Here is a 72,089-nt window from a genome sequence, read left to right as displayed (position 1 = left end):
GAAACAACAAAAGAATAAGGTTATCTCTGGGAAGACTTTCATTCATTTATATTTTCTTCTCTATAATTTTCTGTATATGCTAATGCTTCTGCAATGTAGAATAAGTTGCTGCACAAAAGATATGTCTCCGCCAAAATTTATGCAGTTTCTAGACATCCCAGGAGGAAGGAGAGAGGCCAGGAAGAAGGGGTGACAGGTGTTTTGTCAGGCCTGTAATTTTAGCCAGATACAATGCCCTGAAATGTACATCTGCTCTCATGATGCCTCCATTGTGAGTCATTAATCAAGTTAATTATAAATAGTTGAAGCCCTGGGAGCCCTTATTGACTGATACTTCAATGTATAATTTCTTTGTAATTTACAGAGCCAAATAAGAAGAAATGTTGCTTCTCTTTTATGAGCCCTGACTCTGGTTTTTGCTTTTGTTTCCATTTTTGTTTCAGGGTAAGCATCCTTTGGAGACCCAAGTAACATGGAGGGCCCCCAGCATGACAAAAGAGCAATTCGGATCCCAGTGGTCAATCAGTATACTGCACCCCAAATAGGAAAGAGGTGCCTTGGTGTGCTTGGGTCTTGGCAATTGAGTCCGAAGATTATTTCTCAGAGCCCTAAAAATTTATCTAGAGGCCTTCCCAGGTGTAAGTTGAAGATGGAACCTAAAGGAAGGAAGTGAGTCAGAAAGAGTATGTCATCATGACATCACCCCCCAGGAAAGGGTCAGGGAACGGAGCTGGAACGAGAAAGATGGAGCACTGAACAGCATAGAAAGAATCAGCTCACACCAGCAAAGGGCCAGCAGGGCTCTCAAAGTGTTAGAGAGCAGTAGCCCTGACCTTTGTGTTGGAATTGTGCCATAAGTATCTCTGACAAGTGTTAATGCTGCATCCAATTCTGGAGACTTGCACACTGGGAAAATCAATACGTAGTTTTCTAATTAACTACAAATTGCTCTAGCGTGTTCACCATCCTTTTTTTCTCTTCTCTTCCCTGAATTCATTCAGCTATCCCACACACATTTATTGAGTGCCTACTATATCTAGAAATTAAAGACAAATAGGAATTCAAAGATGAATGAGTCACAGCCTCTTGCACCAAAGAACTTATAGCTGAGTTGTAGTCATGTGTGGGAAGGAAGGCAAACATGTAATCTTTAAATATGATAGTGTGTGGCAGAGCCTATGTTAGGACACATACCAGGTAGGATTTGGGAACACAGAGGGAGGGAAAGGGTCAATTACCCATCAATAGTGCTGGTCAGAGATGTCTTCATGAAAAGGTGGTCCCTGAGCTAATCTTAAACATCAGCTGGATAGAATCCTGGGGTGGGGGTAGTACAGAGGCACAACTGACAGGCAGAGGTAAGAGTGGGACCTGCTGCCCATAGCACAGGCTCACAAAGCACAGAGTGGAAATAAGCTGGAAAGGTAGGCTGAGACCAAACAAGGGAAAAGGACACTTTGTCTGGATTTAATTGCACAAGCAAAGGACCATCCATAAGAATCTCTAAGTAGAACAACATCAGACCTGTGTTTCAGCATAGTTTTTCCAGCCTCTGCCATGGGAGAGCTTTTATGAGAGCCTAAGAAAGGGCAAGCACCATAACTAGGCTATGGGGCCACAGGAATAGGAATTGAGACAGATGTTAGAGGGAGACACAAAAGGCAGAGCCCACAGGATGTGACAAGAGGCTGCAACCACAAGGGATGACTAAAAAATACAGTGAGTGTGTACAGTCAAAGACACATTGCCAAGGATGCTAAGTGTGTTAGAAGTGAGAGGGAATTCTGAGTATTTTGAAAAGGATTAATGGCAATGTATCTCTTACTGTTATACATTTCTAAAATTTAAGAATTACCCCATATTTTTTATTTTAAAGAGAAAAGTACAAAAACAAAATAACAAAAAAGATGAAAACAAAACAACACAAAAACTATAAATATGATATTGAATTTCAAAACAAGATGATAGGAAATCAACAATGACTGTTGTATTAGTTATTGTTATCTTCGAAGTAGTTGCTCAGATTACCAGATATAGATATGCAAGATTGATCAAACAATTAAACATTAACTGTTCAAGAAAACCAATAGGAATTAGTGGTGCAATTATCTTAGCTATCTTGTGTACATATATTTCTCTTCCTTCTTTCTTTCTTTCTCTTTCTTTCTTTCTTTCTTTCTTTCTTTTTTTCTTTTCTTTTTTCTTTTTTCTTTTTCTTCTTTCCTTTGTCCAAGCTGTTCTTTCTTATTAAGCAGTTTCTTTTCCCTTTACAATATCTATTGTACCTTTGAGTTTTATTTACTCTTTCAGGTTCTCACACTAGGGAGACAATACGGTGTTTACACATGTGGGTCTGATTTATTTCACTTATGAGTAGGGTCTCCAGTTGCATCCATTTACCTATAAAAGCCTCGAGTTTATCTTTCTTTATAGCTGAGTAATATTCCATTGTATAAAAATACCACATTTTTCTTATTCACTCCTCGGTTGATGGGTATTTGGGGTTCCAAAATTTTGCTATGATAAATTGTGCTGCTATATACATGGGTGTATAATCTTCTTGATGATTTGTTGAATTCTGTTTGCTAGTATCTTATTGAGGATTTTTGCATCTATGTTCATTAAGGAGATTGGCCTATAGTTCTCTTCTCTCTAATTGTATTTTTCTCTGGTTTTGGTATCAAGATAATACTTGCCTCCAGGACAGAGTCAGGGAGTACTGCTTCCCTTTCAATTTCATTAAAGAGTTTGAAGAGTATTGGTATTAGATCTTCTCTAAATTTCTTGTAGAATTCAGTAGTGGATCCATTAGGATCTGGGCTTTTCTTTGTTGGTAAGTTTTTAATTACATTTTCAATCTCATTAACTGATATTGAGTTATTAAGAATTTTTATATCTTGATTCAGCTTTAATAATTCATATGTATCTAGAAATCCATGCATTTCTTCTGTGTTTTCCATCCTATGAGAGTAAAGATTTTCGTCGTAGGTATAGGTGATCTTCTGAATTTCCACAGGATCTGTAGTGACTTCACCCTTATCACTCCTCAATGCATGAATTTGAGTCTTTTCTTTCCTTTTTTTTGATAAAGTTGGCTAAGGGTTTATCAATTTTATTTAGTTCCTCAAAGCACCAACTCTTCAATTCATTCATTCTTTGTATTGTTTTGTTTCCATTGTGTTAATTTCTGCTCTGAATCTATAATTTCCTTCTATAGGCCTTGGGTTTGTCCTGCTCTTCTTCTTCTAGAAGCTTGAGGTGTAACACTCGGTTGTTTATTTGTGCTCATTCTGTTTTCTTGATGTGAGAATTCACTGCTATAAACTTCCCTCTTAGGATTGCTTTCATTGAGTCCCATAAGTTCCAGTATGTTGTTTCTGCATTCTCATTTAGTTGTAGATATTGCTTAATTTCTTCCTTTATTTCATCTGTGACCCATTGATGGTTTAGGAGGGTACTATTTAACTTCCATGTGCTTATGGAGTTTCTGCAGTTTCTTTTGCCATTAATTTCTAATTTCATTGCACAATTATGCATGAGATAATTTCAATTCCTTTGCATTTACTCAAGCATGTTCTGTGGGCCAGTATATGGTCTATTTTAGAGAACACTATCTGTGCAGCTGAGAAGAATGTGTATTCTGATGATGTTGCATGGAACAGTATAAAAACATCTAAGTCCATTTGTTCACAGGTTTGGTTCAGTTCTGTTATTTCTTTGCTGATTTTTTGTCTAGTTGATCTATCTGTTTGTGACAATGGTGTACTGTGATCTCCCGTTACAATTGTTTTATTGCTTATTTGATTTTTCACGTCTATTAATAATTGTCTTATATAGGTGGGTGCTGCTGTATTTGGTGCATATATATTTATGATTTTTATCTCTTCTTCTTGATGTCCCACTAACAAGTACACAGTGACCTTCTTTACCCCTTTTGATCATTCTTGGTTTGAAGTTGACATTGTCTGCAAAAAGAATATCTACCCCTGCTTTTTTCTGGGTTCCTGTTGTGTGGAAGATTGTTTTCCAGCCTTTGATTTTCAGTCTATGAATTTCCTTTTGCATTAAATATGTTTCTGATATATAGCATATTGTTGAATCTTGTTTCTTGATCCACTCTGCAAGTCTATTTCTTTTGATTGGTGAATTGAGGTCATTTACATTGATGGTTATAACTGATCTGTATTGTCTTATCGTGGTCATGGTATGTTCCTGCTGTTGGTTCCTTGCTTTTCCCCTCTGTTTAATTGCTTGTCCTGCCTGGTGGTTTCTTTCTGATGTTGTTCTTGGAATTGTCGTTATTTTCATCTTGTCTAGAACACCTTTTAGTACTCTTTGTGGCATTGGTTTGGTATTTATAAATCTCTTCAGTTGTTCTTTGTCATGGAAATATCCTATTTCTCCACTAATTTTGAAAGATTGTTTTTCACGGTACATCAAACTGGGCTGGAAGTTGTTTTCTTTCAAGACTTGAAATACTTCACTCCAAGGTCTTCTTGACTTGAGGGTCTGTGTTGAGAAGTCTGCCATGATTCTGATCGGCTTTCCTTTATAGGTGATGTTTCTTTACTCTAACAGCTTTTAATATATTGTGCCTGTGCTGAATTTCTGGAATCTTTATTATTATATGTCTTGGTGTAGTTTTATTTTGGTCAGGAATGTTTGGAGTTCTAAATGCTTCATTTATTTGTTTGTCAAATTCTTTATCCACACTTGGGAAGTTTTCTGCCATTATTTCTGTGAAGTTTTTTTTTTTTTTTTATGTCATTTGTGCTGTCTCCAGGTTTCTCACTGACCCCAGTCCATCTTATGTTATTTTTGCTTGTTTCATCTTGTAGCCATTGGTTTGATTTTTCATGATCTCTTGCTAATTTTAAGATATCTTTCTCTTCATTATCACTGTCTGTAATTCTGTCTTCAAGATCAGAAATCCTATCCTCTCCTTCATTCAACCTGTTGCATAGACTTTCAATGGAGGTTTTAATCTCTTGGATTTCTATTTGGATCTGTTTCATGAATTCTATTTCTTTCCTATGCTGGGCATTATTTGTTTCATTCATTTTTCCAAGCTCATCTCTTCTTTTATCTGTGTCTTCTCTATTTGATTTTAAGCATCATTTCTTCCTGTACCCGAGAGATTATTTTCTCCATATGCTTCTCCACTTTTTTTTTGTTTGTTTGTTTTTACTTCTGCTGCTATCATTTCAGGAAGTTCTAGTGTTTGATTTCCAAGTTCATCTATCTCCTTGATTTCTGGGTTTGTCTTTGGTGGGCTGGGGATCTGGAGTTGCATTTTGTTTCTATGTCTTGTCATTTTCTATTTTCTATTTTCTATTTTCTTTTCTATGTTGATACTTGCCAGTTTCTTATGATATATAGCCTTATTGCTAGTATTTAGGTTTCCCTAGAGAGTGTCTCTTCTTCAGGGATGTCTTCTAGATGTAGGTGGTTTCTTATAGCTATCCTAAGTCCCTAGCTTCCCAATTTGTAAAGGATGCAAGATTACCACTTGGCTCAGCTCCTAATCCTTTTATACAGGGCTGTGGTGTTGATTATGACTTCATACAGTCACAGTGTTATCATAGAGGGGAGAAAAACTGTTTATAACATGTATGACATCCTGGTTAAAGTAGTACAGTTAGTAATAACAATAGTTTCAAGTGCAGCTTAACTACTGATAAACTAGGGTAACCATTAATCTGTTACCTCTGAACCATGGGAGTAAACTCTAAAATTATGTAACAAAATCAACCATATACTGTGCACTTGTATGCAGTGTTTTTCCCCTTTGTCAGGTGATTTTACCCTTCTGTCAGGAGCAGAGGGGTTAAGATGGTTAGGGGATAGGCTAAAGTGAGGAGTGAGGTCAAATATAGTAATGTCAAGACCAGAAATTAAAGGATTATTCCCCCAAGTTTTGGGAAACAGGAGGACACAAGAGGGAAAGAATAAAATAGAATACAAAGGAGCAGTCAGAAAGAGCAGAGACAATGTTTACTCACTTGAAAGTTTAAATTCAAGTAGTAGCTGAGGAAAGTGAATATATAGTAGAGAATGAAAAAAAAGGTAAGAAACCTAAACATGGAAAAAAGAAGTGAAGAAAAGAAAGAGAACAAAAATGAACCAAAGGGAAAAAAAGAAAAAGATGAAAAAGCGGAGAGAAAAATAGAAAAAGAAAAAATAAAAACCCCAAATACAAAAATAACTACCAAATGCAGAAGAAAACAAGATGACATCCAATCAGACAGGAAAGGGCTATCCAATCAGACAAACAACAGAGAATGAAAGTAGTAAAATACCTCTGGTGCTTACAGTTCTGTGATAGTGTCCATATTTAATCCCAGAAATGTCCTGGGTATGGAGCTGATCTTGGCCTCTGGATGGGACTGGACTCTTGACCTCTTCGCCTGGGACTGGACTTCTGCGGGTGGAATTCTCTGGAGTTCAACTGCTGGTTCCACACTGCTGCATCAGACACTTCTACCATGATGGTCTCACCAAATACTCTGCCCTCCAAGGGCTTGTGTGTGACCGTGTACTTAGGACCTGGCTGTTGTCCTGAGTCTCAGGTCTTGGGGTTCCTGTCAGTCTACTCGACAAAGGCATGTGTCTTTACACTTTTCTCAAAGACCCTGCCATCCCTGAGACAATAGAGGAAGCACAGAGCATGGACTCACTCTCTGCTCACAGACCCCACAGTCCCAGAGAGAATGGAGGGATCGCCAGGTGTGGACTCATTCTGCTCACAGGCCCCATGGTCCCACAAAGGGAATGGAGGAGGCACAGACTCACGCTGCTTGCATGCCCCACCATTGCACTACCCATAAGTTTTGATTACCTTTCATTGATCAAATGTTTACTACAATTTCTCTCAAATAAAACCATTACATGTCCTCATCCACCTTACTCACTGAATCCAGTACCATACAATTTCTGGCTCTTCCCCAATGTCAGAAAGACTATGAAAGAAAATGTTTGAATTGATTCAGGACATTGCAGCAAGCATGACTGTGCAACTAAAGACACTAATGAAAGAGGATGTTCAGAACTGCTTCAGAAAGTGGCAAGAATGATGAGGTAAGTGTGTTTGAAGTAAAGGGGAGGAGGTCTTTGAGGGGGATTAATCGCAATGTGTCTTTTGCTGTAATAAATATTTTAAATATTGTAAACATTTACTGTATTTTTCACTCGCACCTTTCATATACACTGAGCTCATAAGTGTAATCAACCAGACTTTGGGCTGAGTTACTTAAGAATGGGAAAGCTCAGTGAAGCAATGTTGAGAAGCACTTGAAAATTTGTCTTTTTTGCTTTAGCAAAGCATCAGGCAATATAAATCTCAGAGCATTTATTGTTACCATGTTGGTATAAGAACATTAGGGAAGGATCTCAGAGCTCAGAGTCACTCATGTGAGAGTCACTCAGTGTGCTCTGGGGAAGTCACACCCTAATATATGCCTCAATTTCCCATTCTGCAAATGGGGATAATCATAGAATCAAATTCCGAGGATTGTTGTTAAAGGGAGATAACTCTCATGAGGCTTTTTGTAGACAGACCAACACAGTAACCTTCGATGAATGTTATCTGTTACAGTTATCATTATATTATTATAACATAACACCTTGTACTTCATGTTTTTTTTAAAACATAGGCTGGGCATGGTGCCATATACTTGTAATCCCAGCACTCTGGGAAACTGAGGCAGGAGGATCATAGTTCAAGGTTAGCTGGGAAACTTAGCAACTTAGTAAAACCCATCTCAAAATTTAAAAAGGGCTGGGGATGTAGCTAGAGCTAATGCCATGAGTTCAATCCCCAGTATAGAAAAAAAAAAAAAAAAAAAAAAAAGAGTAGAAACCATTTAATTTCCAATGGCTTTCCCCCATTTATATTAAAATCTAAAGCCATTATGTTGGTCTTGTAAGTCTTCTGTCTTGCTCCTTTATCCCGCCCCCCATCCTCTCTGCTGTCCTCAAACACTCTTGATGTGCTCCTATGTCAGAGGCTTAGGTGCTCTCCCCTGGCTTCTCCATGTTTGCCTCCTTACTTCCTTCTAATCTTTGTTTCTAATTTTCATTTTGCACCTAGGGCTTTTAGTGATCACCCTAAAATTGCACCCTCCATCAGCTGCTATTTTCAGTGGACTTGTCTGATACATAGTTCTGGCATCTTATGAGCTACACAATTGTTTATTTCTTATTGCCTGTTTTCCTCATTATAAGCTTTGTTACATCCAATCCATTATGTCCACAATAGAACACGGTGTTCAGTGGGCTTCTGTTTAATATTTATTGAATAACAGAACTGCTTACTGCTGCAATCACTCTTTTCCTTGTTTTCCTGCCTTTGTTCTTCTCATGTTCCTCCTTCATCACCTTCACTGGGTCTTCCTTCTCCTACTTCTAAATGCTTGTGGGCCTCTGGATCCTTTTTCCCTCTCCACTCTCTCCTTAAATGATCTCATACATTTCCATGAATTTAAATACCATCTTAAAGTGGCTTGCTTCCAAATTCCATCTCAAGCCCAGAACTCCAGACTTACATGGCCAATGACCTACTTGACATCTCCACTTGAATATAGAGTAGGTATCAAGACATTAACATGTCCACAATGGAACTCTTAATCCCCAGCCTCCCCACAAATACCCTAATCAAAGCCTGCCACCCTTTGGAACTTCTGAATAGGAAAACTAATCTGGTGGGAAAGTGAGGAAAGCTATTGTTTATGTAGTACTTAAATAGATTAAAAATTCAACTGTACCAAAGAAGGAGAGGAGCTAGAAACTGTGAGGGAGCTTTAGGTTCTCTTTGTGTTAGTACTTTCTCCCCACAACCCCAAGTCCTCCTTTATCTTTGAGAAAGCATCATTCAGCTATGGGTTACTAAACCCACACTTTAGGATTCCCTCTTTCTTTCTCATTCATATCCAATCTATTACCTGGTTCTATTTTCCCCAAGACACAATTTGAGCCCCTCCTTACCTCTGTATGTCAGGGGCTGCTTCTCTATCCTAGGTCACCATCATATGTCACCAGAACTCTGGAAGGAGCCTGCTAGCAGGGCTCACCCTGCCACCCTTCTTTGAGCCATTCCCCAAGTAGCAACAAAACTGATCTTTCAACTAGAAACTGGATCATAACATTTTTTCAAAAACCTTTAAATACAGTAGATTTTGTGTTCCTATCACAAAAATAAGTATATGATGTACTACATATATTAATTGGCTAAATCGAGCCATTCCACATTGTAACATATTTCAAAACAACAGATTATAAATAAATGAATGCAAGTTTATTTGGCAATTAAAAAATAAATATAAAGTAAAATACTTAAATGACTGTACATCTTCTTTAGAGCAGTACTGACATCCCTTATGATGGCCACATCCAAATTCCTGTTGATTACTCAAACCTCTGCACGCACCATAAGGACAGTGCCAACCAACTTTCCATCTGTTCTGAGGACAAACTCAGCTCTCTGTCATCTGACCCTTCGCATAGACTGTTCCCTCTCTCTGGAATGCTCTTTTCTCTGTTACTTTCCATCTCTTCTCAGTTTAAAAGTCACTGGCTCCTCAGGAAGGCCTGCCCTGATCACCCATTAATATATCAGTTAAATCTAAAACAATGTTGAAGGTAGAAAAAGTCATCTTGACCAAGATGGAGTAACAGGGAATGGATTTATTTATCCAGCAGCCTGAAACAACTAAAATATTGGTAAATTAAACATGAAACAGTGTTTTCAGACACTGGTCATTAGGGAGCTGAGACAAATCATCTCTGAAAGAACAGAAACAAACAAGGTGAGTGCTGTGACTGTCCCCAGTTGTGGCCAGGAGAGAGTATCCAGAATAGAGTAGCAAGTAGGGTAACCCAGGCAGGGTCCAGGTCTCCTTATGCTGGGGGAATGGAGTTGAATGTCCAAGTTGGCACTGTGACGAGTTTGTAGGGCAGAGTACCAAAAAAGAGGGTGCAGCACAAAGGAAAGAAAATTGCTCTGGCATTCTCCTGAGGATCTCCCCTGAAGCTTCAGCTGAATTCTGATCACTGTGTGTGGGAGGAAACTACACAGTGCCAGAGAAAGAACAACTTAAAAGGATTAGAAGGAACAATCCTTGGAATTCACACAGAGCTGGAAATAGTTTTGTGTTCCCCTCAGCCAAAGTGGAAAAACTTCCAAATTCATGGTATATCAGATGGAGCCCTCAAAATGGGTGTTATATCAGTAGAGGAAAAAATTAATCCTAACGGTTGTTCTGATCCCAAACAACAAAGCACACAAGCAAGCCTCCAAAGGAGCAAAAAACCAGCTTTACACTCTTTCCAAGTAAAAAACTGTGTTCCAGAACAAAGCACAAGAATATTTATGAGTATAGAAATACACAGCATTTGACAGGATAAAATTTACAATGATTAGCATCTGGTGAAATATAACCAAGCCTGCAAAGGGGCAGGACATGCAACTAATAATACAAAGAAAAATTAACCAGAAAGAGACCCAGAAATGATTCAGTTCATAGAATGAGTAGCCAGGACAATTAACAGTTGTTACTATAACTATATTATAACTATGTTCCATGTTCAAAAAATAGACCATGGTAAGTAGAGAACTGGAAGACAAGAAGACAACTTCTAGTGATAAAAATTAAGTAATCTGATACAAACAATCTACTGGATGGGCTTAATAGCAGATTCGACATTATTAGAGAAAATATGAATACACACAAATACAGCAATGGAAAGTATGAAAATGAAACAAGAAAGACTGGAGAAAAAAAATAATGCATCAGTGAGCTGTGGGCAACTTCAAGCAGCATAATGGGGGTGTGCGTGAAGGAAATTCGGGGAATGGCATTGTTACCTTGATGGCAGTGATAGCTTCACAGGTGTACACATGTCAAAACTCATCAAACGGTACACTTTAAATAGATTCAGTTCATAGCACTTCAATCACCTCTCAACATAAGTATGTGAAATCTTAGGTGATGCTAAGGGAGATGGAAGCAGGATGGTGGAAGAGTGGAGGAGACAGACTGAGGAAATGTGTTCATTTTTCAAGCTTCTTGCCTGGAAGGGGAGAGATAAATACCTATTAACTACAGAAGCTCATGAAAGTGAAGTTTAAAAAAACCTTAAAATTTTATGGGCAACAGTGGAATGAATAAAAATAGAATATGTTACTGGAACCAGTGGAAATAGAGAAAAAAAAAATCCTGATCAACCCAACCAAGCAGAAAAGGGGAAGATAAGCCTATAGAAATAGTAAGCAGACACTGAAAAATAATAAAACTTTTATTCAAGAAACAAGAAAAAGAAATTTAAAACAGCCTGAAGTAGAAAGGGGTTAATAAACTTACAGTAGAAATGAGTGAAAAGAAAAACTTTGATTAATAAAACAAAAATTTAGATGTCTAAAAATGATCAATAAAATAAACCTCAGCAAGAATCAAGAAGAGCCTTGGAAGTCATAATCAATGTTAGCAGTAAAAAGAGAGGAGACATTATCAATATATACATTTTTAAAATTACAAGCAAATGTTACATACTTTATACCATTTTTAAAAAAATCAACTCCATTGAGCTATAATTTACACAAAATAAAAGGCACACATTCAGTGTATAGTGTGATGAATTTTGACATACACTGTAACCACCAACACTATGATTAAAGTATAAAATACTCTTTACCTAGAAGGCCTATGTGTTCGCTCTCAGTCAGTCCCATCCCACTACCTTCCAGCCCCAGGTTACTGCTGACCTGATTTCTATAACCAGTGTTTTGCCTTTTCTGCATCTCCATATATTGAACCACATGTGTGCCTTCTTTCACTCAGCAAAATTTCAAAATTCATCCATGTTAATTATCAATACTAGTTCACTTCTTTTCATTCTTGACAATGATTTACTATATGGTTATAACACAGTTTATAAGTTCACTTCTTGATGAATATTTGAGTGATCCAGCTTGTGGTTCTTACGAATAGAGCTGTAATAATTCATCTACAAGGCTCTGAGTGGATAGTTTCCTTCCTCCTAAAAGAGTGGAGTTGCTGGGTTCCCTGATAAGCAGAAAATACCGTCAAGAAGTTGTCCCATCAATAACACACGAACGTGTTAGTTACTTTCCCCTTGGTCAAATTTTATATCCATATGCTTCAGAACCCAAATGTACTAGCCAATTTTCTAGGAAAAACACAAATTGACTAGAGAAAATTAGACTGAAAACATCTATAACTCATACAAGATAAAGAAATGGTAATCGAAGGTCAGATCCACCTACCCTCCAAAGATATACCAGGATCAGATTTTTACTAAGATATTCCATGAAATTGTCAAGGAATAGATTAATGCCCCCTTATTATTCAAACCTGAACTGAGACAAAACTAGATCATTTTATGAGGCTACTACAACCCTGACAGAAATATTTGGTAAGGGAAACACCACAAAATTTGTAATTCAAGGTCATGACAATCAAGGAAGTAACAATTTCACATTCAGCCTGTATTTAAAATGCTCATGCTGGGGGCTGGGGATTTAGCTCAGCGGCACAGTGCCTGCCTGAGAAGCGCGAGGTTGTAAGTTCGATTCCCGGTACCGGAAAAACAAAACAAAACAAAACAAAAAAATAAAATGCCTATGCCTCGGATGCTTCACATTACAAAAATCTAGCAATATTGTTTATAATATTAACAAATAAGTCAAAACCCATATGGTTATCTGAAAATATGCAGAAAAAGCATTTAATGAATTTTCAATTGTCATTATTTTTAAACATTCACATACCCTACCTGTACACATACACTTAGGAAATTGAATTTTCCCTGGAAAACACATCCAAGTAGAAAATCTGAATCAACTGAATCAATATAACTGTTCACCATGACTACACAAGATCAACACTAAAATCAATGCCTTCTCTATACATCAGCAGTAACCAATTAGACAATTTCAGATGATAAACATTTCATGGTATCTTCCAAAATATCTTTACCTAATAAAACTTGCAAAAAATGAAACATATTTTTTTTTTTTTTTTGTACTGTTAACTGAACTCACAATCTTGTGCTTGTCAGGCAGGCTCTCTGCCGCTCAGCTACATTCCCGGCATGAAACTGATTTTTAACAGGGAACACATAAAAACTTTATTCAAGGACATTACCTTAAATCTCAGCTTTGGGCCAGGGATATAGCTCAGTGGCACAACCACCTGCCTGGCAAGCACAAGGTCCTGAGTTCAATTCTGGATGAAAAAAAAAAAAAATTTAAATTTCAGCTTCTTGCTGAATGTTTCTTAAAACTTATTTTTAAATGCCTTTAAATTTTTTTATGAGTTCACTTGTTTTCGTCATCCTTGTCCCTCACTTGACTGTAAGCTTCTCATAAGGACCTTATTTGTCACGTTCCTCACTCTATCCTCACTAAATACACCCACTACTTAGCATAACATGACCATTTACAGATATAAAACACGGAAGAACCTCAAGCGCCCGCTAACCCTCTCTGGCGCTAGCTCTTGGACACACCCAGTATTACGTAACAATGGGCAGGAAATGCGTGCAGCCTTCCTCGTGACCACGCTCTGCCTACAACTCACCGCAGCCAATCAGAAGGCTGCACACCTGTGCCTCCTCCCTCCTGCCCCGCCCCACCCTGGGTACACGAGGTGGAACCTTCGGGCTTCTGATTGGTTTTTTCCCAAACAGGGCCAACGCGGCTGCGTGCTGCACGGTGATTGGCCAAAAACTGGTAAGCTGCCCGCGCAGGCGCGACCTCGGTTACTTAGGGCGGGAGTCCAGCGAGGGCGCAGAGGCTCCTGGTGTCGCAGGCGCTCGTCGAAGTCAGCGGGCGCTCGCCATGCCCAACCGCAGGGCCAGTCGCAATGCCTACTACTTCTTCGTGCAGGAGAGGATACCAGAATTACGTCGGCGAGGCCTGCCCGTGACTCGCGTGGCTGATGCCATCCCCCACTGCTCTGCAGAATGGGCGGTGAGGCCGGAGCGAGTGGGCCGGGCAGTTGGGCGCGGGGTGGGCGAGGGCCCGCGAAGGGAGGCCCTGGATCCGGTCTGGCCAGGAAGAACCGACGCCGGAGCAGCCTGCCGTGATACCTAGGCGTCCACGCACGAGGCCTCGGGTCTTCACCGCGGCTTCTCTTTTTGTCTCTTTCCAAGCTCTTGAGGGAGGAAGAAAAGGAGAAATACTCAGAAATGGCCCGAGAATGGAGAGCAGCCCAGACAAAGGAGCCTGGGTCTTCAGAGACGCAGGTAAAGTTAGTGGAGGGCAGCAGCCTGCCTGGTGCATGCGCACAGTCAACAAGTGCTTGGTGAGTGAATGTGTGAAATGCCGCGGACTCCCGGGAGACGAGGCAGATGAGTGCGGGGAAGAATTTTCACTTTTTCCCTGATGTCAGAATGTCTGTTAAACCCATGAGCTGCTGAATATTAGGGCAATTTAGTGTTAAGAGGCCTGGAGAAGCTCTGTTTGGAAATTTGAGGGCAGTAAATTTTGGTCAGCAATGGGTGTTTGCCCCTGGTGTCGTAATGTCTGTTAAACGCACAGGCTACTTAACATTAGGGTAATTTAGTGATAAGAGGCCTGGAGAAGCCCTAAACTTGGATCAGCAGTGGGAGTACAGTATTTGCTATTTAGGAGTTGTGCTAGATGACCTTTATAAATGTCTTTTTAAATTCCTACTATTACAAGGTTTTTTAAAAAGTCCATCACTCTGGAAGGCTGAGACAGTGGCGTTGCAAGTCTGAACCCGGCCTTGGTGATTCAGGGAGACCCTGTCTCAAAGTAAAACATTTTTGCAAGACACCTGGGGATGTAGCTCAGTGCAAAGACCCTTGGTTTAATCCCCACTAATGGGCGTGGTACTTTAATTTCTGGACGGTAAAAGTCATTATTTGCGCCAGTATTTTTAAGTGACATCTTAGTACCAAACCAGTTGCTGTCCTTTAAGTATTTGAGTAACAAGATTTGGAAAAGGCAAACATTTGTATGTTTTACAAGTAAAAACGGTTCAGTAAAGTTTGAGTACATTTTTGCGTAGTAGAATGTTGACGTATTAATAAAGTGATTTTTTGCACATTTGTATCAGGATAGTACGAAGTAAGGGTGAGGTTTTTCCTCCTTTCTCTGTGTTCTTTTTGTTCTTGAAATAGTGAAATTCCATTCTTAAACTGTTAACATTGGGTTAAAATTCAGAAGGCTTCTTTTAGGTTTGAGAGATTTTTATTTTGTGGATTTATGTTTGAGAATATGTGTTAGCCAATTGAATTTGTACTTACCGTAGTTATACTTGTGAGCTTTGGTTTTTCTTTATAATTCCTTACACAAAGTTTCTCTTCAAAATTAAGGTGTATATCTCCTTTGAGACTTGAAATCAGTATGATCTGATTTTTGCTTTGGTAAAACAATATTAGAGTTGTATGGTGAATGGTTTTCTTTTGACCACCAGTCTGGCAAAGATGACTCAGGAAGATTAGCTTAGAAAATGAATGGTGAACAAATAGTTTGCATTTATAGTTGTTGGTTATTACTATTTGCCTTTTGCCTTATGATTGAGACTATAGATTTTGCTACTTGTCTGCCTTTGCATTGTTTGTGTTATTGACATATATTCATTTGTTGGGTTTATTAGCCTTGAGAAGTTATGAAGTAATCTCTGTGTTATTTTGAAATTATTTTAGTAAATTTTATATAAGGTATCCTATGAGAATTTTAAGTTTGTGGTCAATGATTCTCTTCCTTTTTAGAAATTCGCTTCCACACCACTAAGGAGGCCAGGCATGTTTATACCAAAGCCGTGTGTCATACCCCCAGATATCTCAAGTTTGTCTCTAAAAAGTGATCAAGGTAGAGTATTCCCAATATATTTTGCTTAAATTTAGATGCTTAAAACACTGTTGACATATTGATCAGTAAAAATATTTTCTGTTTATTTTGATCCTCCATTTCAAAATAATTGGCTATACATGTTTAAGTATTACAGGGCTAAAGTTACAAGAATATGCATTTGTTGTGAAGTTTGTGTAACAAAGGTGTGATCTCTTGGTTTTTACTGCTTCAAATGTTACTAAATATAGATACTTAGACAGATGGGGAGATCTGTTGAGATCTGCTGTACAGCATAGTGATGGCTGTTAATAAGGTTTTGTAATTGTATTTCAAAGCTACTAGGATATTTTATATGTTTACAGTACAAAAAAAAAAGTGTGTGAAGTGGTGGATAATGTTAATGAGCTTGATTTGATCCTGCTATTGTGTATACATATATCAAGACCACATTGTATGCCATAAAAATATATGATTGCCTGTCAGTTAAAAATGTACTGTGGAAGCCAGGCATGGTGGTGCACACCTGTAATTCCAGCACTTGGGAGACTGAGGCAGGGATCACCGTGCGTTCGAGGCCAGCCTGGGCTACAGAGTGAGTTCAAGGTCTGGCTACAATAAGGAGACCCTATCTCAAAAAACAAAGTACTGTGGAGAAGGAATAAAGGTGAAGATGAACTATTGAGTTAGCCTAGAAGAGAACATAGCTAATAAAAGTTTGTAGGTCTTTCTGGCAGTTTGTACTAATTGTGTTATGCCTTTAACATAATATGCTTTTCTTCCTTGCCAGTATGGAGGATTGGGCTCAGGGCTTCTGAGCTGAGCTATGTGCCCAGTCCTTTGTTTTAAGACAAAGTCTTAAGTTGCTGAGTTACCCAGGCTGAGTTCAAGCTTGCAATCTTCCTGCCTTAGCCTCCAGAGTGCTGGGATTACAGTTGTGCACTGCCATGCCCAGCATGAATACACTTTTAACACTGGTAAAAAGGACACTCTCCTGGTCCGTAAGAACACTTCACATACTCTCATTTTTTTTTCTTATTTATAAGTGGTCTCGTGTGTACTGGTAAAAAGTATAAAAGAATTAAATTTTCCATGGTTACAGAGTTCTTTTGCATTCATTTTGCTTGACTTAATTTCTCAAAGTGCTTTATTTGTTGAATATGGGTCAGAGATTTTCTTCATCATTCTTGAGATTCAAGGCTGATCTATAGCTGAGGTGTTGTAGACCTGACTGTAAGTTTATACAAAAAGTAGTTACTAGTATAATCCTTGATAATAAAGGTAATTATAAAAATTTTAATTTGTTCATCTTGTATAGTACATGAGTTTTATCTTTTCCAGCTCACTTAGGAATATAGGTACGCAGAAAAATGTATCTAAAGTCTTTTTCCTCTTGACTTTGAGGCTTTTTAGAAGAGGTAATTTTAAGGCACTCATTTGCTTCTTTTATCTTACATCTTTAAAAAAATTTTTTTTTGTAGCTCTCCTTGGAGGTGTTTTTTATTTTTTGAACATTTATAGCCATGGCGAGCTACCGCCTCATTGTGAACAGCGCTTCCTCCCTTGTGAAATTGGCTGTGTTAGATATTCTCTCCAAGAAGGTATTATGGCAGTTTTCCACAGTTTTATAAATCCTGGTAAGTAGCCAGCTAGAGTAGATGCTAGATCTTATCTCCATTTATTAATAGTATTTGTTTTCTTAAAAAGCTGAAATATAGCCGAATTATTAAAATGCAAGACTTCATAGTACTTAGCTGAAAAACTGTTAGGAACTAAATATTGACATAGAGTTGTTGGTTCAGGTTTTTAATACAGTATTAAATAAGCATTAGGATTGGAGGGCTAGAATACCTTAAACATATAACCTGCTATTAGTGTATCTATGGCACATGTCTTGAAATTTTTCTAAATTTCTTTATGCCTTGCTCTTTTTTTTCCTCCAGTTTACCTTTCATCTCCATGGTCAGTAGTGTTTTTGCTTTGTAACCGTAATGATAGAATTTGGAGACTTGCTTCCCTTTTAACGGTAGTTTAGACAAAATGCCATGATTCTCATCATTGTCTCCAATTACTTCACATAATAAAAATACCCACCCATGTGATGACTTGGTCATATTGTTGGGTATTACTGTAGTACAGTTAGCCTCCAAATTTATGCTTCTCTCAAAATACTTTTATATTGTAGGCGAAATTCCACGAGGATTTCGATTTCATTGTCAGGCTGCAAGTAAGTACAAAGGAATAAGGTAAAATATAGGAATTCAATATAATATGTATACCTGGTTAAGACTTTATATATTAACACATAAAACATAAGCTGGGGAAGACAGATCTTACATTGTGGTTGGATAATCATCACCGAAGTGATAGATTGAATCGTGATCTTTAAAAACTTTAAAATATAAGTAGGAACATACCTGGTAAATTAATTTTCACAGTTCTTATTAAGCTGTGTATCTGATTTGTTTCTATATTGAATACATTGGAATTCCTATTGTATACTGGCTATTCACTGTGCGAGTGTCACTGGCTTGCTGTATCTTTGCTATCTTGAGTCTGATAAATCTTTTTTTTTGAAAATCTTATTTTTAAGGTTTTTATTTTACATTTTCTCTTCCTCTTTTTCTTTCTACTTTCTTTCTTGCTTTCTTTTTTTTAGGGTTTCACTATGCGGTTCAGGCTGGCTATAAACTCACTTTGTAACCCAGGCTGGCCTCAAACTTGCAACAGTCTACCTGCCTCAGTCTCCCGAGTGCTGGGATTACAGGCATGTGCCACCATACCCGACCTTACAACATTTTCAGGTTAATCAAATAAATTGAAAATGTGGTTCTTTAAAAAAAAAAAAGCCTATTAAAGATTTTAGGAATGTTTTCTTTATCATTCAACCTAATTGAAACTGAGCATGCTGTTGCTCGTTTAGGGAAAGTTAAAATGTTTGGAGCTCACCAATTTAAGCATGTCTTCAATTGTCAATTTGATAACTCAGGGAAATGTGCAAATTAATTAAGATAAATGACTATTAGAGTGACAGCTATGCCGACATAATAACTAAAAGTGGCTATGGTAATGTTATTGAGCTGATTTGGAGAAGACCATGTTTCACATAGTAACACACTGGAGCAGATTTACATGTGGATAAGATCCACTTGAGTAGTAGCTAAGAAACATGCATATAGATCTCTCAAACAACCCAGTGCCATCTAATCTTCTATGTAAATGAAATCAAGTGAATGCTTCCTGGGTGTCATAGTTTAGCATGTTAGAATCATGAAGAATTTTCAGGAATGGAAGGGATTTTGATGTGGGATCCAGTAACTTCTCTCCCCTAGTTATATTCCTCTGAAGAGGTGCTTCAAGTTCTGTCTGACTGCAAGACAAGGAGGTGTTGGCTGCTCTTTACCACTTCAACTACAGGAGCTCTGCTTCTGTTCATTTTACTGGTTAATGATTTCAGAGAAGTTCAGCTTTAAAAGAAGCAAAGCTTTGAATACTGATTTTAGCTTCCTTTACTAAAGGTCCATCAGCTCTTCAAAGGAAGCTTTATGCACACAAAAAAAGAATATAACATTTACTTAAAGTGTGAAGAATATTATTGAGTAGCAGTGCACCCACCAGTGAACCGAAAAAAACAGCACATTGCCAGTACCATTGACATTTCGTCCTAACATCTCTCCCTGGCTATATGCTCTCCCTCTTAAACAACTCTTCTGAATTTCGTGTTAATCATTCCCTTTCTTTTTTCTGAATGGTTTTACTATGTGTACATTGTATATTTATTTGTGATGTTTAATTTTGTCTTTGTAAATGCTTACAGAATTAAAATATTGTATGTATGTTTCTATACTTGTATTTCTTTTTTTTTTATTTTATTTATTTATTTTTTTTTATTTTAAGGATAAAAGGAGGGAAACATTAACAGACATACAACATTTTACAACATATCACAAGCACAATACAGACAATACAGAGTTCCAAACAAAGTGGTAGGGAATTAACAATGGTGGTTGTATTACATATTGATATCTTCAAAGTGGCTTCTCATGAAAACAGATATAGACATGCAATACTGGTCAACCAAAGACTCATTGACAGTTTCTTTCAGCATAGAAACAGCAGATAGAAGAACTTGTATTTCTTAACTCCATGTTATGTTTTATCTATTTACTCTACCTTCTCTGCCTTTTTGTTTCCTTTTGAATACTGGGCATTGAACCTCAGGAGTATTGAGCTACATCCTCAGCCCTTTATTTTTTGAGACAATGTTTCACTGAGTTGCTCAGGCTGACCTTAAACTTGGAATCATCCTGCCTCAGCCTCCTAAATAGCTGGGATTACATCACTGTACTTGGCTTACGGATTTTTAAAAAAAAATTGTGTGCAGATTCCTGTTTTGCTTTTATGCCTTGTATTGTCATTGTCTGTGGTCTTTTAATGAACAAATATTTTTGGTTTTAATTTTGCAAATATATTAATGTTTTATCAAGTAAACCTTTATGCCTTAGTTAATAATTCTCCTCTACCTGAAGGTTATATAGTCTCTATTTTCTTGTAAAAGATAGTTTTGTTTGTCATATCAAAGTCCTTATTCCCCCTCGAATTGACTTGTATATAGTTTCATTTTTTCCTGCATATAGACAATCAGTTGTCTTCACCTCATTTATCTACTAATCAGTGTGTCCAATATGTGGTGGCACCTGTATCACATCACACTTCTGTTTATGTGTTTTTGTACTCTAGTCTGTTCCATTGGCCTATCTTTTTTGAGCATGAGTATCTTATTCTTAGCACAGTAGTTTGGTAATATTTATTTAGACCTTGTTCTTCCAGAATATTGTGGCTACTTTTGACCCTTTTGTCTTCCATAAACAATTCAGAATTGATTTGTCATATTTTGCAGAAATGCCTTCTTGTGATTTAGATTCAATTACCTTAAATAGATGAAGTTGGAGAAAACTGTTATCTTTATAATATTAGGTCCTTCTGTAAACATGTTATCCTCTTGTTTTCCGTGTCTGTAATGCTTTTCAGTAGTATTGTAATTTTCTTCATAGTGATCTTAATATAGCTTTTGTTAAATCTATGTTTTACCTTTTTGAGTGTTTTAATTAACTTTTGAAATTATACATCCTAACTGCTTATATTTTGGTTTTATCCTACCTGCTACTGGAGTTTTTAGTAGATTCCTTATGAAGTTATATCTGTGAAGTCACTTCTGTTCATTCTAATCTGTCTTCAAAATTTTTTTGCAAAATTGCCTTAGTATGCTGGCTAGGACCTCTAGTTTATAATGCTTTACCAATGAGAATACTATTTTTTTTTTTTAGAATACTGTTGTCTTAGTTATTTTTGTCTTTATTGCTGAGACAAGATACTTACACAATTGGTCTTTCTCACTTCCTTCCCAAAAGGGACCTGAGACCTTTTGCCCAAGTTACTGTACATTGTGGAAAGAGTAATGGTCAAACATTTCTGGGACTACGGAACACTGGTTGTGAACTAACCCTTCTGATTCCAGGGAATCCAAAACATCACTGTGGCACTCCAGTAAGAGTAGAGGCCTATAGAGGTCAGGTGATCAAAGGAGTTTTAGTAAAGGTCTGACTCATAGTAGGTCCAGTAGGTCCAGTAGGTCCTTAAATCCATCCTGTAGTTATTTTCCCTGTTCTGGAGTGTATAATTGGGATACATGTACTTAATACTTGGCAGAGTCCTCACATTGGTTCTTTAACCTGTTGTGTGAGGGCTATTATGGTTGGGAAGACCAAATGGAAACTGTTAGAGTTGCTTTTGCTTGGTAAAATAGTAAACCAAAAGCAGTATCACATTCCAGAGATTAGTGCCACCATCAAGGACTTGAAGGATGCAGGGGTGGTGGTCCTCACCACTTCTCCATTTAATTCTCCCATTTGGCCTGTGCAGAAGACAAATGGGTCTTGGAGAATGACAGTAGATGACCATAAACTGGATAAAGTTGTGACTCCATTTGTAGCTGCAGTACCAGAAGTGGTTTCCTTGCTTGAGCAGATGAACACATCTCCTGGTACTTGGTATGAAGTTACTGATTTGTCAAATACCTTCTCCATACCTATCCATAAAGACCATCAGAAACAATTTGTATTTAGCTGGCAAGGCCAGCAGTGTACATTCACTGTCTTGCCTCAGGGTAATGCTAATTCACCAGCCCTGTGTCACAACTTAGTACACAGGGGTCTTGTTCGCATTTCTCTCCCACATGATACCACATTGGTCTATTACACTGATGGTGTTGTGCTGATAGGGCCTAGTGAGCAACAGGTAGCAACCACTATGGAGTTGTTAGTAGAGCATTTGAGAGCAAGAGGATGGCAAATAAAGCCAACAAAAATTCAAGGTCCTTCTACCTTAGTGATACTTTTAGGAGTCCAGTGCTGTGGAGCATGTAGAGACATTCCTTCTAAGGTAAAAGATAAGTTGTTGCATCTGGCTTCCCTTACAACCAAAACCCAGACACAACGCCTAGTGGGGCTATTTGGATTTTGGAGGCAACACATTCCTCAGTTAGGTGTCTTACTCCAGTTCATTTACCAAGTGACTCAGAAAGCTGCTAGTTTTAAGTGGGGCCCAGAACAAGAAAAGACTCTGCAACAGGTTTAGGCTGCTGTGCAGACAACTCTCTCACTGGGGCCATAGGAGCCAGCAGATCCATTGGTACTTGCAGTGTCAGTAACAGGTAGAGATGCCGTTTGGAGTCTCTGGCAGGCACCCATAGGTGAATTGCGGTGGGACTCTTGAGGATTTGGGAGCAATGCTCTGCCGTTGTCTGCGGACAACTACTCTCCTTTTGAAAAACAGTCCTTGGCCTGCTACTTGGCCTTAGTGGAACACTTAACTATGAGACTCCAGGTCACCACGTGACCTGAGTTACCTATCCTGGCCTGAGTATTATCTGATCCACCAAGTCATAAGGTTGGGTGTGCACAGCAACAGTCTGTCATTAAATGGAAATGGTATATTCATGATTGAGCAAGAGCAGGTCCAGAGGATATGAGTAAATTACATGGGGAAGTTGCCCAGATATCTGTGGCTTCTATGCCTACTATACTACCTTCTGTTTCCCAGCATGCACCTACGGCCTTGTGGGGTGTACCATATGATCAGCTGTCAGGAAGAGAAGGCTAGGGCCTGGTTTATGGATGGCTGTATGTATTATGCAGGCACCACCTGCAAGTGAACAGCTGCAGCATTATGGCACTTTTCTGGGACATACTTGAAGGACAGTGGTGAAGGGAAGTCATCACAGTGGGCAGAACTTCAGGCAGTGCACCTGGTAGTACATTTTGCCTGGCAAAAGAAATAGGTAGATGTGTGACTGTATACTGATTCATGGACTGTGGCCCTTGGTCTGGCTAGATGGTCAGGAACTTGGAAAGAATATAACTGGAAAATTGGTAACAAAGATATTTGGAAAAGAGATGTGGGTAGACCTCTCCTTGTGGGCAGAGGGTATAAAAATATTTGGTTCCCATGTAAATGCTCACCAAAAGATGACATCGGCAGAAGAGGACTTTAATAATCAAGTAGGTAAGATGACCTGCTCTGTGGATAGTGGCCAGCCTTCTTCAGCCACCCCTGGCGTTGCCCAGTGTGTCCTTGAACAGAGTGGCAGTGGTGGCAGGGATCGAGGTTATGCATGGGCTTAGTAACAGACATCTCACTCACCAAGGCTGATCTGGCAGTAGCCACTGCTAAATGCCCAATATGCCAGCAGCAGAGGCCAACGCTGTCCTCAATATGGCACTATTCCTTGGGGTGATCAACCTGCAACCTGGTGGCAGGTTCATTATATTGGACCCCTTCCATCATGGGACTGTGCTTTGTCCTCACTGGCATAGACACATATTCTGTATATGGATTTGCCTTCACTGCACCTAATGCTTCTGCCAAAACTACCATGTGTGGACTCATTCAATGCCTTATCCACCATCATGGCCTTCCACACAGCATTGCTTCTGACCAAGGAACACATTTTGCAGCCAAAGAAGTGAGGCAGTGGGCTCATGCTCATGGAATTTACTGGTCTTACCATGTTTCTCACCATCCAGAAAGGTGGAATGGTGTTTTTGAAGACACAGTTAAGGTGCCAGCTGGGTGGCAGTAGCTTCCAGGGCTGGGGTAAGGTACTTCAGAAGGCCATATATGCTTTGAATCAGTGCCCACTATATGGTGCTGTGTCTCCCCTAGCCAGGATTCATGGGTGTAAGAATCAAAGGGTAGAAGTAGGAATGGTACCACTTATGATTACTTCTAGTGCTCCACTAGCAAAATTTTTGCTTCCTGTCCCTGCAACCTTATGTTCTGCTGGCTTAGAAGTCTTAGTTCCATGGGGGAGTGGCTTTTATCATGAAGCACAACAATAACATTGAATTGGAAGCTAAGAGTTCCATCTGGTCATTTTGGTCTCATACCTCTGAGGAAACAAGCTAAAAAAGGAGTCATAGTGTTGTGAGGGGTGATTGACTCTGATTGTCAAGGGGAAATTGGACTACTCCACAAAGGAGGGAAGGAAGAATACACATGGAGTGCAGGAGGTCCTTGGGGCACCTCCTAGTATTACCATGCCCTGTTACTAAAATCCGTGGGAAACTACAACAACAACAATAAGCACAATGACAAATGGCCCAGAGCTTTCAAGAATGAAGGTATGGTTCACTTCACCAGGGAAAGAACTAAGACCTGCTGAGGTGCTTGCTGAAGGTCAATGGAATATAGAATGGGTAGTGGAAGAAGGTAGTTCTAAACACCAGCTATGACACTAATTGATCAGCTACACAAAAGAAGATTGTAATTGTACTGTTTCTCCCCTAATATGGTTCTAATGTAATATAATGTTGGTAGACAATACTGGTTCTTAAGGATTGTTAAGCTGTGTTACAGTGTTCAAGTTGTGAAATGATAAGAATAAGCATCACCCAAGGAAAACTTACCATTTATTCTGGTGAGGGAATTAGTGCCTTTGCGTTTATACACAGGGTAGTTGTAACTTGTTAGGCATAATTACAAGCATGTTTTTATATCTGGAAACTGGCTTGAAGAAATGTGTCTGGTTGCCAAGTTGAAAAAGGGAGGATGGTAATGGTTGATAGATTTTTGTGAACTTGAGAAGTTTAACTCAGCAGGAGGCCAGGGTCCTCAGTTTGTAAACATTCCCATCCTGTGCAAGAGTAGGGCACGAAGATGGTGGAAGTGTTACACCTGTGGGGAGGGGTAGCCTGTTTACAATGTAAGGGAGGAAAAGAGGCTTCTTGTTCTCTTCCTTTTTTGCTCTTGCTGCTTTTTCTATCTTCTGCCACCTTGAGCCATTGCCCTTTACCATGACACCCTGCCTTGGTGCCAGCTGATTACAGACTGAAACCTCCACAAACTCTAAGCTGAATAAACCTTTCCTTCCTTAACTTGGGGTGTCAGGTATTTTGTCTCAGCAGCAAGAGAAAAGTACCTAAGAACTATTTTCTGTAGTTTCCTTCTTTACTTTTAATTTTTTCAAGCCCTCTTCTAATTTTTGGTGTGCACTCTTTATCAAGATAAAGAAGTTTCCTTCTTTTGTCATTTGACTGGGGAAGTTATAAGTTGAACATTTTAATGAATACTTTCTGCATCTCTTACGACTTGTGTCTTTTGTTCACATAATTTGCTAATGTTCAGCCATCCTTGTATTCCAGGAACAAAGTGTACCAACTGCTTGTCTTTTAAATAAATTATGGAATTTGATTTGCTAGTATTTTGTTTCAGGAGTTGTGAATTTTAAGACAGATTTAACCTTGTTTTATTTGGTTATCAGGGTAATTTTGCTGTCATAAAATAAGTTTGGGCCTTTGTTTCTAATTTTTAAAATTTGGTTCTATTTTATGGTTCTACAAAAATTAATGCTGTTCTTATTTTCCTGAATATAAGAACATAGGTAATATTTTATGTCTAATAATCATATTATAGAGATGTTTTGGGTTTTGTTTTAGTAGCCTTTTGGTGTTCTTTATGTTCATTCAAGTTATCAGACTATTCATATGTGTAGTTATTTTTGAGTGCTAAATAGTATATATGAAAACATAGTACTCTTCAAGGAAGATTTATGATTACATCTGGAAGAAAGCTGGATTCCCAAGTCATCTCAGATTATATTAAATCAGCTTCAGGGATGGCGATACCGTAAGTCCCCGACTTATGAACATTCAAGTTGTGAACTTCCATAAATATGAGTGGAGCTGTCATTACAAACATTTGTCAATGTGAACAAATCACAGAAGTGGCTTACATGCCAGACATTGTTGCAGTTGTGCTGCTGTGTGCTTGTGCTTACTGTACAGTGCAATAGTGTACAGTAGTACAGTGCTCACTCAGAGCCTGGGATGTCCAGAAGCAAGAGGAAAAGCAGTGGTGATGTGGAGGGGACTACTAGGAAGCACAAAGCAATAAACACAGAAACAAAAGTGAAAATAATTGAGAGATTCAAACAAGGTGAAAAGATGTTAGATGTTGTTTGTTCTTATGAACCATTCAACCATTGGCACAATTGTAAAGAAGGACAAGATCATGGAACATGTGAAGTTTTTTTTATGCTTAACCTTGTATATTTTTGTCAAAAGTGTAATAAGACTCACATTGTCAGACTTACAAATGAAGTCGACTTAGGAATGTTCTCAGGGACAGAACTTATTTGTAAGTCAGAGAGAGACTCACTGTAATGTTAAATCAAGCCTTGGCCCTTCTAAGGGTAGTCTATTTCTGTTACTCTTTAATCAGAATAAAAGGAGAGTACACATATGACCTCTAAAGGATCATCTGCTAAATTCACAGTTGACTTCATAGCAGACACAGTGGAAGCCAGGAGACAATAGAATACTTTTTAATTATAATTTTTTATTTACATAGCTAATACTGGAGTCATAGTGGAAATTCTTGTTAGTGCTGCACCTCTTCAAAATTCTGTCTAGTTTCTTAGCCTCTGAATCTTCCAGCATTGTAAATGCTGACTGGGAGAAACAAACCCAAATGCCAGATTCAGTTCTCTAGGATTTTTTGAAGATTTCCAGGTCCCTCATTCCTCACTGGGGTACTTTCAAGTACCTTTTTCTTTTGTTTAGTTTTTCACTTGTCTTTATCAGAAGCTGAACTCCTCCTGAGCCTTTTCTTTGTAGTGTGCAATCTTATACTGAAATTCATCATTTGGTCTTCTCAAACAGAAGCATAATTCTTATCTGTAGCCTAATAACTGTAGTATCTGAAGTACTTGTGGGAATTGATCAACTTTGTTTTGGTTCTTGTTCTTGTCTTTTTGTGTACCTGGTTATCCACATAGTATCTGGAAGAAAGATTTCCCAGTACGTTAGAGCCTATAGTAATGTTGTCTTTCTTCAGAGAAAATACATGTTTGCATCTTTGAGACACTTCAGACCTAGAAATCCAGGCCCCCAAAACACTCTGCTCAGTGATTCAGCTTCCTCTTCTGGATTTGCCAAGTAATCCACCAGGAAAACTTAGCCAGCTTTGTCTGGATTTGTATGTTCTCTTGCACCCTGATGCAGTAATTCCTTTCTACTGTGTGTGCTCTTAAGAGCCTCTGACACTTTGAGTTTTTGCAAAAGTGCTAGTCTGAATTACTTGGTCTATTTTTTTTTTTCTGGAAATCTTCATATAACATTTCAGAAGCAGTCATTACTGTTATGTTCTCCAACCTTATTAATAAAACATTTATGACCGATAGTGTGAGAATAGTGAAAACACTGCAGACTTGGTCTCTTAACCTGCATTTGAGTCATGAGTCCATTATTACTGCTAATTTCTGGGTTTCTCAGTGGTCTTTTCCTTAATTCTATATATACTACCTACCTCTGAGAGTAGTTGTAAAGTTACAGGTGTATATAAAGTTCCTAACCATAACCGTTTCATACAAGTGCTTCCATATGAGAGTTATCTTCATGCGTACCCCTTTTTCCACACCTACCCCATAATATTTGTCTTGCTCAAAGTTTGAATTTTTGCCTCCTTTTTTATTTCAGGTGATTCTAGTCACAAGATCCCTATTTCAAACTTTGAATTTGGACATGACCAAGCAACTGTGTTACAAAATCTTTATAGATTTATTCATCCAAACCCTGGGAACTGGCCACCTGTCTATTGCAAGGTAATTTTCAGTTGACAAGTTCTTAATTTTAAGATAGCCATTTAGATACAAGAAGATCCACAAAAGATGCAGTAATTCCTTACTACTGATACTGATTTAATACAATGATACTGATTGCAAAGAGTTTGCAAAGATACTGATAGCAAAGAGTTTCTGCCTGTGTATTGGCTTTTGAGTCAAAACATTCATTCTGAATTTTTTTTCAGTGTAACTGGCGTCACGTCTTTTCCTTTAAATGCCTGTGATTTTGGAGGGTTTTGAAGTCTACAAAAGCTGAACGTATTTCAGTTTGGGTAGATAGATATTTTAGTTCATCCTTCTGAAATATCTGCAATATTTTTTGACCCTGAAGAATGGATGCTCCATTCTGTAGACTTTTCATTCTGCATATGATTATCTTTTATTCAAAACTAACTTTGTAGTAATCCCTTGCTCCTCTTTTTTTTGTAATATTTATAGAAGGCTATCTTACTTATTTTCTATAAATTCATCTAGAGTAGGAGTCAGAGAATTGGGTTTTAACCTCACTACTCATTAGTAGTATAACCAGGAGCAGGTTTCCTTTTTCCTGAACATTGGTTTCTTTATTCACCTACTGTTTCACTTGCTTTTCAGAAAGTGTGCTAACATTATAGATACCAGTTAATAATAGCTGTAGTCTCTTCTATTGTATGCCACTCTTGTTTAATGGCTTTGATTTAGTTGTCACAAACTCTTCAGCCTCTCTGTCCTGCACCTCCTCCCTACACCCATTTGGAGGAACATTAATTAATTAATTGACATTAATTAACGTGATTAATTAAAAATAACTCAAAGTAGAAGAATACAAGTAATTTTTTTTTCTTCTTCAGTCTGACGATAGAGCCAGAGTCAACTGGTGTTTGAAGCGTATGGCAAGGGCATCAGGTAAGTAAATCTCTGAGTCTCTGCAGAAGTATAATATTTGTTTCCATTTTGATATAAATGTTCCAAGTACCCTAATTCACTAATTGTATGTGTTTTTCTGTTTATTAATGCAAGAAATCAGGCAAGATATAGAACTTCTCACTGTAGAGGACCTTGTAGTAGGGATTTACCAGGAAAAATTTCTCAAGGAGCCTTCTAAGACCTGGGTCCGAAGCCTCCTAGATGTGGCCATGTGGGATTATTCTAGCAACACAAGGTACTGGTAGTGATTTTTGTAATACAAAGACTTCGACTTCTTTCTGAAATGTATTTTGTTAAAACCCCTATATTTTGTGAGAAAATGTGGTGGTACTAGTTGTCTTTGCCTTTTCATGCAGTATTTGCCTATGAAACCTTGGAAGTTACTGTACTTTTTTAAATATAAGATTTTATTGGTTGTGAGCTACATTGCTAATTTGTGTGCCATTAAAAAATAACAGCCAAATAAACTATCTTTACTATCACCTAGAATTTCTAATCTCAGATTAATGAAGTTACAAAAATAGTAAAAAGTGTATCATTCTCCCAAATTCCTTACTAAATATTTTAATACATTGTTTTTATAATTTTCTCTGTATATATACCTTTTAAGCCCCTTGAGAGTAAGTTGCCTTTATCATGTAGCTTTGTATCTGAATGCTAAAATATAGATTTCATAAGAGTAAGAACATTTATATATAACTATTGTATAGTCATCAAAATCAGGACATTGCCATTGATACAATACTGTAATCAGAAGACCATGTTCATATTTTAAAGCTAGTTGTTTCAATAATGTCTTCTGCAGCAAAAAAAAATTAATATGAAACATCAATCCAGGATCATATGTTTCACTTGGTTTTCATGTCTCTTTGTACTACTATAATCTAGAACATTACCTCAGTCAAACTTTGACTTTCATGTTCTTGGTATTTTTTTGAAGAGTACAGTCTAGGTACTTTATAGAAGGTTCCTCAATTTGACTTGGTCTGTATTTCCTTGTGGTTAAAGTTTGGAGCAGGAAAGCCACAAATATGATGCTGTCCTTTCAGGTGTGTCTCATCTGGAGGCACACATGGTATCAATTACTGATGGTGATAACTTCAGTCACTTGCCTGAGATAGTGTCTGTCAGACTTATCCATTGAAAAGTAATTATTTTGTGCCTTATTAATAAATGTCCGGTGAGGAAATATTGCGAGATCAGCTACTGTACTCCTCAGATTTTTTTTGTTGTTGTTTTTCTTCCGGTACCAGGAATCAAACTCATGACCTTGCACTTGCCAGGCAGGCGTTTTGCCACTGAGCTAAATACCCAGCCCCTGCTCCTCAAATTTTTATATAGTAGTTTTAGCAGCCATTGATGATTTAATCTGAATCAGTTACTACTATGTTAGTGAAATAGTGATTTTTTTCCTAATTTGATTGTTCCTTCTGGTTATATTGGGACTCCATGAAAAAGAACTTCCCTCTTTTACCCGTTTTTTTCATTTACTTACGTGAGTGTAGACTCAAATAACTATTTATTCAGTGGCTTAGAATAACTGATTTTTTTGCCAAATGATTCCACTTAAGAATGTGGAAGTTTCCTCAGTGGTTTCTGTGTCCTTTTGATGTTGCTGCATCTATTGAGCCCTTCTTTGCTTTCTGCACATTATATTCTACACTCATCTGTTTTTCTGTCCTCAAGCTTTGAATCAGCCATTTCTCCAATGATCTGTGGTTCTTTTTAGTGGAGGAGAGTAGTATTTAGGAGATAGGATCTGGGTGGTAGGTGTGCACATTCCTTACCAGGGTCATTGATTATCGGTCTCTTTAGTGGAGAGGACTAGGAAATGGACAGACCACTACATACACATTTTGTGTACCTGAGTTTCTTGATTTCTCTTTATATATGTCTGTTTTGCCATTAGTTGGTACTGAGCCTGCAGTCCCAATTCAGTACCATCCAGTTCTCTAGTTTTCTCCTTTTTTATTTTTGTATTTCCTGCATTTCACTATTTCTCTACTTGTTTGTCCAATTCCAGAATACAATGAAAGTAATTTCAGAATTCAGTAGTACCACTATTGAACAAAAAACATATGGCAGTTCAGGGTTTATTTAATCTTGTTTTTAAGTCTGAGAGTATAAAAGTGAAATAATTGGTTCAGAAGTTATTTCGTTTTTTTTTTCTTCCCTCAGTATAGTTAAATTACTTTTTTGAAATATACTTAAGTTCATTGCTTGATTATATTCCATGTTTTCCCCCAGTTTGTTGATATAACTGTCTTTTGAATGTATGAAGTGTTACTGTTGTTCAGACAAAAAATATTTTCAAAAGTGTCATAAAAATGTAGTTGTGAATATATTAGATTTATAAATTAACTTAGGTAGGTACTGCTGAAACCTTTATAATGAATTGTATCCAAGGACAAAGGATGTCTTTCTGTTGTTCAAATCTACTTTTGTGTGTTTTGTATATATTTAAAGCATTTTTTTGAGATGGGGTCTTGCTGTGTTGCCCAGCTATCAAAATCATGGGTGTAAGCAGTCCTCCTACTTAGGCCTCCCACATAGCTGGACAACAGGCCTGCACCACCATGACTGACTTTATTTTTAACAAGTTTTTTTCATTTTCATTCTCAACCAGGTGTTAAATACAAGTCTTTTAAATGTACAGATTAAATGTACTGGTAGAAAGGCCTTTCTGGTTTTGTTTCTTTCTGTAAATTCTTTTTGCATTATAACTAAAGGATGTTGTTTATAATAGCAACTTGATGGAAGTTACTAGTGATTGGCGATGTTTTGCTTAGTATAGTATATAATTTTTGTGACTTTTTTGGGCACATGAGCATACGTATTCTTTATTTTTAACTATATAATATATCTCCATATGTGAGTTAATTAGCTTATGCAGGGAAAAGGTTTATTTTGGCTCATGGTTTAGGAGAATTCAGTCCATGATTAGTTGCTCATGTTACTGTTAGGCCTGTATGGAGGTGGCAGATCATGGTGGGAGCGTGTGGTGAAACAAAACTCCTGACCTCAATCTTGGGAAGCTAAAGAGAAAAAGAAAAGTTTCACCACTTCCCAATAAGCATCAAGTGGGGACCAGGCCATTAGCTGTATAGGCCTTTGAGGGAGAGATGTTTCCCCAGTTATGTTTGGGGGAAAGATGTTTCAGCAGTTACATTGCTTAAATTTGCTTATCTTTCAAGATGCATTTTGTCCTGTTGAACTACCTTGTATTGAGAATGAAGTTTTAAAATCTTGTTTTTATGTCTACTTGTACCTCCGGTAGTTTTAAGATGGTTGCTGAGTTATTTGGTTCTTGTACATAAAATGTTTGCTGAACTTTGGTATAGTAAGTTGATGAGAGACTTACAGGAATAGTATTTTCTATTTTCTTAAATGTTTAAGGCTTTTGATGGTTGCATTTCATTTGCGTGAACTTCTCAAAAATATAAACCTATATTCTGTCTTTTGTGAAATTTGGTCAGTTGGTTCTCTTGGTCTGTATTTTTGCCTGTAGTTATTAGGTCTTTTTGCTTAGCAATCTTAATTTTTTTTAATCTTTAAAGTCTAATAGTTTTGCTAGAATATTTCTCTGAGCTTATTACTGTAGGTCTACTCTGAGATGTTATGTATACATCTCATTTTGATATACAGAATCAGGCTTTATTGTTGAAGATTTTTATTATAGTTTAATGTTAGGTGTGTTTCACCATTTAATTTTGTTTCTAAATTTAAGGTGTATCCAAAATATATATGTTTGATAATCATTTTTATTGTGGCTACTTTCTCTGATACTTTGTACTCTTTAATCATTTGTTTTCATGATAATTTTGTGATTTCTTAAGCTTTTCATACTAACTTTTCAAATGAACCTATTTTTGGGGCAGTTTATGACTTAGTAATTTTTCTTGTGTGATTTTTATGTTTTTAATTTTGGAGTTTCGTATTACGAGTGTTTCTATGTCCTCACATTCTTGTTTGAGGACATTTAATTCAGTGTGGAAATGTTATGTTAGAATTCTGTTTTCTTTCACTTTTTGGGAGGTGAAAGTGGTAGGAAATTACCATCTGAAGCCTTTTCTCATTTTCTGTTTTCTTTATACGGAAGCTTTCTGTAAGTGAAAATGTGCTGTTCGCGTTTCTTGGGTAGAGCTGTGATGTGGAGAGGTTTGAGTCTTTGTTCAAGAGCTCCCTCTCCTGTTGGTGTAGCCGCGGATAGGTTCATTAGGGTATGGTTTCGGGGTGTGGGGGTGTAGGCCCTTCCATTGTTTTCTTTTGTCCTGCAGGAGCCTTCATATGTCACCTTCTTGCTTTTTTTTTTCCCCCACCCAGTTTCTAAAGGGTTCTTCTCACTCCTCTCCCCTCAGCACAGGCATTTCCCTGTGGTCATTGCTCAGATCTCCCAAGATTCTGTTTCAGTATTTATGTAGAGTGGGCGTTCCCTTTATGGTGATAATTTTAATTTAATCTTTGGCTGTCTCTTTCCTTTCTCTTCCCCACAGTTTTTTTCCTGGATTCTACAATCCTTGTAAAGGCAGAATGAAGGACTGAGAATTTGCTTCACTGGAATTAAAAAAATTTCTTTTTTCTTGTTTTCTTGTAGGTAGTTGAGTTTTATAGTGTTGTGTCTTCTAGTTATGCCATAAGTGTGGATTTTGTCTACTGTCTTTTAGTTCTTTTGTTCTTGTTAATCTGGACATTTTGTGGGTAAGGTGTTGGGGTATTTGGATTTATATAATCTATCACCTGAACTGCTAAAGCATAGTGCTAAAATTTCACATTCCGAATCATTTGGCATCAATGTTTTTATATATTATTATCTGCTGTGCCACAGAGAGAGCTGATATAGCCCCATTTCTTAAAGAGAATTCCACTATTATCTCTGGGATTTTCTTCCAAACCACTGACACCCTTCAAGCTTTGATGCTGGCTTTTCCTTAATCTCATGGGAAGAAGCGAACAGAAAATTTTCAGAGACAAAACTCACATGTCCTCCAATAATCTTTATTTTTTTTTTTTTTTTTTTTTTTTTTTTTTGGTTTTGGTTTTTCTCCGGTACCAGGAACCGAACTCACGACCTTGCGCATGCCAGGCAGGCGCTTTTGCCACTGAGCTAAATCCCCAGCCCCTCCAATAATCTTTAAATGGGTTTGTTAATTAAAATGTTACAGTACTGCAGTTGTCTAGATAGAAGCAAGACTGGTAACATATTTATTTGCTTAGGCCCTGGCAACTGTTTCCAGACTTTCTAGTAGAATATCTTTTGATTGTAAAGTGAATTCCAATTCCAGTAAGATTTGAAAAACATGTTTAGTCATTGAAGATATACACTGTTAAGTTCAGTAGAGTAACTATATCCTGCAGCAAGACTAGAGTCACTTTGCTGTAAGACATCTTTTGAATCAGTCATGGTGCCACATGTCTGTAATCCTAGCTAAGAGGCTGACGTATGTGGATCAGGACTTGAACCCAGCTCTAGCAACTTAGAGACTTAGTGAGATTCTGTCTCAAAACAAAAAATGAAAAAAAAAAAAAAAAAAAAAAGAGCTCAGGGCAAAGGCCCCAGGTTCAATCCCCCATACTATAAAAACATTCTTTGAAGCCTGTGACATGGGGTTTTGTTAAAGAGGAATCAGTTACTCAGTATTTAGACACTTTAATAAGGAAATGATTTGGATAGGACAGAGCTACTTCCTACTATAATGAGATTCCTTCCAATACATAATACTTTACAAAGGAGTTTACATTGTAGTGAACTATAGAAACTGGTTAGAATCTGTTCATGTAAGCCACTAAGACTCACCTCAAACACTGCTCTCAAATACCTTCCAAAAGACTTAGTTTATAATAAATGTTGTCTTCAGCTGTAAACGAAACAGGTAGATAAATACAGTTAGACTCTTAAGAGAGCCAACTCTTAGTAACTGTCAGGAGTTATTTTGGAGACTAGGGTATTTAAAATTTAATCTCTCATTTTCCTTATGCTTCTTGTCACTGTCATTGGATTCACTCTGTCTTCCTAATAACTGAAATAATGTAGCCTTTATTTAACCAACAAATATTTATTGAGCATCTCTTTTGTGCCAAGCATTTCTGCTAACGAACAATTAACGTGGTCCCTGCCTTTGTGAAGCTGTCAGTTAAGGAGGAAAGAGACATCAGTAAATAATTTAAAATGCTAATTTTAGCTTGTGATAAATACTATAAAGGAAATCAACAAGCTAGTCTAACAGAGAAGTGTGTAGAAAGATAGACTCCAAAATTATCAAAGACTTTTTTTTAAAGATGGAACCTTAAAGTTGAGAACTGAAACAGGAGACAGATTATGTGAGGAGGGCCCGGAAACACAAGGCATTGTTAGCCAGAGGATGAAATTTTATCAAGCAGGGAAGTGTGGTATATGAGGTTTCTAAAAGCTCTGAGTTTTTAATGAGTGTTTTAGAAGGTGGCAAGAAATGAAGTGTGGAGCCTATGATTGTTACACAACCAAGAACACAAACCAAGTTCTTACTGACTTGGCCTGGGGTGGGGACAGAAGTGGAAAGGAATAGGTAAGATTTCAGATGGGCGAAAATCATTAGACCCAGCAGCTGGACCCGTAGAGATGGAAAAAAATGATGACAAAAGATGACTGGGTAGCTGGAGAGAGGAGCAAAGGTAGACTGTTTGGAGACACTGGTGAGGCAGTAAGAGGTGATCGCTACAGTATAGATGATGTTACCTAGGCCAGAGGCATGGGGGAAAGAGGAATCAGTATAAACCCCTTACAAATTTTGACATTTTAAAATGGTCAGAGGCGCACTTGTTGAGCTTTTAGTAGCTCTCCCTTATAATTGTTATAATGTGCAAATTGTCATAGCTGTCATCAGTGTTAATGAGAGTTGGTAAGAATAGGAGAAAAACTGAGATCCTAGATGCCATAGCTGCAAATCTGCTGAGGCACTTGACATTTCAGGGCTGTTAATAGGCTTTTGTTCCATGGACCAGCTCATGCTTTGAGGTTGTGATTGGTGGTATTTTTTTGTGGTCTTTTTTCATTTTGCAGATTTCTTTGAATGTCTGTACTTGGTTATGCTTATATTTAGAAATGAGGCATTAAAGCCACGTAAGTACTTTATCTTTTTTTCTGTGGGGATTAACAACTGATCAGGCTTTGCTGAAGGGAAAGTAGGTAAGGGAGCTTGATGATAGATTGGTTGGAGGCGGAATTCTAATTGCCAGAATGTGGAGGGCTTTGCTTGAAAGCACCAGTAACCATTCTTCTGCTAATTCTAAAAAAAGCAGTCAGTTGACTCCTTTGCTTAGAGTCAGAGAAGACTCTTTTTCATACAAAAGTTCTGTCTCAAGTCTGTCCTCTGTCTCTAGGTAGGGACATGTCCTCAAGCTCAGTGCCTTTCTGGAGTTCTCATAGGCAGAGCTCCTTTTGTAGCCTCATCTTTGTGCAGTGTTTGAGATGAGTCTTACTGGCTTACATGAACAGATTCTAACCAGTTCACTATAATGTAAACTCCTTTGTAAAGTCTTATGTATTGGAATCCCATTACAGTATGAGGTAGATCTATCCTATCCAAATCATTTCCTTATTAAAGTGCCTAAATATTGAGTAACAGATTCCTCTTTAACAAAACCCCATGTCACTGGCTTCAGAGAATGTTTTTGTAGTACTGGGATTGACCCAGGGGCCTCTGGGATAAGATGGAATCTCAGTGTCTCAATTTGCATTTCTCTAATGGCCAGTGATGTTGAGCATTTCTTTATGTATTGATTGGCCATTTGTACTATTACTTCTGTGAAGTATCTATTCATTTCACTTGCCCATTTTTTGATTGGGTCTTCTTTTTGTGGAGTCTAGCTTTTGGAGTTCTTTATATATTCTAGATGTTAATCTTCAGGAATAACTGGCACTTTTTTTCTCATTTTGTAGGTTATTTTTTTCCCTCTTCTTTTTTTTTTTTGGTGTGAAGAAGTTTTTAATTTGATATGATCCCATTTATTGATTCTCAGTAGTATTTCCTGTGCAAATAGGGTTCTGATCAGAAAGTCTTCGGCTCCACCTATGATTTTAAGAGTTTTGCCTGTCTTATCTTCCAGCAGGTATTTCTGTTTTAACATTTAGTTATGTGGTCCCTTCTGACTTTAGTTTAGTATCTAGTGAGAGATATAGGTCTACATGCAATCTTCTGCATGTGGATTGCCAGTTTTCCCAAGAATGGTTATTAAAGAGGCTATGTTTACTCCAGTGTAAGTTTTTGGCCTCATAGTTTGAATGTTTGGAGTTGTTTCTCTATATTATGTTCCATTGATCATCATGTCCCTTTTTGTGCCAGCACCAAGCTGTGCGTGTGTGTGTGTGTGTGTGTGTGTGTGTGTGTGTTTAATCACAGTAGCTTTGTAATATAACAAGCCTCGGATTATGGTACTTCCCACTTTGCTCTTGTCACCTCGGGTTGCTTTTCCCTATTGTGGGTTTCTTCTATTTCTATATAAATTTTAGGGTTGTTTTCTCCAATTCTGTGAAGAATGATGTTGATATTTTTATTGAGATTGCATTAAATCTGTATATCAATTTGGGAAGTATGACTATTTTGAGTATATTGGTTCTTCCTATGCATGAACAGGGGATATCTTTCCATTTATGATGTCCACTTTGATTTCCGTTTTCAGAGTTCTGTAGTTGTAATTGTAGAAGTCTTTCACTTCCTTGGGTTAATTCCTAATTATTTAAATTTTGGGGGCTGTTATGAGTGGTATTTTTTTCCTAATTGGTTTTCAGTGGGTTCATTATTTGCATACAGGAATGCTATTGATTTTTGTGTGTTGATTTTGTGTCTTGCTACATTACTGAATTTCATTGCTAATTGTAAGAATCTTTTGGTGGATTTTTTGGGTCTTTGATGTAGAGGATCATGTCATCTGCAAATAATGATAATTTTATTTCTTATTTTCCAATACATAACGTTTTCATTTTTTTCTTGCCTACTGCTCTCACTAATGTCTCAAGCACTATTTTGAACAGAAATGATAACAGTAGGTGACTTGTTCCTGGTTGTAGAGGGAAAGCTTTCAGTTTCTCCCCATTTAATATGATGTTGAGAGTAGATTTGTCATAAATGACTCTGTCAGATATAGATAAGGTTGTTCTATACCTCTTTTCTTCAGCATGGATGTTTGGTATTTTCAAAAGCTTTTTTATGCATCTGTTCAGATGATCATATGATTTTTGTTCTGCTTCTGTTTATGTCATGTATTATAGTGTATTGATTTGCATAAGTTTAAACATCTTTGCATTGCTAAGATGAAGACTTCTTGGTCATGATGTATGGTTTTTTTTTGATGATTTGTTCTATTCTGTTTCCCAGTATCTTACTGAGGATTTTTGCATGTATATTAATGAGATTGGTCTTTTTCTAGGACATCCTTGAGAATTTTTTGGAGTGCTAGGTTGGTGGTCATGAATTTCTTTGAGTGCTCTTTATTGTGAAAATATCTCATTTCCCTATCATTTTTGAAAGATAGTTTTCCAGGATATATCAGCCTGGGTTGGAAATTGTTTTCTTCTAAGGCTTGAACACTTCACTCCAAGTTCTTTTGTTGGAGTTCCAGGATTTTGACTGTGATGTGTCATGAAGTTCTTTGCTGATTGTGGCTATTTGGGGGTTCTATATGTGTCACTTATCTATATATTAAATACTTTTTCTTGTATCAGTAAACAGGTGTTTAAAGGCCTTTTGTGTGTCTTCCGATTTTTCACGAATTCAATTAATCTTTTTTTTTTGCCTCATCTAATAGCTGTTGGGTCCACTTTTCATATTCTCTTGTTGTTTTTAAGGTATCTTTAATTAATTATTCACTGACAGCTGCCCCATTTTCTAGTTCTGACACTGTGTCCTCACATTGATCACTTCTGTTGCCCACACATGCATTAGAATTTTTAAACTCCCAAATTTCTATTTGGAGCCTTTTTATAGACTCTTAATTCTTTTCTGCTAATGTTTTGCATCATTTATTTAGCTCAGCTAGCTTTTTATTAGTGTCTTCAGTAGATTGGCTGATCATTTAATTGGCCCAGTGTCTTACTACTTAATATCATCTGTGAACTTGCCAAATGCCTTATGTTTTGTTTTCTCCCTTGATAGTCATCTCAAATAATTCAAGTGTGTATCTTTTGGTTTCCTCTCCTCTGATGCTTCCTGGATCAGCTCTATGAAATGTTCCACAATTTTAAAATTTTTCCTCCATGGAAGCATCTTTCTGTTTTTTCCTTTATTGTAGATATCCACCATTTTTATTGTTTGTCATTTTTGTAGGATCTCAGGAGTGAGAGTAAGGAAATCTATGCATGCATTTATTTCACCATTTTGAATCAGATGCCCCAGCAATACTTTTATTAAGAGATACAGTTTTTTTATTTTTTAATATAATACAAGTAGATACTAGTAAAATAGAAAAAGCACTCCTCTTCTATGAAAAAACAAAATTTCTTTCTTTTTTTTTGGTACCAGGAGTCAAACTCAGGACCTTGCACTTGCCAGGCAGGTGCTTGTGTCACTAAGCTATATCCCTAGCCCCGAAAACAAAATTTCATAACAAAATAATAAGAGAATAACAGTAGCTAATATACTAGGTATCATACTCTTAAAAGAATGGCCAAAATGTTACACAGGAGAGAAGATAAAGTTTTCTACTTTTGTATTACTTTAGGCTATATCTAGTTTTCTTCTTCCAATTTAATGAGCTTTTCATGTCCAACAAAAATTTGAGCAGCTCTTGTACATAAGGCATTAGCCTAGGTCTAGTGGGCAGTGTTGGAAGGAGTGACGTGATCATCCTTGCCTTCAGTCTCCTGCCTGATATGAGCAGTAAGACATGTGAAGACCCTAGAATAATGTACAGATTCTTAGTGGCTCCCACCAGACTTTGAAAAGATGATAGATGAAATGAAAGAGAAATCACTTCAGTGTAAAGGTTTAAAAACTATGAAGTATTTTATAAGAAGTAAATAGATGGATAAAATTTGTATGAGCAAATATTGGGGTTGAGAGGACAACTCTTTCCAGTAAGTTTGTGTGAACAGTAACCCCAGAATGAAAGCATAGAGTGTTGTTAAAAATCAGTGAATTTGACTAGTGCATATATATAGCTATAAAATGATGGTGGTTCTAAAGGCAGGATTATCTTTGGAAAGAAGGAATCTTAACCTTGAAATAAGGCAGGAGACTACAGGAACTTTTTGAGGTGGAAATGAAGAGTGTAAAGGCCTTTCCTCTTGATACTCACTCACATTTAAATGAGGTGTAGTCTTGGAACCTTTGGGAATAAGCTATGGATGCACCTGTGGCCTAAGGTTAGAAAGTTGGAGAGGATTTTAGTATAAAAGCACATCTGAGAGTTTACATTTATGTTACAGTTGGGGCTAGAGTTGAGGCTGCAAAGTAAATATTAATAGCTTAACAAAATGCACAAAACAGTTCTGATTTTCTACCTATAGGGTGAACTTTACTATAAAAATATATTTCAGGGGGATTAGAACAGTGCCAGCAAATAGTGTGGACTTGGTTTCTTGAATGAGTTCATGTTACCCTTAGTCACTAGTGTGCCTCTAGAATGTCCTTTTTATTTCAAAGTAAAATCTAACTATTATGACTATGTGTAGTTTGTAAAGTATCATGAATTTGTATGGAGAGAGCAATAATAATTTTTTGTTAATCTTTGGGTATTAAATTAGAAACTTTGACTAATAGTGTCAGTTTTTGTTAAATGATTTCAACTAGGCAAGTTAGAAATATCACATATAAAAACCCTTAAGCAGTGCCACTTTAGTAAGGATAGTAAAACCTATTTTTAAATGCAGGTGCAAGTGGCATGAAGAAAATGATATTCTCTTCTGTGCTTTAGCTGTTTGCAAGAAGATTGCGTAAGTTGGGAAAAGGAATTTCTTTCTAGCGTTGTACTCTGTTAAATTCTTCCCTGCCTGTTTTGCTTGCTATTGTTTTGGCAGCTGGCACTTTCCTTACTACACATTCTATTATAAAACAAAGGTGATTTTTATTTCATGTTACTTTTATTCTTCTCTTAACATCACTACTTACCTGAACAGTTGGGGTGAATCTTCAGAAGCACTTACTGAAATTTTTCCTTCTTGGACTCCTGTAGGAAAATGAAATTCCCTGCTGTCACTGACATGTTCACAATGGGACTGTAATTCATGTCTCACTGCCAGGGGTCTCTGAACCATGGAGCAGCATAGGACAGTCCCAAAGGTGGTACAGGCCGCCTGATTCCACAGTCATGCACACACCAGTGGTTCGAGCTGGCAGGACCATATTAAGGACAATTTCTCTTGTGAAAGTGCCTCCCAAACATACACCTTTTTTTTTTTTTTTTTTTTTCATTTTATAGTAAAAAGGACTTGGGAGTCCCAGATTTCTAGGTGCTCTAGTGGCCCCTTTGCACAGTGTGTGATTCTTGGTTCTAAAGATTAACTGTTGGTAATTGTAGTTTTAGTTCTGCTTTTGCCCTCTGCTTGCTTTAAACATTTGAAAATCATGGTGATCTTTACACTCATTCCCATTTCTTTTAACCTGGAGTTTTATTCTTCTTACTGTTAATCAGAGATTGGTTACCAGTAATAACTTGTCTTATAATGCAAATTATAACTTGTCTTATGATGCTACCTCTTCCTCTCTCTTCTCTGAATCTCTGTATTTCTTTTCTTCCCAATTTAGAACAGTACTTCTCAGATGCTTTGTTAGAAATTTTAAAATAATGAATGCTTTTTGAATGAACTGATGAGATACTTAGGGTGAACTTTCTCTTATTTCTTTTGAAAGGTACTGCATCAGCAATTCACTGGCCACTCTCTTTGGAATCCAGCTCACAGGAGCTCACGTACCACTTCAGGACTATGAGGCCAGCAATAGTGTGACACCCAAAATGGTTGTATTGGATGCAGGGCGTTACCAGGTAAGAAGCCTCAGTTATCAGCAAAATACTAGCTATCTTCAATTTCTTCTTTGGAAACTCTCTTTCCCTCCTTGTTTCTAACTTGTCTTAGTTACTTTTCTCTTGTTGCTGAGACAAAATACCTGACACCTAAAATTAAGGAAAGAAAGGTTTATTTAGCTTCAATTTGTGGAGGTTTTAGTCCATACTTGGCAGGCTCCAAGGCATAGTGGCTCATGGCAGAGGCAGTAGTTCATGGTGGTGGAAAACAGCAAAAGCAGCAAGACCAAAAGGGAAGAGGAGCAAGCAGCCTCTTTCCCTCCCTTATATTGTGTGCAAACTACCCACCCCAGGGTGGGTGTAGCATTCATTCCCATAATTGCAGCGTTGGACCATGGATCAATCATAAACTCTAGAAGCCCACCCATGGCTGCATGAGGCTTTGGGGAAACGTCCAGACACAAACCATAATATCACTGAACCTTGGCTGTTTTCTAAGAATACTACTTTTCTGTTTGCCCTTCCAAATGGTGACATCTTATTCTTCCTCATTTGTCATAGACCTATATTTGAAGTAGTTGTCCTTCATTTTGGCTTCCAGACTTTTTCTTCTCCCTAAAATTCTCAGTCTTTGAATCTCATACCATCCAGGCTGTTGTATCTTATAACTGCTCTTAGGAGTCAGTAGACACATAAATTTGTCGTCCTTATGAACTGCACTGACCTTGGAGAACAGTTTTCCCCTCAGAGTGCTTTAATTTTCCCCATAGATGACTCTTTGGATGACTTTCAGTTCCTTGACTTCCCTCTTCGGGTGTCTTCCACCATAGAAAAGTTCCCACTCTGTGGTTATGTCCTAGACCCCAGTGGTACTTTCTCCATAGTTGCAGTTTCAGATGTCCTTCTTTATCATTACCACCATGTTCCTTTTGTGTGTGTGTGTTTTATTTTGAAGAGAAAACAAACAAAAAATAACAACAAAGACAAGAACAAAACAAAATGAAAACGATGTAGGATTTCAAAACAAGATGGTAGCAATTAACAATGGTTATTACATTACATATTGTTATCTTCAGTGAAGTTGCTGAGATTACCAGCTGTAAGAATGCAAGAGTGATCAAACAATTGAAAAGAATAAAAAGTAATTTAAGAAAATTAGAAATGATACAGAGCTTCACTAAACAAGATGGTAGGAATTCAACAATGGTTGTTATATTGCACATTGTTGTCTTTAAATTAGTTGTTCCGATTACCAGATATAAGCATGCAAAATTGGTCAAGAAAAAAAATTTAAGCATTAACTGTTCCTTTCAATAAACCAATAGACATCAGCAGTACAATTATCCCAGCTATCCTTGTATATACGTACATGCAATTTCCCTTCCTTCTTTTTTTTCTCCTTTCTCTCATCCACCACCATGTTCCTTAGTACTCCACTGCCAATACTTTTTTGACCTCTTCTGGAACCTGCAGTTTATGTCTCACTGTTTTACACCTTGATAGGGTCCAAAGATGCAGCCTTCGGTTGTTTTTTTCACCACCCCTATCCCATCTCCTCCCTCATCTCTATCCTTCCCAACTTAGATTGCTTAGTCTGTCATTGCTATTGTGCTGTACTCATTGTCAACTCCATTGGCCCTTTTTCCTTCTCACACTTGGAAACTAACTCTGATTAAATCTAACTCTTCAGCGATTCAGCTCCTATACCTGTGAAGCTAAGTGAGACTGGAAAGGTACCACCATGCTAACTAGTTTTACTGAATTTTTATCACAACTAACGTAAGTGGACCATTGATGTTCCCTGGTAGTTATTTATGTTTCTAGTCTGCTTAACACATTCCCACTACCTTGAACCACCAGGGGTACATGAATGACTGTCCCATTCTGCCCAATGGGACAGTCGTGTGTGTACCACCGCGGATTCAAGCAGCCTGGCAGCAAGATAGACAAATTAGGCCCTGTCATGAATGTCTTAATTTGTCATTCCCATACAGTTATTTCTTCCATTTTTCCCTTCAGTTTCCATTACCTTTTTTCTTAACTGCTTCCACTAATACTAATGCCTTGTACTTCTCTGAGAAAACAGAATCAGCCAGGAAAGATTGTTCTTGTATTCCTGCCTAACTTGCCTGCATCTATCATATCTGTCCTCTGTTTTTACTCTTGTTTTACTGAATGAATTATCCGTATTTCTATTTAAAACCACTCTATATATTAGATCTCATTGTCTTATTAATTGAGGACATTACTGTAGGAATTTTTCGTACTATTTTTTAATTTTAAAATTTTTACTAGTATGTTTATAATACATAATGATCACACTCATTGTGGGAAGTTGATACATGTACTTAACACATCTTAATTCTTTTTACTTCCTCTTTCTCTCCCCATGTTCACCCATCTCTCAGTTCCCTTCCCACTTGAGAAAGCTCTGTCTCCGTCTAATACGATCTTTCTTTTATTTTGTTCTTTTATTTATACTTTGTTTCACTTATAAGAAACTATGTGATATTTAAGCTATATGTTTGATTGATTTCACTTTAACATTTTGGTCTGAGAGTATATCCATTTTCCTATTTATGACTTAAATTTCTTAAATCATTATGTTTTCCCCCTGTTCTGAAACATTCTTGTTAGCAAACATGCGATAATCTCATCTTCTAAAAAAGTCAGACTCTCTCCTGATTCTCTCATCCCATTTGCAGCAAAAGAAGATCAGACATTTGAAAAGTATTTGGGTATGTGTTTGCATTTTGAAAAAAGTAATTTGAGGTTGATTTAGACGATCTAGTAACTAATAAGAAATATTTTTCCCCTGGTGTTTTTCTGTTGCTTTACAGAATCAAAGGGTTGAGAATCCGGGGTCCCCTCATTTCAGCTGTTCTAATCAGGAACAAAGATCAAACACATCCCCTGGTAAGTATCTTAAATTTTATAGAATACTCTTTGCAGAACTTGGGCCCTTAAAACTTACTGAAATCCCAGAGTATGGTGCTTAAACATATATTTCTATATTAGGTTCAGAAACTTACTGAATTGGGCGTGTTATTTGGGTGTATATGTTTTCATGTCACTTTGAATATAACTTACTTTCTTAGACTTTTGTTGAAGACACTTAGAAGAATGTCTTCTTGTAGCTATAGTTTTATAGCTTTGATGCGGTGATACCTTTTAGGAGATGAGAAATGCTAGTGACATCAAATTTCAAGTGGTTTCTGAAGAACTTCAATTAGGATTTCCTACCCTAAAAACAAAAAATTTTGTTCAGCTTTTGCCTTTCTTAAAAATCTCTGTATTTATGATCCTTTAAATTATGCCTTAATGAGAGGCCTATGGTAGGATAAAAGTCAGTTAACTGAGGCATCTCTTTATAATAATGTTGCAAAATTACATATTACTTTCATTATATTTTCAATACCCTAGGTGATTACCCACCTGGGGTGAAAATTCCAGGCCAAAACAGCCGTGTTCGAGGAAGAGGGATAACCCGTTTACTAGAGAGCCTCTCCAATTCCTCCAGCAGTATTCACAAATTCTCCAAATAATTGATAATTCCTTACCCTACAATAAAGGTATTGAGTATCTGCTGTCAATGGTTGTAAAATAATATGAGCCCATTTATTTCCATTGTGAAACAGGGACCTTATACTAAAGACCTACAGGTTATTTGTATTGCATATAACTAAGAAAATTAGCCTTCAACAAAATTAAATTTTTGGTACTTAAAGAGACATTTGAAATAAGCTTACTTTGGCAAAAGAAGTCATTTGACAGATAAGATGCCAAAAGGAGGAAAGATGATGCAATTTATCCCAGATCACATGACTAGTTAGTGACTAAATTCCAGGTCCATGGGACCACAAAACTTTTTACCTATACCAAGCAGATGTCATACTGAGCCAGGTATTCACTCTGTGACTGATCTCACCTGGCTCACTGCTCTTAACTAGGGTACTAGGATCAGACACAACCCAAGAGAAGGAAAACAGATTTTTATTTGAAACCACAAGCCAAGACCACACATTGTCAGTGACAGAGAGTGTACAAATTCAGGTCTGTCTGATGTGAGACCTTGGTCCCTCTGATTATAATCATTTCTTGTCAGTCATGTAACTTTGAAGGGAAAGGTCTGCCTTAATGTACATGCTTTTCCTAGTTGTACTTTCTATCTAGATGCTCCCTAAGAGCCTCGTGTTGCTCGTAGATGGGGCTTTTGGAAGGTGGTTGAGTTATGGTAGGCATTTGTAGATAGTTAAGGTAGTTAAGGTAGGCATTTGTGCCGCTGAGCTATATCCCTGGCCCAAAACAGGTTTCAAGACAGTGCTGCGGCTAAGTTGCTTTCCAGGAGGTGAGGCCTGCTTAGAGTGGTCACTGGGAGCGTGTCCTAGAAGACTGTTAGCTGCCTCTCAGCTCCTCCCCTCTCTCTGTGTCCTGGCTGCCATGACTTGAGCAGCTTTCCTGTGCAAGTCCTTTCCACCATGCCTTCCTGTCCTTAAAGCTTGCCAGCTGTGGACTAAAAATATGAGCCAAAATAAATCTCTCCTCCTGCCTCCCCCTCTGTCTCCTTTCCCTCCCTCCCTTCCTTTCTTCCCTCTTCCTTCCTATAAAATTTTGTGAAATCCTTATCACTCTGAAGGAGGAGACACCTCCATTTTATAGACAAGGAAAAAAAGAATTTAGGTCATTTAGCTAATGAGTGAAGGAATTGTTATTTTCAGCCAGATATTTCTGAATCCAAAGACCATTTTGTAACACACTACAGTGTCTTCTGGCTCCCTTTGGTCTATTTCCAATACCAGATCTTCAAACAAAAAAATTGATAGACTATAAATTTATCTAAGGATTTATTGTAAGAGAAAAGCTGGTCTTTCACTCCAGAGATAATAAAAATTCCCAAACCATGTAATTAATACAATGGATTGAACTTACAATCTTCACACTGAGCTATATACCTAGCCCTTTGGGTCTTTTAAAATTATTTTTTGTCTTGAGGCAGGACTAAGTTATCCAGACTGTACTTTTGAACTTGTGATCCTGCTCCCTCAGTCTCCTGAGTAGCTGAGATTATAAATATGTGCCACTATACCTGGATTTTCTTTGTATTTTTGACATCAGGTTCATCTGCTCTGATTGGGGTACTATCTTTGTACATTTCTACCATGGCAAACGGAAGTCAAATTGTCCTTCAAGAAGACTAAATGATTTATTGGGACACTCATAGGTTACCTGGTTGATAGTGATTTCTGGTCCTTCTAGATCAATCATACAGTGGCTAAAATCAAATCCAGGGAGTGTGCTAAGACAATACTATATTACTGCTTTTAGTTATAGACATTTGGATTTATGACTTATACCTCAGCTTCAAAGTGCACATGTTACTATATGAGAGGCTGTTCAGTAAATGTTAGAATAAATAGTTACTGTTTGAAGTAACTATTTATTCTAATAGTTTCAAAGGATACCAGAGTTTCAGAGCAGCTTTGTAATGTAAAGGGAAAAGAGGCTAACTTTCCTATGGACTCCATTCCCACTCCTCTCCAAAAAGGTAAAGTTAGTGGTTAGTTTTATTTCTTCAGTGAATATTTTTGAGAATCTGTTAAATACTGTTTTAAAAAACACTAAAGTGAATAAAGATAGGGCTTCTGACCTTGAGGAACTTACAGTTTAACAGAGATAAATAATTGTGTGCATTATTTAAAGTGGTTTTAAACATGAAGAGAGACATATAGAGATCCTTAGAATAGAATCAAGAATCCAGAAATAAACCCATATATTGATTTTCTACAAGGATTCCCCCATTCAGTGAGGGAAAGACTAGTCTTTTCCATAAATGGTGCTGGAACAACTGGGTGGCCCCATAAAAATGGCTGGACTTAGTATGGTTTAAACTATGGTTCCTTTCCAATTCATGTTGAAACTGAACTCCAAATGCAATGGTTGTATTAAGAGGTGTGGCTTGGGGAGGTTATGAAGTCTTTAGGGCATTGCCATCTTTAATGGGATTAACACCTTTTCTAAAAGAGCTCAAAGCTGAAGAGAGTGCTCTCTTGCCCTTCTGTCTGTTTCACCACATGAAAACACAGCATTCTTCTCCTTTGGAGGCAGAGAGCAGTCCTGCCAATACCTTGATCTTGGACATCATAATCCCCAGAACTGTAAGAGAGAGGTTTCTGTTTTGCATAATTATTCAGTCTCAGATACTACGTTATTATAGCACAAGTGAATTAAGACAGTTCCCTGCATCACACTATACATAAAATTTAAGTCAAACGGATCAAAGACCTAAACGTAAGATGTAAAACTATAACACTCTTAGAAAAAAAATTTAAGTGTAAATCCTCATGTTCTTAGATGAGGCTGCAGTCTGTTACTATTTAGATTGAGAATGTTCCCCAAAGCATCGTGTGCTCAGAGGCAGGGTTTTTAAGTGAATGTGCTGTTAGGAGGTGGGTCTGATCAAAGAGGGCATCACTGGAGGCATGAGCTGGAAGAGTTTCTCTCTCTTCCCAGCTCTTCCTTTGCTTACTGCTTCCTGGCTACCATGATTCGAGCAGCTTTCCTCTCCTATGCCAGTCTGCCGTTCTGTGCCATCTTGGAGCTGTTCCATGTGAGCTCAAATAAATCTCTTCCTTTATGTTGTTGGTATTGGATATTGTGTCTCGGGGATGAGAAGGTAGCTAAGACAGTTACTTAATACACCAAAAACATAAACAACCAAAGAACAAAATAGATAGTGGATGTTGTAGCTAGTAGTTGCAAAAGAAACAGATTTAATGCAGGCCACAGAAATTTATAAGATTAGCTGACAATATCTACCCAGAGTCAGACTTAGAAGAGTGCAAGAGCTTTGTCCTTGAGCTAGAGATACAAAGAATCCAGCCAAAGGCCTGGAGCTCATGGCATTGTCTTGTGCAAGTCCGTATCAGGATGCCGAGAAATCTGCACTGGAAGACTAAAGAGTCTGTGCTAAGGACCAGTGCTGGAGGCTAGAGACTCTGTGCTGGCAGGCCCAAAGGCTTGTGCTGGAAGCTGAAGGATCTGCACCTAAAGGCAAGACATGATGCTGTAGGCAAAGGCAAAGACTAAAGTTCCTCCAAAGAGATCAGCAGCCATCCTTGGCAAAGGTGAATGCTGGAGCTCAGCCTAAGACTGAAGCCCCCCAAAGAGAAGCAGCCAGAGGGAGTCTTCTAAGGCAAATCACCCAAAATCCTTCCCTCCCATTTTCTTTTTGTACCATTCCAACAACAGGTCTCCTTAGGTGGGTCTTGCACATGCAGAACCATTCCGACTCAGTTCAGATGGGTGTGCCCCACTTAAGTCGACAATTAGTCAACTAACCACCACACGGTAATTTAATTTATTTTTAAAAAATAAACCTAAAAGTATCTTTTTAGTGCAATGAAAGACTTTATCAAAGTGAAAAGACACCCACAGAGTTGGGGAAAATACTCACCATTTACTGATAGATAATTCTTCACAATTGTTCCAAAATGGAAGCAACCCAAGTGTCCCATCAGCTGGTAGGTAAACAAAATGTGGTATATTTAATTCAGTGGAGTAGTCTCAGCCATAAAGGGTGCTGATACATAGATGCACTTAAAAGCATTCAGCTGGATAAAGCGAGCTGGGCACAAAAGACCACATACTGTATGATTACATGTATAAGTGGAACTTCCAGGAAAGACAGTGAGTGGTTGCCAGTGGCTGAGGGGAGGGAGTGACGGGGTGACTGCTTGTACAGCTTCTTTTGGGTATGGCAGCAATATTTGGGAATTACTGGTGATGGTTTTAAAACCCTGTGACTTCTGAAAACCACTAAATTACGTACTTAATGGTACAAAGTACTAAAAAGGTAAGTGTTATGCGAATTATGTCTCAAAAATGGTGCTGTTAAGTATACGTAAGGTAAAGTAGTAGGACAAAGGTAATAATTCGTTTTGTGGATAGAGCAGACTATAAGGGCAATTTGGTATGTTTCTGTAGGAAGAGATGTTGGAGCTACAAAGAGAAATTTTCAAAATAGACAAAGTGAGGGAGTGACTTTAAAGAACAGCAATTTTTTAAGGCTTATGTATTTGAAATAAGGGGTGCATTTGAGGGATTTTAAGTTTTTGTGATTAAAACCTGATGTGCTTGTGAAGGAGGGATGAAAAACAAAGATATCCCATGCCAAGTGTCCTTTTCTGCTGATTTTTAAAAAGCTAGGAAACAGGGTTTTTTGTTTGTTTGTTAGTTTGTTTGTACTGGGAATTGAATTCAGGACCTTGCACTTGCCAGATAGGCATTTGTGCTGCTGAGCTATATCCGTGGCCAAAACAGGGTTCAAGACAGTCTTCTAAGCACTTTCTTACCTCACCTCCCCCAGAATAACTGAAAATAAGTACAGTATGAATAACAATGCAGGCCACACTGGAAAACAAAGTAAATTGGAAATTGAAGAATTGCTAGTAGAAAAGACCTACTGGGGGAGCAAATGACATAAAAGAAAAACTGTACCAAAGACCTGATGTCTGTAGCTTTATCATATTAAAGTAGATCTTAAGGTTCTTTTTTTTTTTTTTCTTTTTTTGGTTTTTCTCCGGTACCGGGAACCGAACCCACGACCTTGCGCTTGCCAGGCAGGCGCTTTGCCGCTGAGCTAAATCCCCAGCCCCTAGATCTTAAGGTTCTTGAATTTATTAGTGACAGGCAGAACTGAACTACAAAATACAACTGATAGATTGTCCTCAGGCATCTTGTCAGTAGTACTCGTGGAGAGCGGATGATGCATAACAGCTTCAAAGTGTTTAAGGAATCTGACATGTTACAGGCAAACTCAGAGATATTGCATGTTTGGTTTCAGGCCACCACAATAAAGTTAGTATCACAATAAAATAACGAACTTGCTCCTCAGTCCATGTAAATGCGCTTACACTGTGCCATAGTCTACTAAATGTGCAATTGCATATTGTCTAATATGTATGTAATCTTAATTTAAGAAAGCTGTGTTGCTAACAACTGCCTATGGTCATCTGAGCCTTCAGAGTGCTGTGTTTTTCTCTGGTGGAAGGTCTTGCCTCCTTGCTGATGGCTGCTCACTCATCAGGGTGCTTACTGCTGAAGGTTGAGGTTGCTGGGGGGATTTCTTAAGATGACGAATTTGCCACAGCAGTTGGCTCTTGCTTTCATGACAGATTTCTCTATAGCATGAGATGTTACTTGGCAACCATGTCACCCACAGTGTTACTTTTCCACCACTTTGACAAATACCTGAGAAAAGCAAAGCAGGAGAGGTTTATCTTGACTCCTGGTTTCAGCGCACAGCCATGGCTCCCTTGTTGCTGGGCCTGTGGTCAAGCAGGATGTGTGATGGTGGGGAGCATGTGGTATAGAGCAGAGCTGCTTATCTCATGGCAGTCAGGAAGCAGCAAGAGAAATGACGGGACTCGGGACAAAGTACACTCTTCAAGGGCACGTCTCCAGTGGCCTTCCTTCAACTAAGTTCCTCTTGCTAAAGTATCTACCACCTCCCAGTAGCCCATTAAGTTATGAATCCATGAATGGATTAATGCAAGAGCCCTTGTGATCCAGTCACCTCTGGAGCAAAGGCCCTACCTTTGAACACTCCTGTATGTGGCACCAGGCCTTCAATAACGTTGGAAGACAGTTTAGATAAAAAACTTCATACTCACAGTAGCTTTGAAAATTGGAGTTGGTCCTTTCAAATCCTACCACTGCTTTTTGTCACTCAATCAGTTTCTAACATCTTCGCCAATAGATTCCATCTCAAGAAACCACTTTGTTGTTCATAAGAAGTATCTGTCAAATTTTTACCATCTGTTAAAATTTTTATCATGAAATTACAGCAATTCAGTCACACACTTAGGCTCCACTTTTAATTCATTTGCTGTTTACACCACATCGGCAGTTGCTTCCTCCCAGTCACCCATGAGACTTCGAATAGACTTCCAGACTTCCATTAATGTTGATATTCTTCTTTTTTTTTTTCTTTTTTTTGCCTCTTTGAGATAGGGTTTCACTGTGCAGTTCAGAAGTCCGAGGTGGCATCTTATCTGTGACTATTATCTACATTACAAATTTGTTTAGTGTACGTAGGTCTCCTACATAACTTGGTGCAGCTTTTATATCAGCCTTTGCCACTTTGTCTTGCAGTTTTATGTGATGCAGAGACTTCTTACCTCAAAGTTCATGAACTAACCTCTGCTGGCGTCATACTTTCCTTTTGAAACTTCCTCACCTCTCTTATCCTTCATAGAATTGAAGGGAATTAGGGCCTTCCTGTGGATTATGTTTGGCTTAAGGGAATGTTGTGGTTAGTTTGCTCTGTCCAGACTCCTAAAATGTTATCCACATCAGCAGTAAGGCTCTTTTGCTTTCTTACCATTTGTATATTTACTGGAGTGATTCTTTTATTTCAAAACTTCGCATCTACAAGCTTAACTGTTGGGTGCAGCAGGCCTAGCTTTATCCTGTCTTGGCTTTTGACATGCCTTCCTCACTTAATCATATCTAGCTTTTGACTGAAATTGAAAGCCTGGGCATGATGGCGCATGCCTCTGAAAACAGCCCTCTGGGAAACTGAGGCAGGAGGATAGTTGTCCAGCCTGGGCAACTTAGCAAGACCCTGTCTCAAAAATTTTGAAAAGGAAATGGGCTGAGGATGTGAAAATACATGGTGAATGTTTAAATTTTAAAATTACGGTAAAAGACACATTGCCATGAATCTCCTTCAGAATATTCCTGTTTGCTTTGAATGCACCTCATCATTCTTGCCATTTTCTACAGCAGTTCTGGAAGTCGTCTTTCACGAGTGTCTTTATGAAGGGCACAGTGAAGGCTGCTGCTGAGTGCCATCCAACAGAAATACATGCTCATGAAAACCTTATGGGGTGTCCTCAATCCACATTGTTCACTGGATCTAGCACTTTTGACTTCTGGCTCTTCCAAAGTCAAAATTACCACAAAGGGTAAATGTTTTGATTCAGGACATCAAGATAGGCACAATAGTGCAGCTGAAGACACAAAAGAGGATTTCCAGAACTGCTTCAGAAAATGGGAAGGACAGTGGAATAAATGTGTGTGTGGGTGAGAGGGGTATTTTGAGGGGGATTAATGACAGTGTGTCTTTCACTGTAATACAAATTTTAAAAATATATATATTTACCATATCTCTGTGTGAAGGCCCTGGGCTCAATTCCCAGTACAAAAAAAGGACTATGTGGGGTTATTTATTGGCCTGTTTTCAATATTACTGGGTCTTTGGGAGTAGGGAATCCTGAGAAGAGCAAGAGAAACTGTTAGTTGATAGAGCAGTCAGACCACACATAACATTTATTGTTTGCCATCTATATAAGATTGATGATACTGCAAAACAGAGTAGTAATATCAAAGATGGCTAAGTACAAGTCACCATAACAGATTAATAATGACAATATTTGAAACATTGTAAGAATTAATGTGACAGATAGACATTGAGAATTTTGCCTTTGGAAAAATGGTGCCAGTAAATTTGCTCAGTACAGAATAAATAATAAGGCTGCAAACCTTTAATTTGTATAAAAAATGCAGTAAGGTGGAACACAATAAAATGAGGTGTGTCCATATATTCAGCCCAACATGGGAGTGAAATACAGTCATTCATTGCTGAACGTCAGAGACACATCCTGAAAGTGTACCCTTGGGCATTTTTGTTCTTCTGTGCATATCATAGAGTACATTTACACAAAGATGGGTGTAGTGTCACTAGGTGATACATCTTATGGGGCCACCATTGTGTGTGTGGCACAGGCTGAAATGCCGTGTGGAGCATACATTGAATATTTCTAACGTCCAAAGCTCAGCATTTACAGGTTCTTCGCAGAGTGTAAGTACTGGAGGATGCTTTTAAATAAGAAAGTGAAGTTGAGTAAAACAAAGACAAGAAGTGCTGTTTAGCAAAGGCTGACACCTACTGTCTAAATCATGAGATTGGCAGGCTGTGACCCTCTGATATGAGCTGGCTAGTCATCTTTTATTGTAAAAAGTTTCCCTGGAATGGGGCCCCAATAAAGCAATTATGATTGTATGTCTGTTAAACCTTACTACCTGAATCTTTACAGTAAAGATATACCTCCAAATAAGTGTCTTAAAAATAACATTCTGAAACTGCAGTCCTTGCCTCTGTGAAGGAGAGGTATGACAGAGAAGAGCCCGAGCCTGAAACTTCAATCTCTCGGGCTAAAATAGTTGTGGCTTGGTGACACCTCTGTGACACTATCAGACAACTATCTTGTCCTATGGAATGTTTGCCCAATTTAGTTACCAAAATTCCTGCAGATTGACACCAAGCAGTATGCTCATTAAGTATGTGAGACCTAAAAGAAGGTGGACCATCCTGAGAGCAGCATCAGCAAATACCAGACTTACCACCCAAGGGCTGCAATACCGGAGCTATACATGTAGCATGCAGAGCAGCTGTGCGTGAGGTGTTTAAATAAAACACTCTTAAAGAGGAGCAGGCAATAACTAAAGTGAGCAGACATAATTTGAAGAACAAGAAACAAAACTTACAGAAATAAAAAATTGTTTTTGATGTGAAAAAACCCTCAATGAAAAATTTATCTGAGAAAAAAAAAAACGGGAAGACAGTTCACAAAAATTACATAGAATGTAGCAAAGAGAGAATGGACTGGAAAATGGATGAAGAGAGAAAAAAAATGAGGTCTAATGTGTAACTGGAGTCCCTGCAGAGGAACAAATAGAATGTAAGCAATGTTTAAAGAATAATGGCTGAAAATTTTAAGGCACAAAAGCCACAAATCCTCAAATAAACCTACTCTAGAAATAACTGAAGAGAAGACTTTGGGCACCAGAATATATCTGGAAAACAGCCAGAGAAAAATAACTCTGGCCCCAATGAAGAGAAGGGGCCAGACAGCAAACTTCTCAGGCAGCCAAGAGACATGGAATAATATCTTAAGATTTTTTGAAAGACAATTACTATATTTTATAAGTCTCCAACCAGACCTGACTCTCCCAGCCCCAAACTGCTTGTCAGCAGAAACACTGCTGTCTGCAGGGAACTGAGCTCTCAGCAGGAAACTCTGCTCAGTACTGAAGTTAGCATCATCGACAAGCACTGGAAAGGAGATAAGATAGGACAAGGAATTTCGCAGGTCCTGGAGACATCAGGAGACACCAGAAAATGAAAGTTTACATCTGACACTTCAAAGGACTCTGGCCACTGAGATGCAAGATTGCCAGAAAACTTTAACCACAGATGTTTGTTAGGATCTTCCCACCTAAGGTGCCCTGCCTTCTCTCCATCCCCATAAAGGGGGACAGACGGTCTTAACTCACGCTCGGCCAGAACCAAGGCACAATAGATACCATGCCATGTTGCCTTTACTCTAGCCTGGTGGTCTCTGCTGGTCACATGTGTTACAGTATTATCAAACAAATTTTGTACCCAGTACCACTCTTTTTCAGAGAAGGATATATGCATTTATACATCAGAAAAAGAAAAGAGTTTGCCACCAATTGACCTACAATAAAGGACTTCTTAAAAGATGGTTATTCCAGGAGAGTCTGAGATTCGAGATACAGCAAGGATATAAAATGGCAAACATGTATGTAAATCTAGACTGTGTAATGAAAAAGTATATTTAATTTGTAGGGAATATAAAAGTGAAACAAATACTGGGTTTGTATTTCAAAGAGGAGTTAATTGAAATTAATGTATTCTAAGTTCATAAAATTGTTTTGAGTTGAATATATTATTTACCACTAGAGCTTACTAAGCAGGTATGGAAATTACTATTAAGAATATAGAAATAGAGTGAATAATTGCCACCAGCAGAGAACAACTGGATCAAGGGGATGTGTAATCAGCAATAACAGCGCATTCTGCTCATGTCAGTGGAGATAAAAGGCATTGGTTGGAGGGCATGGGAAATAGCATGAAGTAAAACAGTAAGTGTTCGCCAGATGAGGCTTTTCACAAGTCAGTGATACGTTGTAATATTTAAACCTGAGGCAGATTGACGTGGAAAAGATTTATATCTCCAATAAATCTGTCATAATTATATTCATACCAAATCTTTAAAAATGGGTTGAAAACTTAAGTAAATATCTGATTTAAGAAGTTAGGAAAAGAACAAAAAATAAACCTATGAAAAATAGGATGATAATAAAGTAAACATCAATGAAATAAAAAAATAATAGCTTCAACCGAGCCTAAGTTGGCTCTTTGAAAAGATTATTCAAATAGATGTGAAAGCAACAATGCACAAAAAATTAAGAATACAACAGGCATTTGTTTATACCACCAAAGGGTCAAAGAGATAAAATAATACTATAAGCATTGCATACCAATGCACTTGAAAATTTAGATGAACCAGAAACAAATTCCTGGAAAAAAAAATTTACTAATAGTGCCTCAAGGAGAACTAGAAAGTTTACATTTCCTGTAACAGAGAAATTGAAGCAATAGTTTAAAACTCAAATAAAATTCCAGGACCACAAAATTTAACAGGTGAACCCTACTAACCTGGCATTCCAGTACATAAAAATCATTATTAATTCCATGTCCAAGTTGGGTTTATTCAGGAGAACAAAAGTGATTTAGCATTAGAAAGTAAAACTGTCATTCATCACAGTAATTGAATGAAGAGAAAAAAGTATGTCATTAGAATAGATAGAAGTGAAAGAAGAATATGAAATAGAAAGTTTTCTATTCAATAGAAAAGAAAGAAGCGTTTGACGAAAAAGTCAACTCATATTTGTGATTAAAAAAAAAAAACACTAAGCAAAACTAGGAACAGACTTGGAGCTTCCTTCACCTGATGAAAGATGTTTTCAAAAATTCCATAGCAAGTGTTATTTTTAATGGTAGAATTTTAAAAGCATTTCCTTTAAAATCAGGAACAAAACCAGAAAATGCCGTCTGTTGCTGATTCTGCTCAACATTGTACTAGTGTTTCTAGCAAATACAACATGACAAAATAAAAGCCTGTTTGGGAAGTGAAAAGATTACATTATTCACAGATAGTTGTCTACATAAAAGTTTAAAAAACCTATAATTTTATCTCTAAAATAAGATGTAGCTCAAAGATAAATGTATCAAATACATTTGTATATATCAGCTATAAATATTTAGAAAAAAACATGGCATTTATAATAGCAAGAACTATGAATAAAAGACCTATGAATAAATTTGATCAGAAAAGCAAGATCTATGTGCAAACTATTACAAGATTTTAGTGGAAACCATTAATAAAGACCTAGCAATTCCTCCATTTATAGACCCACTGTTAGAAAGATTTCAGTTCTTTCCTGTATTGATCTGTGGATTCAAAACAATTCTAGTCAATATGTCAGCCTTACTTTTGTGAGACTGCACATAATAATTCTAGGATAAGTAAAGGTAAAGAATAGCCAGGTTGGTCCAATAGAAGAAAAATATGATAAGGAGAAGGGACTTGCTTTGCCAGATAGCTCAAGTTACTATGACGCATATAATGATAAAGGTGGACTAAACCAGTGGAACAGCATCTGAGGACCCACACACTTAAGTTCCTGAACAGTGGTGTGTAACAGGTGACATATAGAACAATGGGCCTGTTCAGAAATTGTCCAGGAACAAGTGATACATCCATAAAGGAGAAAAGTTGATGTTGACCCCTTTACCCACCCCATTCACAAAGATTGATTCCCTTTTGTTTAAATGTGGAAAGGAAGCTTTTAAAGAAAACAAGTATCTTGTAATCTTTGGGTCATGAGGATTTTTTAGACACATACTAGTGCCAAAAGGGTTTACTTTAAAGGAAACTTGGTATGTGTGACTGTACTAAAGTTCTGTCCATTACACACACACACAAAGCTACAGAAAGTGTTAAAAAGACAAAGCACTAACTGGAAATTACAAGCACAAAATACAATAGTTATTACTCTTGGAGAGTAACAGCAAGAAAACAGAAAAAAATACAAGTCGAATAATTAAAGAGCAAGAAAAATTTTAATACGGATTTTTTTGGTGATTTGAACAATAACATAGTCAAATGTTTTTTTTTCTCTCAAGTTATGGTATCTTCAAGACACTGTCTTCTGGTTGATAGGCAAAGGGTTATGTTAATGGTTACCTGAGATTTTTCTTCCATTTTGGAAAATAAAGGTGGAAAGGTTCTGTGTGCTTTACCAGTAAATCAGATGACTTCAGCAGTTGTTGAGCTGAAATTTTATGTCCTTAGTTGGCTTTTTAGAAGGAAAGAGCAAAACTAAACCTTGCTATGTAGCCCCAGTGGGATGCTGCCTTGGGATTTTATTCACTCACCATGTCAGTTTGAGGAATCTTAAAAAGTCCGTTTCACCATTTAAGATGTCAGGCAAGGATGACAGTTTGAATTTGGTTTCCCAGGAGCTGAGAGGCAAATCTGCCAGGGTGTCCAAGGTGCATCTACATTTATACTAGAGCTTGCCAAAAATAACATGCATCATCTGTGTCCTGCTGTCACACCATGGTGTTAAACACAGCTAATTTAGTATTGGAACAGGTCACGAAGGGCGGTGAGCACTTAAAAAGCCTTTAACTAGTAACATTAGACTCTTGACTTTTACAACATGCCACAATGCCCTTTTGGAACTCTCCAAATTTTCTGGAACCTTTTTTTAATCAAAACACCAGAGGACAAGGAGCTGCTGAATATGACCTGAACTTGAAGATTAGAACAATCACTTCATTTCCACTGAAGTATATTTAAATAAAACACAATCCCACCCTCCTGCCTAACTTTCCACCAGCCGTGTCTTGCCCACCAAGGTCGGGACACAATCCATCTCTGCCTCTCTTAGGGCACTTAACACTTTCCATCATGGTATAATGCAGCATGTGTATATTTTCTCTTCAACTTGAGAACAAAATTAACATTCTTAAAAAAATTAGTATCATACTACTATTTTGGAAAGGGTCTATATTTATGTATGTGAAATTTAAAAGCTGTAAAAGTACACAGTAACCCATAGACATGACATCATGGTCCCCATGTACTCAATTCTTTTCTCCTCACAACCCTCTTTCTTGGGTATGAACCACACCAATCATGTATTCAGCTATCCTTTACTCTGTCTTTGAGAAAACAGAAATGGTAACGCAGGTGAGGAAGATAACTTTCCTTCTAGCCATCTTAGGTTTATGCTTAAGGTCCAATGACAGTGACAACAAAATTAACAAAAGAAAACACACAAATTGTAAATTTTGAGCACACACCTGTAATCCCAGCACTCAGGAGGCTGAGGCAGGAGGATTGTTGTGAATTTGAGGCCAGCCTGGGCTATGAATGAGTTCAAGACCAGCCTGAACTGCATAGTGAGACCCTATCTCAAAAAGACCAAAAAAAAAAAAAAAATTGTGAGTTCCACTCAACTTTGGGAACTTTCATAAGAAAATAATAGTTAAAGTGTTTTTTTATTGTAGACTCAGTGAATAATGGATAATCATGGAGAAGTACGGTAGGACAAAAAAGGGGTAATATCTAGTGGAGGAAATTTAGGCCTATTTATTTACATTCTCTTTGCTCTTCCTTTTTGGCAATAAGGATGTTCATCTCTTCCACGCACCAGGAAGACACTGCTCACGTGCTGGTCTTATGATCTGCTTCAAAGGAAGGTCAGAAAATCCTTCATAGGTTTTTATGACCTTTAGGGAAGAAGAGGGCAAGTTCAGAGAAGCATTCCTGTTTCTGCCATTTTCTGTCTCCTTCCGCTTAAAATAATTCAGTATGCCTAAGTGCCGTATCCTGGATGAGTACGTCCTGCGCCCCATCAGTAGCAAACTAGATACACATTTTTCTGAACTTTGATTTCTGTTCACTTGATGTATCTGGAAGATCATTCCATAGCATTCATGTACTCATTCTTTGTAACAGGTGTATACATGTACAAAAGAACATTGTATGGGTGGCGCATATCTCTGTTCACATACAGTTAAAACTGCTTTTTTGCTGATACAAAAGTTGCAGTGAATATCCTTATGCATACATACGTAATAAACAAGAGGGCATTGTTTTGGACTAAGCCTCTACCCTGGGCACCAACAGAACAAGCTAAAATCAAAACAGTCATGCTAAAGTTCGCAAAGCTGAAACAAATCTCTAACCTTTGGAGCAACTGGGATTAGAGAGCCAGGTTTTCCCGAGTAGGTCCATTTTAGTCAGAATGATAATGCATTTCCCTCTCTGCATCAATCCTTACATAAAAAGAAAACATGAACTAATCTGATATTAACAAATGAGCTATTTTTCTATTGTTCTGTCTCCCTATCCATTTACAAGGAAAGTAACTTTGAAGTGAGCAATCCACTGTTTGTTTTCTGTTTTCTGCAGCCTTTCTCTGTCCATAAAACCAAAGCTTTCTCTGTCTTATGGAGTGAAGTGTTGCCTGATTCTAGAATTGCAAATAAAGCCACTTAGGATGGTTAAACTCAACTGTCCTTTGACAGATGTAACTTTGAACATGTTAGAGTCTGTATGTAATTTCTCCACACTCTTACCTCATGGTGTTTTATCAAACTTCAGATTTTCCTGGTGTGATAGGTAAAAATGGTACTACAATATGTTGTTAATTGTAATCTCTCTTATTATCAGTGAGGTCAAGAATATTTCATATTCTCAGGAGTAATTTATATATCCTTTTAACTGTTGCCTATCCCTTGTTTGGTATGCTACAGAGGTGGGGTTTTAAAAAAAATCTTGATTCATAGAAGCTCTTTATATAGGTGCTGTGTATATTTTATCCCAGGTTATTGTCTATCATTTATTTTTGGAAATTGTGGATTTGCTAGGCTGAAATTTTATTTTTATGTTGGTTATATTTATAAAACTTCTGTGGGGAATTGTGTTAGGTTTAGAAAGGCCTTCTCCAATTTGAGATGTAACATACTTTACACACTTCATGTTTGCTTCTTGGACTTTTAGAATTGGTTTACATTTTAATTTTCAAACTGCATTCTGGTGACAGTGTGAGATAGGGACTCAGACTGTATTTTTTTCTGAATGGTTAACCAGTTTCTCCACATGTCGTATTAAATAAGTACTCCCACACTAACTTCAAAAATATTGCTTTTGTATAATAAATTCTTTTGTAGATTCAGGTCTAATTCCTGGCTTTTCTGTTCAATTCATGATTTCTTGTATAGAATTATTATTGCTTTACAAGTTTGTATTATCTGGTATTGCAAAGGAACAGTTTCACTCAATTTTTAACCCAACTTCTTTTATTCCCTAGGTAATATTTATCTGTCACATAAGCCTATTTATTCATTCAATTCATTCAAACATTTATTAAACAGTTTTTATACACCCAACATTAGTTGGGAGTATTAGCACACACCTGTGACTCCAGAAGCAGGAGATTACAAGTTCAAGCTCAGCCTGGTCAATTTAGCATCTTAGCGAGATCCTATCTCAAAATAATAAGGGCTGGAGATGTATCTCAGTGAAAAGGCTCTGGATACTGAAACAAGTAAGTAAGAATAGCAGTCCCCATTCTTATGGGGTTTACAAAGAAGTAGGCACATAGGTGGTATCCAGTCCAAATTGAACGAATGTCAAATATTAGTAGAGTTTAGTGGTCAAGAGTTTGGGCATTCAGGTAGATTGCTTGCATTCAATTCTAGTCCCTGCTACTTTCTGGGTGCATTACCTTAAAAAGTTACTCAGCCTGTCTATGCTGCTCATCTGAAACCTTCGGGGTTATTACGAGGATTAAAAGATTTGATGCACTTAGAATATTGCCTGACACCCGGTAAGTTCTAGGTAAGAGTACCTCTCCCTGATCTTGTGCCCCAGGGATCTTCGAATGCTCAGTGGGAGGGGATCCCGCAGCCCTGCTTGGCAGGAGTGTCGCTATGGCCCCTGACTTCCCTGCCTCCTCACACTCAACATGTGTGGGGCTCCACCACCATCTGCCTTGAGGCCCTTGGGCCCAAGCTCATTGTGCCATTTATTGACATTAATGGCTCCCATCCCCAATCTGTTCCCAAACACTAGACTCCTAGGCCATCCTCTTTCCTGCATGGAATCCCCACACAGCTCTGAACATTGTCTTTCTGGCCCATTTTTCTTGCCCACTGTCTCACAAAACCTTTCCATTTGGTCCCCTGGAAGGCGTGTGGGCACACCTTCCTGTATGCACCACCTCTTGGCAGAATGTTTCTTCACTGTCATGTCTGTAGTCCTCCCCACTATTGGCTGCTTCTCCACCGTCTTCCCTGTAAACCCAGCCCTAAATGTGAAGTGAGTGTCCCCTAGCCCATGTTGCTGCTTCCCATCCATTTTCCCTTCCTCCCTCCTGAAACATCCAGGTTTGAGTGCCCTGTTGACAGGTTATGTCACCTACTACTATGCCTCGTTGCTGTCGTCTGTCCCACCAGATCACTCCCACTCATTCCTTGATGATTATGACTCTGGACTTACTGTCGCACTCCCCAGCACTACTTCTGCTGTGGCTTTTGGTGATTTCGGTCTCCATGGAGATGATCTTTTCACATCCCAGTGTCTCACTCTTTGACTTCCTCTCCTCAGTGAACTTGTCTTTCATCGCACTTCCACGACCCACTTAGTCGTACCCTAGACCTCTTCATTAACAATACCACAGTTCTCTGTACGTTCCATTTCAAGCATTATACAGCCTCTCACCATCTCCATCTTGTACCTTATTCCAGCTTCAGCAGTTCTGTTCCACATGGGGCTGACAACCCACTGAAGCCATCACCAGTTTTCCCTGTCTCTTGCCGCACTTGTGTTCTCACTTTGATCTTTAATGCTAAAAGTCCACAATGGAGTTATAATTACTCCCTCGCATATATTCCCTCTGCATTACTCATCCTTTCCTTTCTTTGTTTTACACAATCCAAAGCTTTGCTAAATTCAACACTGCCTGCTCTATGTCAACACCCACACATCAGAATCTCGCTGGAGGAAAACACAGCCATTGCTGCCTGGTGTCCCTGTAAATTCACAACCCCACCCCCAAGGAGGCCCTCACACTGTGTCCTAGTCCACACCCTCTATTTTTGTGGGAGACTCTTCAGTCCTTTCGCTGCTTTCCAACACCTCTTTCCCATTTCCACTTCTAGCTTCATACTTCACTAAGAAAGAAGTAGTCACAAGAGAATAAGCTCCCACACCCCATCTACCTGGCCACAACCTCTTTCCTATGTGCTGATCTCCTGCCCACCCCTGGATGACTGTTCACGGTTTTCCAGCAACCACACTCCGCCGTTCTAAATGCCATCCCTCCCATTCAGAGCATGGCACTGGCAATTTTGTCCTCTTTCTCTGGCCTCAGTGATGCTTCCCTTCCTACTGGATTGTTCCCGTTGCTGTGTAAACTTAGCTTTGTTCCTCCTGTTAAAAATAGAAGCAATTCTTGTTCCTCTTCTCTACTGCTGCGTCAGTGACTCCTTTTTACAAAAAGGTTTTTCAAAAGAGTTACCTTTTCTCCATGTCCTCCATTCTTCTCCCATGCACTCACTCTCTCTCTGTCTCTCTCTCTTTCTCTGTCTCTCTCTCTTTCTCTGTCTCTCTCTGTGTCATGGTACTGGGAATCAAAACCAGGGCCTCATGTATGCAAGGTTAGAACTCTACCATTGAGCCACATCCCCAGCCTGTCCCATCCCATGGTCTCTTGAGCCCAGGCAGGCATTTGTTCCGGTCACTCTGCTATAATTACTCTTACCAGGATCACTAGTGACTTCCGCATTGCTCAATCAAATGATCAAAGTCTCAATCCTCAATTTACCTACTTGCAGCATTTCTTAGACAGTTGAAGTGGGCTCTTGGGTTCAGGTTTTGTTTGAGACAAAACAGTATAAAAGTACAAATGTACAAAAGTGAAAGACGATGCGTAGAGAACCCACACTACCTCTCTGTACAGTTATCAGTGCAGGTGTAGCCTGTTCTGCTTCATCTGTCCCCTGTCCATTCTGCGTACTTCTCACCAGGCTATGTTGAAGCAAAACCCAAACATACTTTAATTTCAATCTGTTATCTCTGAAATATAAGGGCCCTATTTTATGTGTTGTATTGCATTAGATTTTATTACCGCATGTTAACATTCCACAATGGTGCAATCTGTTTTAGAAAATTAGTACATCTTAATTTCAATCTCGTCACCTCCACTCTTTTTCCTCCCCGCCTCCTTTGTATCCCATTTCCCATCTCCAAAACTCTACTTCCTGGTTTCATGAGGAATTCTTTTTTTAAAAAAGACAATATTAGTATCACATCTAAAATCAATTAATAATAATTTCTTACTATTGTCAAATAGTGTTCACATTTTCCCAGGTATCTCAGAAATGTTGTTTGAAATACTACAATAGTGTGAACTGGTGTACAAATAAGTAGCATACACTCTAATTTGTCGATATTTCTCTTTTATTCTATAAATTTCTCCTTTATTTTCTAAACATTTGAAATTTTATGTTGAAAATAGTCTCGCACAGTCTTGATTTTGCTGATTGCATGACTGCCTTTCTGGGTCATATAACATGTTTATCTGCCCGCTGTACCACCTACAAACTGATCATTACCTGTAGACATTGGGCATCTCTTGATTTTTTTTAACCCTACTTTACAGGTGGTGTTTGAACTTCTACTAGGAGGAACAGTCTCTGTTTCTGATCATTGCTCAAATCCACTAGTTTAGCAGTGTTTGAAAAATAGTGATATTCTATCATTCTCTTTTCCTTTCTTTCTCCCTCTTTTTTTCAGCTGAAATACTTTTATGAAAAGAAGCCCTACTATCTCCACTTCACATCAACTATCTAAGATCATTTAAGACAGAGAGGACAAATGTTTCATTACCTATTTTCTTTTTTCTTTGTTTCTTTCCCTTTTTTGGTACCAGGAATCAAACTCAGGACTTTGTGCTTGCCAGGCATGCACTGTGCCACTGAGCTATCTCCCAGGCCCTCATTATCTATTTTCAATTAGTGATGTGAGTTGTTTTTAAGCATATTTCTAAGAGGATCAATGAATTGTCATTGTTATCTTAGTACCACTATAAAAATAAACATGTTTTGGAAGTATGTAATCTACTATAATATTTATTGATGCTCAAAGTGTTCACTCTTTAGCCAGTTGAACTTATTTATTTTTATTTGTTTTTGTCTTTTTGAGACAGGGTCTTGCTATGCAGTTCAGGCTGGCCTTGTGCCCACTTTGTAGCCCAGGCTGGTCTTGAACTTGCAACAGTCCTCTGGCCTCAGCCTCCCAGGTGCGGGGATTACAGGCGTGCACAACCACGCCCAGCTATTGTGAATTTATTTAGATTGACTTTTGAGTCACAGTGACACAATCCCAGTAATCTTTGATAACTTTCCTGATTTCTAGGTTCACATTAAGCATTTTCTCCCCTAGACTTGGGTTCAGCCATACCTCCAAAGAATCTATTTTTTATTTAAAGACCACGATCTGTGTACTAGTGGCACTCTGCTATTTCTGGCTTGGTTTTCACTAAAAGTCTAGCTCAGCAGGCCTGGATTGTTCAAACTTGGGCCATTGAAGCAGTCCATGCTAGCAGTATGACTTGTGACAGCTGTCTTAGGCCATGTGGTGCAGTTGAGCTCTGGAGAGTCATACCTACATGACTGATCCCCAGTAAAAAACTTAACACCAAGGCCTCTGTGGTTGGAAATGCCTCACGCCTGTTGTCACACACTGCTGGGAAAATTAAGCACCATTCCTGTGATACCCCTGGGAGAGAACGACTGGAAGCTTGCATCTGGTCTCTTGGACTTTGCCTCATGTTTTTCTCCTTTGCTGACTTTAACCTGTATCCTTTCATTGTAATAAACTGCAACCAGGAGAGTTGCCGAGTTCTATGTGTTCTTATAGAGATGACTGAGCCTAAACTGGCCTTGGGGACTCCTGACCCTGATCGGGAGCTGTGTCTGCGTCTCTTCACTAGGCAGAAGTAGAAGGTGCTTGTCAGGAAGCTCAGATACATCCTGGTTTCGTACTGGTATTCCAAATAAAATACAGGTCTACAGACTTTAAATTCACTAATATTGCCTATGTATCTCCTTTCAGCCACACCAAAAATACCTGGTTCTCAAAGATAGCAAATAGTAAGTTCTCTTTATCCTACATTACAGCAGTCTCAGGATAGCAATACCAACTCTACCACCAGCCGTATGATTACTGAGGCAACTTAAAGTTTGGTGTTTGTATTTGCTGTTTTGGTTTTAGGGTTGGTCCCAGTGCATGCTCAAAGTAACTTTTAAAGTGATTTGAAGTAGGTTTCTGTGTGTTACAGTGCTGCTAACTGGCTGCACAGACACAATCCACTTACTTTATTTTTACTTCTTAAGAATTAAGTTTTAATTTTGTTTGATATGAAGTATTTATGTTTCTACAGATAATTCTTTGAAATCATCAAAGCTATTCATCTCTGTCCTCTGTGAAACCATCCTTACATTTTTTATTATTCTTTCATTGATTTTTATACTGTATGACCAAACACATACTGAGGCAGATGAAATACCAGATTCTTTACTTTCTTGTATAAATGGTACCGTACTATACATGCTTTTCTTCTCTTTGCTGTTCATAATGCTGCGCCCTAGGATCACTTCACTGTAGAGAGTTACTTCTCATTTCTCTGTACAGTGTATTGTACTTCATTGTGTGGCTAGAGCTCTGCTTATGTAACTTGTCCTATTGATTTGGATTTTTGCTAGTCTTTTGCTATTACAAACTATGCTATAATAGTACCTTGTACATTTGTCTGGTCCTATTTTTACTATTTAGTGTTGGAGATAGTGTTTTAGGATCTAGATTCTCAAAAGACAACTTTGTACTGTGATTGCTGGATCAAATGGTAAATGCTTATATAATTTTGCAAATTTCCACTTCTTTAGGATTATGCCATTTGTTCGTTCTTACCAGAATGTAGAAGAATACTCCCGTTTCACTATAGCATTAGCAATAAAGTATGTGGTCCAGATTTTGAGATTTTGCCAGTCTTCCTGGCAAGAAATGATATCTTAGTGCAGTTTTAATTTACATTCATTTTACCATAAGATGAAAGATACTGAGCTGCTTTTCACAGCATTAAGGGTAATTTTCACTTCTTTTTCTGTACTGTTTGTTCATGTCCCTGATGAGGCTTTTCCTGTTTCAAATTACTACCTTCCTGTAAACTAACACAGCCTTCAATTCCAGAAAGAATAGGTTATGTCAGAGAGACCCAGGTCCTATTGAAAGTGCAGTTGGAGGATAGTATAGGAGCCATGGAGTATCAGCAGTGTGTGATTAGTGCATGGATGAAAGCACAGGCATTTTCAAATAATTGATTAGGGTTTTGAGTTGAAATGAATATTAAATTTCCTGGGTCTTTAAATTCTATTAATGAAATCAATTAATAATTATTCAGTACATACTATGTGTGAGCGCTGTTTTAGCACTGGAGATACAACAGTGAGCTTACTCTCCTTGCTCAGGGAATAGTAGAGAAGGACATGATATCCTTCTTCTGATTCAGCCCAAAGACCTACCCTAAAAGAATGTATTCTCCTTTCTTGTGGTTTCCCATGTTTGCATTTTCACTGCTTGGATTGGTCCCAGAAATTGGAAACCAACCCTACCAGGGAGTCAAAAGCAGTGATAATAATCCTGGTATCTACCATAGAGATGACTGTCACTGCTTGACAAGGACCTTCAACCTCATCTTGTTTCATTATCATCTGCTATCACCGAGGTAGAAACAATCTGAGATCTTGTCACTGCTCAAAGTCACACAGACCAGGACTGCTGGTTTTCAGAGCTTCCTGAGTTATTTCTATAGCATAAGCCTTACAGCCTTAAGGGAATAAAAATAACACAAATACAGTCCTTCCCTTTGGTCTATCTGGTCTAGAAAGCAACTCCTATTAATGGGGCCTTGAGCAATATTTGGCGGTGATGCTGTTTCAGAGTGATTGTTTTGTGGCCAAGCCACAGAACTCTGCTGGGTTATGGAACAGGTTCAAAGAGACTGCAGGATGTTTTTAATGTTCTGGGGAGCGGAGGGGCCAGGGAAAGCCAGTTAGAGAAAAGTGGGAGCAAAAAGATAAAAGTAGTGTGCTGGGAGAGGAGGAAGGCGGCCCTGAGCTGATAAAGCATATAGATTGTTCCCAAGAGGAAGGCCTGAGGCTAACATATGAGGAACTGTATTTAAGCAAATAACTTAAGCGTCCAACCCCCCACCCTTTCTGACTCTCCTTCTCTTCCTCTCTTGCTCCCTCGCTCCCTCCCCCTTTTCTCTCTCAGAAAAAGTTCTATAATAAAGCCTAGAACATTTTAATAGTCAGAGCTGAGCTCGGGTCCTACCTCTGTCACTAACCAGCTTCATGCTCCTTGACAAGTGACTTCAACATTCTGAGCCTCAGTTTCATCGTCTGTAAAGTGAGAGTAATGCAGCTGATAGTGTGGCTGTGACGATTAGGACAGGCCTCATCTTTGGCCATGCTTTATAAAGCTCAGTACTTCTTGCATCTCATAAGCTCCCTTTTCATGTACCTCTGGTACAGTTTCTTCCCTTGATGACTTGTAGCAGGTGTACACATATCACAAAAAAGATTTCAGTAGGGAGACTGACTAGTGATTTGCTGAGGCAGATTTTTCTAGAATGTTGCCAAGTGTTTCGGGAAGGTGTTTGAAACCTCTTCCTGGAGGCCTGGTGAGATGAGATGCTTAGAATCCACTTTGAAAAGCTCCTACTCCAAGACAGCTGCAGCCTCTGCTCCTTTTACAGTGAAATAATTGCCCATTGGCAGTGAGTCCATCTCTCCTCCAGGCAGCACAAAAGCAACCGAGAAGCATCCCGGGTTTTGGTTGCTAAGTTAGGGAGGGAGTGAAAGTACCCTCCATGATGAGTCCAGGTGTCTCCCTGCAGAATTCCTCTCTGCAGCTCTGGAGAGGCACGGTGGATTCTGATGTCACTTTGCCCCCATCCCTGGGAAGACCACTGGGTCTGGCACTGGCACTGAGAGTGCGGAAGGCTCCCTCACCCTGCTGGGTGCAGGCCAGACTGACAGGGTCCATCAGGGCTGCAGGGAACGTGGGAGTGAGCTTCATGTGGGAACAGAAAAGCGTGTTACCATGGGTAGCCTTACACGGATTCAGATAAAAATAATCGTGGAAGAGTGTCACGCTGCATAAGCTATGCTCAATTAAGTCTCTCAACTGTGGAATTCCGCTAGTTGGTTTTATGATGAAAAGGGGTGGAGTGGAAACACAGTGCTTTGGAAGGAAGAAGCTGTGTTGTGCTGCATTGCAGGTCAGCCTGTCCAGGACTTCCTCCAGCCTTGCTCCAGGCCTTGCTCTCTCACCTCTGCCTTGCAAGGAAGGTTTTCTTAGAACACGTCCTTCACACCTTTCTTCCCATACACCCTCACTCTGCATCTCCTCTAGGTCGTGGACTTCACCGCCCTCCTTGACATGGGTCCGCCAAAATTCTCCAGAGCTGCAGGCCTTGGCCCTCACATTCCATAACTGTTTTCACTGTTCTCATTCATTGCTGTCCAATCCCATGTTGGTTTGCAAAGGATTTAAGGTAGACACCAAAATTACACAAAAGATGAAAACTAAGTAAAGGTAACATCAATGATAAGATAAAAAGAGAGGGAAAAAAAGATGAAATCGTGAACAAAGTCTCTTCACCAATTCAATTTAGAAAAATGGTACGCAGTCACTTGATGTGCCACCCGTTTGTATTCTTCCTAGCAACTACTGCAAAGAAGAAAACTGAAATTTTGTATAGTTTGTGGTGTCCTTAAGTTAAAACAGTATGTGTACAGCAAGGTCGTTGTCATGAGTAGTGATGACCTTCCTAGTAAACAAACTTGCAGAGAAAATTCTCTGGTGGATTCTTTCCAGCAAGTAATGGATAGTGTAGTGAGCAGTATGCTCTACAACACCCTAACAATAAATCCAACAGAGAGAGACTTAATACTATTTCTGTCAATTTCTATAGTAGCTCCCAGTGGAATTATGCCAAAGTATTCATGTAAAATAACTCCAGTAAGAGTGGAGATGTTATGAACCAAGTATAAAGATCTGATGGCTTGGCCTGAGACAAGGGTACGGTAATTGTATTATATACTTTGTAAAATTCTCTGTATTACTTCTTCTTTGCCTGAGGAGGGTGCCACCCAGTTATGCAGGGGCAGTGGGGGAGATAGGAGAGAAATGACAACCTCAGAAATAATCATGTTAAAAGACAAAATTACAACAAATAGAGTTTTTCAGATCCTAATTGGCTTTTATTTACCACGTGTCCATATGTATAGCCAGAGAAAAGGAAGCAACAAACAGAAAGCGGAAGTTAGGTACAAAGGCAGTGGTGTTGGTGCTAGTGAGGCATTTGCTTTATTTGAACGTGGCTAGAAGAGTTGGCCACCGGGGATTAGCTAAAGCTTGCTGCTGTGATTGGCTAAGACCCAGCGACCTATTACAAAGGCAGATTCCTCTATTGTTAGCTCTTCCATTTGTTTACTTACTGAGTTAGCCTGCAGCTTTTTACATAACTACTCAGGCCAAATTTAGTTTGATTTAACAGTCCTTAGATAGACTCGGAAGTTGGTAGATAAATGTTTATGCCTTCAGCAGGGCCACTATTGGACTCCAGTTGTCCACAGCAATAGGCAGCTCAGTCAGACTTCATTGACTTTTCCCTGCCCAGCTCTCCTTGCTCCATCTCATCTGTCTCCTGATATCCCCTCGGAAGACAGACGCTGAGATCTCATGCTCTGTTTTTAGATGCCGGAAAACAAGGTAGCCAGAGAAAAGGAAGCAACAAACAGAAAGTGGAAGTTAAGTACAAAGGCAGTGGGATTGGCTATAGTGAGGCATTTGCACCAGATCTAGCTGAAAGATTGGGCTAAGGAACTCCTGAAGGGGTCAGGAAGGAATAAAGTAATGGGCAACATAAAAGCTCTGCCTGATAAATGTGTCGTTTTTCAAGCAATAGGCATTTCATGATAATATAGGAAGACTACCGCAATAATTCAAGTTAATTTGTCACTGTTTAACAAGAAGATTTTGATTGCCTTTTTACATCCCTTTTAATTTTCCTCCCTTCCAGTAAAGGAAATTCAGTGGCTCTGGCATGTTGCCCTTGGACCAGTTCACCTGGCTTCTGGTGATCAAAGCCATTCAGACTTCGGTTTGAGTTGATCACATTTCTGTCCTAATGGCTGCTTCCCTTCATTATCTTATGTCATTGGTCTGTTTTCCAAGACTTTTGTACAAGACTTGCTCTTGTGATTAGGTCTCTAGTGGTTTCTAGTCATCATGGAGGAATACCTTTCTGAGAGTGAAGATGAAAACCTGGGTGAGCAACCCCTTCCCAAGGGGAAGAGGAACTGCTGTGAGGCTGTTTCTCCTTTGTGACCCCTGACAACTTGGGCTGTGTACGATTATGGTCATGCCATATTGCAGGGGCAGAGCACCAAACTGAGTCTAGAAGTACAAGTATTCACCATGGGGTCTCCTTAGACTAGTGCAATTTCACTTTCCTCTGCCTCTTTTCTTCCTCTTCCCACTATCTTACTATTACTCTGCAGCTGTAGGTGCCACCATAGAATAAAAATGGCAAATCACTGGGTGTGGTAGTGCACACCTATATAATCCCAGCACTCAGGAGGCTGAGGCAGGAAGATTGCCATGGGTTCAAGGCTAGCCTGTGCTACACAGTGAGTTCAAAACCACCCTGAACTACATAGTGAGATATTGCCTCAAAAAAAAAAAAAAAAAAAAAAGAAAGAAAAAGAAATCATTCCAAGATTACTGAAAGCCAAGTAGAGTACGTTCTCATAGTTTTTCTTCCCCTTTCTTCCTGTATAAATCAATGTTTTCCCTTAAGTTGTAGGTATCAGATATTTTGTCCTAGCAATAGGAAGATGTTTAAGATAGATTCTGGTATTGGTAGTAGGGTTGTTGCTGTGACTATACCTGACCATGTGGTATAGAAGCCTTTGGAACTTCTTTGTGAAAAGAATTTGTAACTGTTTGGAAAAGTAGGCTAGAAAAGCATCAAAATTTTGTGAGCAGGGTGGTCACTTCAGCAGCACATATACTAAAATTTTGTGAGTAATGATTGATGTGAAGTCAGCTCAAAAGACCAGAATGTTAACAGAAATGCAAACAGTAAAGGCCAAGCTCAGGAAGCTTCAACTGAGGACAGGGACTCCATTGGCTGTTAGACTAGAGGCCATGT

General features: G+C 38.3%; 1 protein-coding gene across 3 annotated transcripts; it reads left to right on the top strand.

The window, feature by feature from the left end:
• The first annotated feature begins 13,611 nt into the window (after window positions 1-13,611).
• On the top strand, window positions 13,612-45,448 carry Mael (maelstrom spermatogenic transposon silencer). 3 transcript variants are annotated; one of them, XM_013521362.1, is made up of 12 exons: window positions 13,612-13,747; window positions 14,170-14,262; window positions 15,757-15,856; window positions 17,317-17,472; window positions 18,021-18,062; window positions 27,871-27,995; window positions 28,847-28,901; window positions 29,016-29,157; window positions 40,765-40,827; window positions 41,744-41,876; window positions 44,696-44,771; window positions 45,279-45,448. In XM_013521362.1, the coding sequence occupies exons 2-12, from the start codon at window positions 14,206-14,208 to the stop codon at window positions 45,398-45,400; spliced, it is 1,071 nt and encodes a 356-aa protein (XP_013376816.1). In that variant the 5' UTR covers window positions 13,612-13,747; window positions 14,170-14,205; the 3' UTR covers window positions 45,401-45,448. The 3 variants fall into 3 exon arrangements, with proteins under 3 accessions (XP_013376816.1, XP_005398293.1, XP_013376815.1); XM_005398236.1 differs by lacking the exon at window positions 13,612-13,747 and adding an exon at window positions 13,758-13,987; XM_013521361.1 differs by lacking the exons at window positions 13,612-13,747; window positions 40,765-40,827 and adding an exon at window positions 13,758-13,987.
• The last annotated feature ends 26,641 nt before the right edge of the window (window positions 45,449-72,089 follow it).

The sequence above is a fragment of the Chinchilla lanigera genome, unplaced genomic scaffold (assembly GCF_000276665.1).
Source record: "Chinchilla lanigera isolate Chin_1 unplaced genomic scaffold, ChiLan1.0 scaffold00061, whole genome shotgun sequence".
NCBI classification, from domain to species: Eukaryota; Metazoa; Chordata; class Mammalia; order Rodentia; family Chinchillidae; genus Chinchilla; species Chinchilla lanigera.
This window is presented reverse-complemented; position numbering and strand designations above follow the sequence as displayed.

Coding starts and splice junctions, on each gene's coding strand:
- Mael (XM_005398236.1), top strand. CDS start 13,856: ATGCCCAACCGCAGGGCCAGTCGCAATGCCTACTACTTCTTCGTGCAG. Junction 15,857..17,316: donor GTCTCTAAAAAGTGATCAAG/GTAGAGTATTCC, acceptor TTTTTTTTGTAG/CTCTCCTTGGAGGTGTTTTT. Junction 44,772..45,278: donor AAGATCAAACACATCCCCTG/GTAAGTATCTTA, acceptor TCAATACCCTAG/GTGATTACCCACCTGGGGTG.